The sequence below is a fragment of the Dama dama genome, chromosome 2 (genome assembly GCF_033118175.1).
Source record: "Dama dama isolate Ldn47 chromosome 2, ASM3311817v1, whole genome shotgun sequence".
Taxonomy (NCBI): domain Eukaryota; kingdom Metazoa; phylum Chordata; class Mammalia; order Artiodactyla; family Cervidae; genus Dama; species Dama dama.
Genome location: NC_083682.1, coordinates 11866463 through 11938551, shown reverse-complemented (window position 1 = coordinate 11938551; position 72089 = coordinate 11866463). Strand labels below are relative to the sequence as shown.

At 42.0% G+C, this 72089-nt stretch overlaps 1 protein-coding gene across 1 annotated transcript; it reads right to left on the bottom strand.

Moving 5' to 3' along the window:
* Positions 1-43813: 43813 nt before the first annotated feature.
* On the bottom strand, positions 43814-52555 carry LOC133066268 (pregnancy-associated glycoprotein 1-like). The gene is made up of 9 exons (XM_061157165.1): positions 52503-52555; positions 51276-51426; positions 50181-50298; positions 49964-50082; positions 48557-48750; positions 47514-47627; positions 45847-45988; positions 45661-45759; positions 43814-43963 (listed from the first exon to the last, which is right to left on the bottom strand). The coding sequence occupies exons 1-9, from the start codon at positions 52553-52555 to the stop codon at positions 43814-43816; spliced, it is 1140 nt and encodes a 379-aa protein (XP_061013148.1).
* Positions 52556-72089: the final 19534 nt, after the last annotated feature.

The window sequence follows — 72089 nt, the reverse complement described above, 5'->3', positions numbered from 1 at the left end:
ATGGAGAACCTTGCCTGCTTTTAGAAATAACTGCTAAGAACATCATGAAAATGGTAACTAGGGGCCATAGTCGACATTCATAGTTTCATGTCATCTTCCTAGCCACTTCATGAGATATCCATTGCTGTCTTTGTTTGAGAGGAAATTGCTAGGAAGATATGTTGTCAAATGGCAAACTGAAGACTTCAGGGAAAGCCCAGAGACATACAACTGGCCTTAGGTAGTGGGTGTAATGGCAGAGATCAGGGGCACCTGTGATGTCAGTCTGCATCAAAGTTTAGGGTAGAGCAGTAGTTCAATTGCACGGGTTTCAGTGCTGGAAAAAACGTCATATTCAACCGCAAGATATGTTATATCATCCAACAAACATACAAGGAAGAACTGTGTGCTGGGTTCTGGGTTAAAGGCTTCAAAGTCAAAATGGAATGGATCAAGACAAAAGTAGTCTTCATCTTAAGAGAGCCTGCAGTCTAGGTAAAACAAACTCATAGACCCAGGAGGCAAGAGAAATGATAGTAGGACTAGGTGGCCATGCTGGACCCTGACCCATGGGAACAGACTTTCCTCCACTTCAGCCATGCTGGAAAGCAGGCCAGTTGGCCATATTTTCAAGAGAATCAGAAGTTGGGGTATTTATGTGTAATCTACTGATTCTAATCAGTTGAATTAGCAACTTTTTTTTTTTTTTTCCCAAAAAAACACTGGGAATGAAATCTCCACAATGATGTGCTGGAATCAGCCTTTAGTCTCTGCAGGTTTTTGTTTCTAGCCTAGACTTGGGAGTGCAGTGGGGACAGACAGGGTATTAATTCAAGGTGGTTGCTTTACAAAGAGATTGAATGCATACTGAACATATCTGTTTCCTTTATATTTATAAAGAAAGATCATCGGGGACATACAAACCAAAAAATTTATCTGCTGAAGATAAATGTATATATTTCTGACATAATTTCTCCCAGAGGGTGTATACCATGAAACATTTTGTCTGCCAAAGCAAACATTTAAAGAAATAATATTGAAAGGTCTTCCCAATCAAAGAAGACAAAACAGCTGTGGCAGCCAAAGTAAGGACAATCGTGTTTAATGACTCATCCAGGACTCCCAGGGCCTATTCCTGCATGAGATCTATCCAGGCCTGTCCCTTGAATACAACAGCCTCTCCTGTCACCAGGTGTATGTAGCTGGGTCACTGTGTCTTGATCCTCATTTTTGCATATTGTTTAAATTCAGTTTTGGTGGTTAAATTCCAACAGGGGGAATATAACATCACTGAAAAATGACACACATGAATGCCTTTTGAACTATGGCCTTGGAGAAGACTTTTTTATTTTCATTTATTTTGATTAGTTGGAGGCTAATTACTTTACAATATTGTAGTGGTTATTGCCATACATTGACATGAATCAGCCATGGATTTACATGTGCTCCCCATCCTGATTGCCCCTCCCACCTCCCTCTGCATCCCATCCCTCTGGGTCTTCCCAGTGCACCAGCCCTGAGCATTTGTCTCATGCATCCAACCTGGGCTGGTGATCTGTATCACCCTTGATAGTATACTTGTTTCAATGCTATTCTCATAGAACATCCCACCCTCAGCTTCTCCCATAGAGTCGATAAGTCTGTTCTATACATCTGTGTCTCTTTTTCTGTTTTGCATATAGGGTTATCATTACCATCTTTTAAAATTCCATATATATGCATTAGTATACTGTATTGGTGTTTATCTTTCTGGCTTTCATCGCTGTGTATAATGGGCTACAGTTTCATCCATCTCATTAGAACTGATTCAAATGAATTCTTTTTAATGGCTGAGAATATTCCATAGTGTATATATGCCATAGCTTCCTAATCCATTCATCAGCTGATGGGCATCTAGGTTGCTTCCATGTCCTGGCAATTATCAACAGTGCTGTGGTGAACACTGGGGTGTATCTGTCTCTTTCAGATCTGGTTTCCTCAGTGTGTATGCCCAAGAGTGGAATTGCTATGTCATATGGCAGTTCTATTTCCAGTTTTTTAAGGAATCTCCACACTATTCTCCAGAGTGTCTGTACTAGTTTGCATTCCCACCAACAGTGTAAGAGGGTTCCCTTTTGTCCACACCCTCTCCAGCATTTATTGCTTGTAGACTTTTGGATAGCAGCCATCCTGACTGGGGTGTAATGGTACCTCATTGTGGATTTGATTTGTATTTGTCTGATAATGAGTGATGTTGAGCATCTTTTCATGTGTTTCTTAGTCATATGTATGTCTTCCTTGGAGAAATGTCTGTTTAGTCCTTTGGCCCATTCTTTGATTGGGTTATTTATTTCTCTGGAATTGAGCTACAGGAGTTGCTTGTATATTTTTGAGATTAATCCTTTGTCTGTTGCTTCGTTTGCTATTATTTTCTCCCATCTGGAGGCTGTCTTTTCACCTTACATATAGTTTCATTTTTTGTGCAAAAGCTTTTAAGTTTCATTAGGTCCCATTTGTTTATTTTTCTTTTATTTCCAATATTCTTGGAGGTGGGTCATAGAGGATCCTGCTGTGATTTATGTCAGATAGTGTTTTGCCTATGTTCTCCTCTAGGAGTTTTATAGTTTCTCGTCATATATTTTGATCTTTAAAATATTTGAAATTTATTTTTCTGTATGGTGTTAGAAGGTGTTCTAGTTTCATTGTTTTACAAGTGGTTGACCATTTTCCTCAGCACCACTTGTTAAAGAGGTTGTCTTTTTCCTATTGTATATCCTTGCCTCCTTTGTCGAAAATAAGGTGTCCATATGTACGTGGATTTATCTCTGGGCTTTCTATTCTGTTCCATTGATCCATATTTCTGTCTTTGTGCCAGTACCATACTGTCTTGATTACTGTGGCTTTGTAGCAGAGCCTGAAGTCAGGCAGGTTGATTCCTCCAGTTCCATTTTTCTTTCTCAAGATTGCTTTTCCTATTCAAGTGTTTTTGTATTTCCATACAAATTGAGAAATTACTTGTTTTAGTTCTGTGAAAAATACCGTTGGTAGCTTGATTGGGATTGCATTGTATCTATAGATTGCTTTGGGCAATATACTCATATTCACAATATTGATTCTTCTAATCCATGAACTCAGTACATTTCTCCATGTATGTGTATCCTCTTTGATTTCTTTCATCAGTGTTTTATAGTTTTCTATGTATAGGTCATTTGTTTCCTTAGGTAGATATACTGCTAAGTATTTTATTCTTTTTGTTGCAATGGTGAATGGTATTATTTCCTTAATTTCTCTCTCTGTTTTCTCATTGATAGTGCATAGGAATGCAAGGGATTTCTGTGTGTTAATTTTATATCCTGCAACATTACTGTATTCACTGATTAGCTCTAGTAATTTTCTGGTAGAGTCTTTATGGTTTTCTATATAGAGGATGCTACCGTCTGCAAACAGTGAAAGTTTTACTTCTTCTTTTCCTATCTGGATTCCTTTTCTTTATTTTTCTGCTCTGATTGCTGTGGCCAAATCTTCCAAAATTATGTGGAATAGTAGTTGTGAGAGTGGGCGCCCTTGTCTTGTTCCTGACTTTAAGGGAAATTCTTTCAATTTTTCACCATTCAGAATAATGTTTGCTGTAGGTGTCATATATAGCTTTTATTCTGTTGAGGTATGTTCCTTCTATTCCTGCTTTCTGGAGAAGTGTTTATAAAAAATGGATGTTGAATTTTCTCAAAGACTTCTTCATCTATTGAGATAATCACATGGTTTTTATCTTTCAGTTTGTTAATGTGGTGTATTACATTGATTTGCAGATATTAAAGAATCCTTGCATCCCTGGGATAAAGCCCACTTGGTCATGATGCATGAACTTTTTAATATGTTATTGGATTATATTTGCTAGAATTCTGTTAAAGAATATTGCATCTGTGATGTGATCATCAGTAATATTGGCCTGTAGTTTTCTTTTTATGTGGCATCTTTATCTGGTTTTGGCATTAGGGTAATGATGGCCTCATAGAATGAGTCTGGAAGTTTGCCTTCTTTTGCAATTTACTGGAAGAGTTTGAATAATATAGGTGTTAGCTCATCTCTAAATTTTTGGTAGAATTCAGCTGTGAAGCCATCTGGTTCTGGGCTTTAGTTTGCTGGAAGATTTCTGATTACAGTTTCGATTTTTGTGCTTGTGATGGGTCTGTTAAGATCTTCTATTTCTTCCTGGTTCCGTTTTGGAAAGTTATACTTTTCTAAGAATTTGTCCATTTCTTCCAAGTTGTTCATCTTATTGGCATAGAGCTGCTGGTAGTATTCTCTTATGATCCTTTGTATTTCAGTTTTGTCTTTTGTGATCTCCCAATTTTCATTACTAATTTTGTTGATTTGGTTCTTCTCCCTTTGTTTCTTGATGAGTCTTGCTAATGGTTTGTAAATTTTATTTACCTTTACAAAAAAAAAAAAAAAAACAGCTTTCACTTTGTTGATTTTTGCTATGGCCTCTTCTATTATTTTGCATTTATTTCTTCCCTGATTTTTAAGATTTCTTTCCTTCTACTACCCCTGGGGTTCTTCATTTCTTCCTTCTCTAATTTCTTTAGGTGTAGAGTTAGGATATTTACTTGACTTTTATCTTGTTTCTTGAGGTAAGCCTGTATTGCTATGAATCTTCCCCTTGGCACTGATTTTACAGTGTCCCATATGTTTTGGGTTGTTTTGTTTTCATTTTCATTCGTTTCTATCCCTATTTTGATTTCTTTTTTTATTTCTTCTATGATTTGTTGGTTATCCATGAGCATGTTATTTAACCTCCATATGTTGGAAGTTTTAACAGGTTTTTTTTTTTTTTTTTTTTTCCTGTAATTGAGATATTATCTTACTGCCTTGTGGTCAGAAATGATGACTGGAATTATTTCATTTTTTTAATATGCCAAGGCTACATTTATGGCCCAGGATATGATCTATCCTGGAGAAGGTTCCGTGTGCACTTGAGAAAAAGGTGAAATTGATTGTTTTGGGGTGAAATGTCCTATACATATCAATGAGTTCTAGCTGGACCATTGTGTCATTTAAAGTTTGTGTTTCCTTGTGAATTTTCTGTTTAGTTGATCAATCCATAGGTGCGAGTGGGGTATTAAAGTCTCCCACTATTACTGTATTATTGTTAATTTCCCCTTTCATTCTTGTTAGCATTTGCCTTACTTATTGTGGTGTTCCTATGTTGGAGGCATATATATTTATAATTGTTGTATCTTCTTCTGGGATTGATCATTTGATCATTATGTAGTGTCCTTCTTTGTCTCTTTTCACAGCCTTTATTTTAAAGTCTATTTTATCTGATATGAATATTGCAACTCCTGATTTCTTTTGGCTTCCATTTGCGTGAAATATTTTTTCCAGCCCTTCACTTTCAGTCTGTATGTGTCCTTTGTTTTGAGGTGGGTCTGTTGTAGATAGCATATATAGGGGTCTTGTTTTTGGATCCATTCAGCCAGTCTTTGTCTTTTGGTTGGGCATTCAACCCACTTACATTTAAGGTAATTATTAATAAGAATGGTCCTGTTGCCATTTGCTTTGTTGTTTTGGGTTTGCGTTCATACAACATTTTTGTGTTTCCTGTCTAGAGAAGATCCCTTAGCATTTGCTGAAGAGCTGGCTTGGTGAGGCTGAATTCTCTCAGCTTTTGCTTGTCTGTAAAGCTTTTGAATTCTCCTTCATATCTGAATGAGGTCCTTGCTGAGTACAGTAATTTGGGTTGTAGGTTATTCTCTTTCATTACTTTAAGTATGTCCTGCCATTCCCTTCTGGCCTGAAAAGTTTCTACTGAAAGATCAGCTGTTATTCTTATGGGAATCCCCTTGTGTGTTATTTGTTGTTTCTCCCTTGCTGCTTTTAACATTTGTTCTTTGTGTTTGATCTTTATTAATTTGATTAATATTTGTCTTGGGATGTGTCACCTTGGGTTTATCCTGTTTGGGACTCTCTGGGTTTCTTGGACTTGGGTGGCTATAACCTTCCCCATTTTAGGGAAGTTTTCAGCTCTTATCTCCTCGAGTATTTTCGCATGGCCTTTCTTTTTGTCTTCTTCTTCTGGGAATCCTATGACTCGAATGTTGGGGCATTTCGCATTGTCCCAGAGGTCCCTGAGGTTGTCCTCATTTCTTTTTTAATTCTTTTTACTTTTTTCCTCTCTGCTTCATTTATTTCCACAATTTTATCTTCCACCACACTTATCTGATCTTCTGCCTCTGTTATTCTACTGTTGATACCCTCCAGAGTTTTTTGGATCTCATTTATTGCATTATTCAGGAGAAGGCAATGGCACCCCACCCCAGTACTCTTGCCTGGAAAATCCCATGGATGGAGGAGCCTAGTAGGGTGAAGTCCATGGAGTTGCTATGAGTAGGACATGACTGAGTGACTTCACTTTCACCTTTCACTTTCACATATTGGAGAAGGAAATGGCAACCCACTCCAGTGTTCTTGCCTTGAGAATCCAAGGAATGGGGAAGCATGGTGGGCTGTTGTCTATGGGGTCGCACAGGGTTGGACATGACTGATGTGACATAGGAGCAGCAGCAGCATTGCATTATTCATTTTTAACTGACTCTTTTTTATTTCTTCTAGGTCCTTCTTAAGCATTTCTTGTGCCTTTTCAATCCTTGTCTCCAGGCTATTTATCTGTAACTTTATTTTGTTTTCAAGATTTTGGATCATTTTTATTACCATTATTCTAAATTCTTTTTCAGGTAGATTCCCTATCTCCTCTTCTGTTTGGCTTGGTGGGCATTTTTCATGTTCCGTTACTTGCTGGATATTTCTCTGCCTTTTCATCTTATTTAGATTGCTGTGTTTGGGCTGGCCTTTCTGAATTCTGGTAGTCTGTAGTTCCTTTTTATTGTGGAGGTTTCTCCCAGTGGATGTGCCTGGACGTTTGGCTTGTCGATGTTTGCTGATTAGGAAAGCTTGCATTGGTGTTCTGGTGGGTGGACGTGGATTTCTTCTCTCTGGAGTGCAATGGAGTGTCCAGTAGTGAGTTTTGAGATGGGTCTATGGGTTTGGTGTGACTTTGGGCAGCCTGTATATTGAGGCTCAGGGCTATGTTCCTGCATTGTTGGAGAATTTGCATGGTATGTCTTTCTCTTGATCTTATTGGCTCTTGGGTAGTGGTTGGTTTCAGTGTAGGTATGGAGACTTCTGGATGATCTCTTATTAATTAATGTTCCCTGTAGTCAGGAGTTCTCTGGTGTTCTAGGTTTTCGGCTTAAGACTCTTGCCTCTGGATTTCAGTCTTATTTTTCCAGTAGCCTCAAGACTTCTCCATCCATACGGCACTGATAATAAACCTTCTAGGTTAATGGTGAAAGGGTTCTCCACAGTGAGGGACACCCATAGACATTCACAGAGTTACATAAAGAAGAGTAGAGGGAGGAAGGAGATAGAGGTCAGCAGGAGGAGAAAAGGGGATTCAAGAGAAGAGAGACAGATCTAGGCAGTACTCTGTTCCCTAAGTGTTCTCCACAGTCCAGAACCCCCACAGAGATTCACAGAATTGGATTGAGAAGAGAAAGGGGAGGGAGGAAATAGAGGTGATCTGGGGGAGAAAAGGGAGTGTTAAAAGGGGGAGAGAGTGATCAAACCAGTAATCACACTCCTCAGTAAAAATGGATATTGAAGGTTGGCTTCTTAAATGTCCAAAATTGATTTCGAATACTGAAAAAGAAAGATTAAAAATCTAGAGTAGAGGTTAGACTCTTCAAAATGCAATATTAGAAAAACCAAAAGACTATATATATATATATATATATATATATATATATATATATATATATATATATATATATATTCGAAGTTTGCTTTAAAAATAGGGTCCGTTTTTTTTTTGGCAAGGTTATAGTGGGTTATAAAAATGAAAATTAAGGAGTAATAGATGACTTAAAAAAAGGAATAAAAAAAATTTTAATTATAAAATAATAATAGTTAAAATGTATCTAGGAATTTCTCTGGAGTTGTTGCAGGCAGTGTGGGTTCAGTTCAGTTTCAGATAGTTCCTTGTTCCAGCTTAGACTTCTCAATAACTATAGGCCCCTTTCAGTGTAGTCGGTGTTAACTGCAGGGATTATAATCCTTTGCACCTGTCACTTCTGAGGCAGTTCCCTTTGTTTATTTGGCTTCTGTTCGCAGGTCTCTTCAGTGTCTAATCTCTGCCCTGACACAAGTGGGCGGAGGTGGTCTCTTGATTAGGTTCGCTAGTTCAGTCGTGCTGTGGGGAGAGAGGGGCACTGCAGACAAATATCACTGGCATGTGTGGGAGTACTCTCAGTGTTCTGGCCACACTGGGTTTGCCCCTGCTCACAGCATGTGTGGTTTCACCATCTACACTGCTCAGGCTCCAGTCTGCTCTACAGGGAGCGGGACCTTAGCTGCATGCACTTGCCAGGCCTAAGCCGCTCACGTTAAGGTTCTCAGGTACTCCACAAAGGCCCAGAGTTGCTTGGGCCTGCGTTTTTTGCCTTCCCTGTCGGAGCAGCTCAGACAACCCGGAGCTTGACCAGCGCACTCTACCCAGGTTCAATGTGCATTATTCCCTCCGCCGGTCCCAGCCTCACTTTCTGGGCACGCTGGTAAAGTGCGCCTTGTGTCTCATCTGGGGAGTTGATTTCTGGCTGTGACCCTCCCGGTGGATGTCAACCATCCAGAATCTCAGGAAGTCTTTGGTTAGAGACTGGAAGCCTGTTTGCAGTTTGGTAGTGGATGCTGTCTCTGGGGCCGAGTTTGCCCCTTTCGCCTCCCTCCTGCTTCCTGCTTCTGGAGGGGGATGGGGCGGTCTGTAGCCGGCTAGCTCTTCTCTGGTATTCGCTCAGTCTTTTGTTCTGGTCATGGGTGGGTAGTGCCTAAGTTTAGGGCTTTTCCCAGGTTAATTCTCTCTCTCTTGCTATCCCACAGTTTGAGTTGCTATCTTTCATTAGCTCCCTCAGATTGCCCTCAGGGCTTTCAGGCCCTGTCCTTACCCTAAGCAATGACGCTGCCTGCTCCTCTCCATTCACCCCCATTTGCTTGTGGCGGATGTGAGGATTTGAGGTACTTTTCTGCTGGGAGTTGTTTTTAGGCATGTAATCTGTGGGTTTTATTTATTTTTCCTCCCAGTTAGGTTGCCCTCCAAGATTCAAAAGGTTCCCCCAGACCCGCCGGTGAGAGGGTTTCCTGTTGTTTGGAAACTTCCTCTATTAAGACGCCCTTCGGGATCGGATCTCCATTCCATACTCTATTGTCTCTCTTTTTATCTTTTATATTTTGTTCTACATCCTTTCAAAGACAATGGGCTGCTTTTCTGGATGTCTGATGTCCTCTTCTAGAAATCAGAAGTTGTTTTATGCAGTTAGCTCAGCATTCAAATGAACTTTTGATGAATTTGTGGGGGAGAAAGTGGTCTCCCCATCCTATTCCTGTGCCATCTTAGCCCCTCCCCCTGGATAAGACTCGTGAGAGTCCCTAGGACTGCAAGGAGATCAAACCAGTCCATCCTAAAGGAAATCAGTCCAGAATATTCACTGGAAGGACTGATGCTGAAGTTGAAGCTCCAATTATTTGCCCACCTGTTGGGAAGAACTGATTCATTTGAAAAGACCCTGATGTAAGGAAAGATTGAAGACAGGAGGAGAAGGGGAAGACAGAGGATGAGATGGTTGGTTGGCATCACCAACTTGATGGACATGAGCTTGAGCATGCTCCAGGAGTTGGTGATGGATAGGGGAGTCTGGCTTACTACAGTCCATGGTGTTGCAAACAGATGGACACGACTGAAGGACTGAACTGAACTGAACAAATTGAGAACAAAGACTAATAATTCTAATTGCATCAAGTTGGTGACTAGCTGCATATAACAACACATTATTTAAGTGGTTTTAAAATTCAGGCTTATGAGTACATTCAGAGTGGAATATCTTCTAAGGAAAAACAAAAATACTGCCCATCTAAAACAAAACAAAAGAAAACAAAAAGAAAAAAAAGGAAAGAAATTTGAAACTATATTCAACAACTTCAGTTCAGTTCAGTCGGTCAGTCGTGTCCAACTCTTTGTGAGCCCATGAACTGCAGCTCGCCAGGACTCTCTGTCCATCACCAACTCGTGGAATCCGCACAAACTCATGCACATTGAGTCGGTGATGCCATCCGACCATCTCATCCTCTATCATCCCCTTCTCCTCCTGCCCTCAATCTTTCCCAGCATCAGGGTCTTTTCAAATGAGTCAGCTCTTCACATCAGGTGGCCAAAGTATTGGAGTTTCAGCCTCAGCATCAGTCCTTCAAGTGAACATTCAGGACTGATTCTCTTTATGATGGACTGGTTGGATCTCCTTGCAGTCCAAGGGACGCTCAAGAGTCTTCTCCAACACCATGTTTCAAAACAATCAATACTTTGGGCTTCAGCTTTCTTTATAGTCCAACTCTCACATCCATACATGACCACTGAAAACACCATAGCCTTGACTAGACGGACCTTTGTTGACATAGTAGTTTCTCTGCTTTTCAATATGCTGTCTAAGTTGGTCACAACTTTCCTTCCAGGGTGTGAGCATCTTTTAATTTCATGGCTGCAATCACCATCTGCAGTCATATTGGAGCCCATAAAAATAAAGTCAACCACTGTCTCCACTGTTTCCCCATCTATTTGCCATGAAGTGATGGGACCAGAGGCCATGATCTTGGTTTTGTAAACATTGAGCTTTAAGCCAACGGTTTCACTCTCCTCTTTCACCTTCATCAAGAGGTTCTTTAGTCCTTCCTCACTTTCGGTCATAAGGGTTGTGTCATCTGCCTATCTGAGGTTATTGATATTTCTGTTGTATATCTTGATTCCAGCCTGTGCTTCCTCTAGCCCAGCATTTTCATGATGTAGTCTGCATATAAGTTAAATAAGCAGGGTGACAATGTACAGCCTTGACATATTCCCTTCTTCTTTGGAACCAGGCTGTTGTACCATGTCCAGTTCTAACTGTTGCTTCCTGACCTGCATACAGGTTTCTCAAGAGGCAGGTCAGGTGGTCTGGTATTCCCGTATCTTGGAGAAGTTTCCACAGCTTATTGGGATACGCACATTCAAAGGCTTTGGCATAGTCAGTAAAGCAAAAGTATGTGTTTTTCTGGAATTCTGTTGCTTTTTCGATGATCCATTGGATGTTGGCAATATGAACTCTGGCTCCTCGGCCTTTTCTAAAACCAGCTTGAACATCTGGAAGTTCACGGTTCACGTATTACTGAAGCCTGGCTTGGAGAATTTTAAGCAAGACTTTACTAGTGTGTGAGATGAGTGCAATTGTGTGGTAGTTCGAGCATTCTTTGGGATTGCCTTTCTTTGGAATTGGAATGAAAACGGACGTTTTCCAGTCCTGTGGCCACTGCTGCATTTTCCAAATTTGCTGGCATATTGAGTGCAGCCCTATGATAGCAACATCTTTCAGGATTTGAAATAGCTCAACTGGAATTCCATCACCTCCAATATCTTCGTTCATAGTGATGCCTCCTAAGTCCTATTTGTCTTCACATTCCAGGATGCCTGGCTCTAGGTGAGTGATCACACCATCGTGATTACCTGGGTCATGAAGATCTTTTTTTGTACAGATCTTCTGTGTATATTTGCCACCTCTCCTTAATATCTTCTATTCTTTAGGTCCATATCATTTCTGTCCTTTATTGAGCTCATCTTTGCATGAAATATTCCCTTGGTATCTCTAATTTTCTTGAAGATATCTCTAGTCTTTCCCATTCTATTGCTTTCCTCTATTTATTTTCATTGATCACTAAGGAAGGCTTTCTTATCTCTCCTTGTTATTCTTTGGAACTCTGCATTCAAATGGGTATATCTTTCCTTTTCTCCTTTGTTTATTGTTTCCCTACTTTTCACAGCTATCTGAAGGCCTCCTCAGACAGCCATTTTGCTTTTTCAGTTCTTTTGTTGGGGGTGATATTGATTCCCGGCTCCTGTACAATGCCATGAACCTCTATCCATAGTTCACCAGGCACTCTGTCTATTAGATCTAGTCCCTTAAATCTATTTCTCACTTCCACTGTATAGTCGTAAGGGATTTGATTTAGGTCATACCTGAATGGTCTAGTGGTTTTTTCCACTTTCTTCAATTTCAGTCTGAACTTGGCAATAACGAGTTCATGATCTGAGCCACAGTCAGCTCCCAGTCTTGTTTTTGCAGACTGTATAGAGCTTCTCCATCTTTGGCTGCAAAGGATGTAATCAATCTGATTTTGGTGTTGACCATTTGGTGATGCCCATGTGTAGAGACTTCTCTTGTGTTGCTGGAAGAGGGTGTTTGCTATGATCAGTGTGTTCTCTTGGCAAAATTCTATTAGTCTTTGCCCTGCTTCATTCTGTACTCCAAAGCCAATTTGTGTGTTATTCCAGGTGTTTCTTGATGTCCTACTTTTGCATTCCAGCCCCTACAATGAAAAGGAATTCTTCCTTGGGTGTTAGTAATAGAATGTCTTGTAGGTCTTCATAGAACTGTTCAACTTCAGCTTCTTCACCGTTACTGGTCGGAGCATAGACCTGGATTTCTGTAATATTGAATGGTTTGCCTTGGAAACAAACTGAGATCATTTTCTCATTGCTGATATTTCATCCAAGTACTGCATTTCAGACTCTTTTGTTGACTATGATGGCTACTCCATTTCTTCTAGGGATTCCTGCCCGCAGTAACAGATATAGTGGTCATCTAGGTTAAATTCACTCATTCCAGTCCATCTTAGTTCGCTGATTCCTAGAATGTCGATGTTCACTCTTGTCATCTCCTGTTTGACCACTTCCAATTTGCCTTTATTCATGGACCTAACAATCCAGGTTCCTATGCAATATTGCTCTCTACAGGATTGAATCTTCCTTCTATCACCAGTCCCATCCATAACTGGGTGTTGTCTTTGCTTTGGCTCCATCCTTTCATTCTTTCTGGAGTTATGTCTCCACTGATCTCCAGTAGCATTTTGGGCACCTACCAACCTGGGGAGTTCATCTTTCACTGTCCTTTCTTTTTCTCTTATCATACTCTTCATGGGGTTCTCAAGGCCAGAATACTGAAGTGGTTTGCCATTCCCTTCTCCAGTGGACCACAATCTATCAGACCTCTCCACCATGACCTGTCTATCTTGGGTGGCTCCAAATGGCATGGATAGTTTCATTGAATTAGACAAGGCTGTGATCCGTGTGACAGATTTGCCAGTTGTCTGTGATTGTGGTTTCAGTCTGTCTGCCCCCTGATGCCCTCTCTCGGTGCCTACCATCTTACTTGGGTTTGTCTTACTTTGGAGGTGAGGTCACTCTACATGGCTGCTCCAGCAAAGCGCAGCTGCTGCTTCTTACATTGGAAGTAGGGTAGCTCCTCTCGGCTGCCAGCCCTGAACTTGGATGTGGGGAAGTTCCTCTCCAACGTGCTTCTGCGCTGTCCTTGCAGTTGCCACACTTCTGCACCGCCATCACAGCTGTAGCTAGCAATAATTCAACAACTCATTCTTCCTGATATTGTTTCTGTTATTGTGACAGAATCATATGTATATTAATAGCTAAAAGCAAGACAATAATTGAAACTAATGTTCTGAGGTAAGCGTTTCAGTGTCTATAAAAAGTGGTTCACACATAACATAAAGAAGTTTAATTAAAACCCTGCTGTCTTAAATCTTGAACTGAAAGCATAATTATGTACCAACTAATTACATCCTCTTTTATTTTATTTTGTAAGGAAAATGTATACTTCCTTCTGTGACTACAGTAAAGCCTAGAAGCAAGACAGCTTGATAACAGTGAGTGTTCTGAGATCTAACATGTAGCTTCTAAAGACATTTTCCATCAGATGATCTTCAAGAGATGGCTGATTTCAGGACTGGGTCAAGAAATGCACAAAATAATCTTGGGAAGCTTGTATGACAGGAAGCTGAGGGACTTCAAAGACCAGTGGGAACTGGACAGAAAATTTAGGAATCCAAATGAAAGGCCAAACATCTACCTGTTTTTTGGGCGGAATGATGTTTCTGCTTCTCAATCAACTATTTATGTTTGTCATAGCTTTCCTGCCAGAAGCAAACTTCTTCTGATTTCATGGCTGCAGTCACCATCCACAGTGGTTTTAGAGGATAAGATGAAGAAATTTGCCATTGCTTCCAACTGTTTTCCTTCTATTTGCCTTGAAGAATGCGGCTGGATCCCAAGATCAGAGTGTTCTGCTATTTAATTTTAAGCTGGTCGAATGTGTCCGAATGTTAATAGGCAACATCTAATTTGTGACTGTGATAGACTGCTAGGGCACCAACTCACCACTCTGAGCACTGAGGAAGGAAATAATCATCAATATGTATGCTATTTTTTGTTTCTGTTAAGCATATGCTATGTAACCACAAACAGTTCCAGGAAAACAAGCTAGACTGTCCCTTCTGGGGGTGATAAGAGAGTGATGGGGATCAGCTAAAATACAGATGAAACCTCACTCACTGGCCTGCAGCTCTCCTCCAGCTGTGGAGGTCTGGTTCCTAATAGACCAAGGACTGGTACTGAACCTGGCCCACTGTGCTGGTATTGTGGACTCCTACTCTAAACCCAGTAGTGGGACATTCTGTAAGACAAAACACCCTGCTTGCTCCCACTTTCTGAACAAATAAATTGCATTAAAATTGGGAGAGGAGCAGTTATTTTGTCTTAAAAGAGAACAACCAAGTGCAACAAATGAGTGCATTCTTTCAATAAACTTTGAAAAGACAATTTCTTTTTGAGAATCAGGGAAATTTGCAAATGGACTGGATATAAGATGTTCATTTTATTGGGAACAAAAGAGCAATTTTTCACATCCTATGATTTTACCCCATATACTCATTATGTACATTTTGTGAAATGTTCATCTCGTCCCTAAAATACTTCAGAAAAAAATGAATATGGAATAAAAGAGAAAATCAAATGAGGGTCTGTCTTTATTTAAAAGCAGATCTGCATAGCTTCTATGGACTGAATTGTATCCACCCTTGACTCCCAATGTGATGGAATTAGGAAGTAGGGTCTTTGGGATGTACCAGGTTGACATGGGGTTTTGATAGTGATCCCTCATGATGGGATTAGCCTCTCCCTCTTTTTTCCTAATTCTCCCTCTTCCTCCCTCCCTTCCACCACCACATGTGTGAAATAGCAAGAAGAGAAAGACCTGATGCATGTCAAGAATGTCTTTACTGGGAACACAACTGTCCACCACCTTGATGTTGCATAGTCTCCAGTCTATGACAACCTGTGGGACTAAGAGATTAGTTTTGTAGTTATAGATGTCAAATGATGAAATATAGGGTTCATGGCATTCCTCCTTCTTATATGTGTTATGGGTGAAATCGTTTAGTAGTAAGAAGTTTATAGAAGGTCCATGTTGAAGTTTCTGTCTTAGTGATATACTGAGGAACCCAAGATAGCAGATTCAGTCAGGTTCCCAATGAATGAGTGATTGGAGGACGGCATGCTCCTTACTCCAACTCATCTCTTGTCATCTGAAAACTGTCTTCCACACCTGACAAACTTCCTGCCCTCCCTCCCGCCCCTCCCCACCATCTGAATCTCCATTTCCCTGGTAAGCTGAGTGATCTATCTGGAGATGTTGATTCAGGACAGGGTCTGGAAGCAGAAGTAATGCAGACATTTTTAGAAACCGTGGACTGGTCAGACCCCTCCTTGGTTTTCCCTTCTTTAGTGCCATCTTCAGGTGAGGGATTGGGCCTGGGTAGGGAGTGAGCCACAAGTGGGGCTGTGTAGATACCTCCAAGTGAAGGGAGGAGGAATTCAGAGCCCAGTCACCAGGAGGTGGGCAGCTTGCACAGGACCCAGGAGGGAAGCAAGAAGCACTAGGAAAAGAATAGTACATACCAGAGGGCCAGACCTACCTGAGTCTTCTGGTTAATCTTGGAGGTCACGTCCTTCCTGCTGGGATTCTTACTTCAGATGTGGAGGCATAGAGCTGTACTCACTGCCAATGAGTTATGGGGTGATGGACAGCCTCCCCCAGGGCCCTTTGATTCCACTCTAAATGTGGGTATCCTCCCAAGACAGAAAGCAAATGGCAGGTCATCCAAAAGATGACCTACTTGAAATAGCATTTAAAATACTACAAAATTTGTCTGAGAGTCTTGGCATATCATGTTCCCAGAGTTTTTTTTAGGAGAGAGGATTCATCAGCTTAATTTGGGTTTCCACTGAAGAATCTACAAGCTTCCCCATTGGTAGCATCTGACTTATAACGACCTGATCTCACCCCACACAACCCAGATGAAGGTAAGTTTCAGTTGGCAAGGCCTCTAAGGTCATCAGTGTCACATCAACTGTGTGCCAAATGGTCCGTCACCCCCATTTCTGAGCCCAGGACCCAGGAACATCACGAGACATTACAGCCCCCAGCCCATCAGAGGCCGCCTCAGCATTCTCAGCAACACACACCTCTGAGCCATTTGTCCACCGATTGGCACTGAGCTTCAGTCTGGAACAAGTGTTCTGGAACAAGTCCAATCTCCCTCATCCAAGAGATGGGAAACTGAACCCAGGAGTGTATGACTCAGCTTAAGGCTGCAGGTAAGTTAGTGAAGACTTGGGATGCAGGAACTCTGGTTCCCAGGCTAGGAGACTTCCAGGAAAGGCAAGATGAGTGAAAGCTCAATTTCATCCACTGCTGGGGAGCTCTCAGATGTCTGCAAACACCAGAGTTGAAGTTCCTTTCCTGTTGCCCCTCAAGTCTGTCTCCGATTTTAACACCAGACCAGCCTCCATGTAGCAGCAGGAAAGCAATATTCAAGGCTGTTTCTTCTGTGTTAAAGGCACAGTGGGGAAACCTCAGCTGTTTTGACCCCAGGAGGCAGTCATACAGGTGGGGACTGACTCACTCCCAACTTAGAATCCAAAGAGTACCTTCTCCTCATCCACACAACACAGACCCTTGGAAGCCTGGGTACATGAATCTGCATTCACAGTGAGAAGCATTCTCTTCTCAGCCTTCTGGCAACTTAGATAAGTGTCCTATCTTTCCTCAGGGAACTCCTGGCTGAGCAAAGTTGGGGTTTGAGATTAGTCTGGATGAAGGGGATGTGTTCCCTCTTTGATGCTCCAAGAGACCTTGGAGCTTCAAAGGCCTTGAGTAGGTTACAGTCACATTGTTGTTTTTCTTGGATTTTGCTTTATGAATCTGGTTGGAGAAAAAGGACAGAAACACAGGACAAGGCTGGACATCTCTGGGTCCCAGCTGATTGTGAGTTGAGTTTCAGCCACCAGATTTCAGAGTCAGGGGCTGATGTTATTCACAAGCCATCTTTGAATAAGGGATAGAGGAAAGAGATTTTGAGCAGAGAGCAGTGTGGTCAAAGGACCATGGGAATCACACAGGGCAAGATGAAACAAGATTGATTACTTGTTTCTTTGCTCTATCAGTTCCTTGGAGTTTCTAGTCCTGAGAACAACTACATGGAGATAGTCAAGGCATTGGTGGTGCCCCTGTCACCTGATGCTCCTGGTGAGGACCAGTTTGTGTACACGTCCCTGAGTCCAGAGCCGATTCAGCTATGTGATAGCCCCAGGTTCTTCCTTCTTTGGAAGGTTGATATGGCTCCTTCCTGCTAACTCACAACTGATGTAGGGGATGAGGCCATGGTGGTCGACCTGTAGGCCACATTCCAAGCATGAAAGGATGATTGGCAGTGGAAAGATAGCTATTTATTAAACTTAGTTACCTTGGTTCTTAGCAGTGGCTACTTCCCACATCTAGAATGCTTTTTTGCATGGCTTTTTGCATGGCCGGGTCCTTCTCAACATTTAGCATCATTTCAAATGAGTGTTTCTCAGGTTTGCTTTCCCTGACCACTGCACTCTCACGAGCACAGACTCTGATCCAAAAAGTGCCTAGACACTTCCCTTGGTCAAAACAATAATTATAGTTACCACAGTGGCAAGGTGGGAGAGGGATAAATTGAGAGTTTGAGATTAATATATGTATACTATTCTATTTAATAGATAATCAACAAAGACCTACTGTACAGCACAGGAATTCTGCTCAGTAGTCTGTATTATCCTGTATGGAAAACGAATCTAAGAAAGAATGGATACATGTCCATGTATAAGGGAAGTAATTTCCCATACAACTAATATTAATACAATACTGCAAATACACTATACTCCTTTATAAATAAAAGCTCAATTTAGGGGAAAAAAAAAGGTTACCTGTAGAGAACCATTGGGTTCTGGGGTTTTTTTTTTTTTTTTTTTTTTTTTTTCCATTTATTTTTTCAGTTGGAAGCTAATTACTTTACAATATTGTAGTGGTATACTCCCATATATAAATAAAAGCTCAATTTAGGAAAAAAAAAAGTTATCTGTAGAGACTCATGGGGTTCTTTAGACATGCAGGATTCCAGATATGATGCTGAAGATGGCAGAGTAGGTCCAAAAATCTAGACATGATCTGAGGTTGCATTTTCCTGAGCTTTCATGTCTTTTGCTTCTGGTGTCACCTTTTATTTGTCTTTGGAGGATCTAATACCAGCTGGGTGTAGTTGCAGGATGAGAGAGGTGCTAGTAGGAGAGTAAAATCCCAGCTCCCTAGCCTTGGGTTGGGGCACGTTTGAGACACAACTTGTGTCCCAAGTGTCATGTGAAAACAGACTGTAACTTCCCTCTACACGACTTACATGGATACAGACCCAGACTGCTTTTATCCTTTGTCATGTCCTGCCTCCCTTGAGACCACACTGGTTTCTCTGGGAGAATTTTTTTTTTTTTTAATTTTCACTGCCCTAGGTCTTCACTTCTGCTCCAGACTTCTCTATTTGCATCAAGAAATAGTTACTCTTTAATTGCAGTACACTGATTTTCAATCCTGTGCTTCTCTTGAGCAGATCACAGGCTCTAGGGCACTCAGGCTCAGTAGTTTTGCCCACCAGCTTAGTTGCCCTGGGGCATTTGCAAATTTCCCCAACCAGGTCTCAAATGCATATCTTAAGCACTGGATCAAAAAGGAAAGCACTCTTGAAAGAATATGAAATGCATCACTTTTACATTAATCTTGGCACCATCGCCTATTGATGAGGAGACTGATAGAGGATTGTCCCCTGCTTCAAGCAACCTCCTGAGACCACGACTGATTTTGGTTCCCCTCCCAAGTGTTCCTACAGCATCTTGACAGTCCTGCCATGTGGCTTTGTTCTTGCTCGAGTTTTTGAAGCCCACACTAGATTAGAGCTTCCAGAGGGCAGGACTGTCACTTGACTCACTAGTAAGAATATGTCAGTAGATCTTGCCTCATTCAGACTCTAATATCAAAACAAGGCTAAAACAAAGATCAGTTATTCTACTATGAGTGTTATGTTACAGGTTCAACTACTGTAATCAAGCCCTAAATAACATTGTCTTAAATGCAATGCAATTTCAATTCTCTTTTATATAATGTTTGTGCAGGTCTCTCCACAGAGATAGAGACCACCTCTTTCTTGTCACTTCTTCCACCCGGGCTCCTTCCCTCGGGTCTAAAATGGCTACTCCAATTCCTGTCATTACATCTGCATCCCAGCTCGTGGGACAGAAATTAATATTTCCATTCAGAAGTCACTTATCAACTCTACTCAAATTCGACTGGCCAAAGTATCTTCCATGGTCACAGCAAACCTGGGGGTGGTGGGTCCACGAAGGGCAGAGAAATGTGATCCTGCTACAGAATATTCATGTTGAGTTACAAGGGCCACCATGCTTCATTCATGTCCCTGTAATTCTTTCTTCTCTGGTTCTTGCCACACAGCTGTCAGTCTGTCTTGGCCCACAGATATGGATATGGATGAGGCTATAAGAGAGGGAATGGCCCAAGCTGTAAAAATGTGGAGAAAACAAGAGAGAAAAGAAGATAAGAAAGTATAAAAATTCAAAATCTTTATGAATGCATGCTTATAATCATAATTTTATATTTATGCAATTTAGGTATACCTGGGGTTTAGGAATCAATTTATAAAATAGAAAATAAGAAAACTGTAAAATATAAATATATTCACTTAACACAACAAAATAATTAATAGGGCTATATCATATTAAACACATAGTAGTATCAAAATTAAGTTCAGATGCACATTGCAAAAAACTAAAACAACCATAAATTTAGCAAGATAAACTTGATTTTTCTCTCCCACTGAAACAAAGATGGAGGTGGGCCAGCCAGAGCTTGGGTGGTATCCATCTCCAAGGTTACATGATTGTCCAATACAACTACAGGAGTTCTAGCCATCACAACTAAAGTCCAGACAACAGTTAGGAAATAGGTGGGGAAGGGAAGAGTCTCATCTCTCATCTAAATCAGCTCCTTGAAAGCAGTCTTCCAAGATATCCCTCTTACAGTTCTGTTTGCATCTCAACGTCACCAGTCATGACTAAGAGCACGGGTGTGCAGGAAATGCAGTCCTGTCGCTTCTGGGCTCATGACTATGTAACAAATTATTTTCAGTTTTGAAAGAGAAGCAGAGAATAGATCATTTTATAGGTAACCACAAGTGCCTGCCTTGAAGAACAAACCTTTTCTGAATGGATGAGGCTGAACTGCTGGGCACAGTGTGGAAACCAGGAGGGAGGAGTAGCAATGAGAAACATCTAGATGGATCTGAACTGTGCTCCAGAAAAAAGAGACAGATTTGTTATTAGTGATCTTCTAAGGACTGAAGTGAAGATTATACATGTCACGTGACACAATTTGTTTTGAAAACTGCTTTTCCAAATCAGGACCCAAATCTCTCTCAATTCTTCAGCTTCTAAATACCTTGTCTTTGTTACCTCACATTCTGACCTACCTGTCTCACCTTCCTTATTTCTGTACACATCACTTCTCCATCTTGTCCACCAGCATTGCAAGATCCAGTACTGAGGAGTTAGCAATACTTTCTAGAAGTGGGTAGAAACACAATGACTATTTCTACTTTGATATTTGTTTGTCCTGATCAAGGTCTTTTGAAGGACTGAGATGGTTAGAATTATGGAGATCTCATGTTTCCTCTAAAATCCCAAGCAAGAATGTGACTTCCTTGGACCTGGAGGGGATGTGTTCACTTTTGCACCCACAGGTCTTAGCAGAACAGTAAGCCCCCTGTATATGAAGAAGTTACATTTCAAAAGGTTGTTCAAAAATCCCAATTTCTTCATAAGTCCAGCAAAGTTACTTAGGTAGCCAACTAAAACAATTGCCTATATATCACTGCAGTTTAATAGCTTTATGACATTTTTCACACAAATAATACATAAAAAGCAAACACAAACAGTAAAACAAACAGTACCTGGATAAAGCATGGAAACCCACTTCAGTATTCTTGTCTGGAGAATCCCCATGGCAACAGGAGCCTGGCGGACTACAGTCCATAGGTTGCAAAAATCAGACACTGCTGAATAACGAAGCACACCTTTAAATGTAGAGTAGTAGTGCCATCTACATCACCACTACATTCACGCTTCCGTTCAGACAGCATAGGCTTGAAATAAAAACACTGCACTATTGTCCTCCATACACTTCTGTACAATAAAGTACACAAAGCACACCCACTTGTCTGGGATGTGCCCACGACAATGTGTGTCAGATCTGTGAACTAACTGATGTGATTGCACATGCAAATGTACTTTTACATGTTTGAATGTTTTCATCTTGAAGGTCTGTATGTAAGAGACTTACTACACAGGTTTTCAGTGAATGTATGTAGTGAAGGAACAATAGAGGAGAGTAAGGAGCTGCCTGTTCTTTCCCTTTCTCCATGTATTTTGGTCACTCTGAGCGGGAATTCCATTGGGTATAATTGAGGTCCTGTGTATGGGAACATCACTGCAACTGAGAGAGGACATGGATATCAGGAGGTGGGACAAGAGACATGGTTGGTTGAAAAGATCCAGAGGTGCAAAATAGGAGGAAACATGTTTTCACTAGTGTATGTGAAAGACTTGGCAAATATCATCCGGATTTGTTTGTCGTGATTCAGCTGTGGTTTAGGGGAGCAGTCCCTGTTGCCAGGATGAGCAAGAGAGGAGAAGAGAGAGGAGACTGAACTGTGAAAATCCAACCTGTATCGCAGGTCAAGCATGTCTAGTATTGAAGAGACATAAGTTCTGTCAATTTATCTGCTCCATCCTGAGAAGAACTGGAGTAACAAAAGAGGGAAGGTCCACACTATGCTATCACCTAATTCTTCTGTCCAGTGAACTTTGATTCCTAATGCAATTTCTTTATAAACAGAGCATTTACTTTGTATGATGGAAGACTTCTAATTTACTGTCCCACATAAACCTTTGGGGTTGTTCTGTGCCCAGACACATGGGGTCCTGGAGACTGGCAGGCTCTGTTTTGGTTGCAGAGTGCAGTGTATGTGGATCTGCTGCCATCTGGGCCCTGGGTTATATCTTCAGTCTGGGTTCACATCTGAGGGGTTAACTCTAGTTGGGTTTAATTCTCTCTTCTTGCTCTTTATCTTCAATTTGTCCTATGTTCTTTCTTTCCATTTCTCTTTTTACTTCTTTGTGACTGAGTAGTTTTTATGATTCCCTTTTATATCCTTTGTCACTTATTAACAACAACTTTTTTTTAAATTTTTTTTTCTTTTTATTATTATTATTTTTTTTCAGTGGGTTTTGTCATACATTGATATGAATCAGCCATGGATTTACATGTATTCCCAATCCCGATCCCCCCTCCCTCCTCCCTCTCCACCCGATTCCTCTGGGTCTTCCTAGTGCACCAGGCCGGAGCACTTGTCTCGTGCATCCCACCTGGGCTGGTGATCTGTTTCACCATAGATAGTATACACGCTGTTCTTTTGAAATATCCCACCCTCACATTCTCCCACAAAGTTCAAAAGTCTGTTCTGTATTTCTGTGTCTCTTTTTCTGTTCTGCCTATAGGGTTATCGTTATCACCTTTCTAAATTCCATATACATGTGTCAGTATGCTGTAATGTTCTTTATCTTTCTGGCTTACTTCACTCTGTATAATGGGCTCCAGCTTCATCCATCTCATTAGGACTGGTTCAAATGAATTCTTTTTAATGGCTGAGTAATATTCCATGGTGTATATGTACCACGGCTTCCTTATCCATTCATCTGCTGATGGGCATCTAGGTTGCTTCCATGTCCTGGCTATTATAAACAGTGCTGCGATGAACATTGGGGTGCACTTGTCTCTTTCAGATCTGGTTTCCTCAGTGTGTATGCCCAGAAGTGGGATTGCTGGGTCATATGGCAGTTCTATTTCCAGTTTTTTAAGGAATCTCCACACTGTTTTCCATAGCGGCTGTACTAGTTTGCATTCCCACCAACAGTGTAAGAGGGTTCCCTTTTCTCCGCACCCTCTCCAGCATTTATTGCTTGTAGACTTTTGGATAGCAGCCATCCTGACTGGCGTGTAATGGTACCTCATTGTGGTTTTGATTTGCATTTCTTTAATAATGAGTGATGTTCAGCATCTTTTCATGTGTTTGTTAGCCTTCTGTATGTCTTCTTTGGAGAAATGTCTGTTTAGTTCTTTGGCCCATTTTTTGATTGGGTCATTTATTTTTCTGGAATTGAGCTGCAGGAGGTGCTTGTATATTTTTGAGATTAATCCTTTGTCTGTTTCTTCATTTGCTATTATTTTCTCCCAATCTGAGGGCTGTCTTTTCACCTTACTTATAGTTTCCTTTGTAGTGCAAAAGCTTTTAAGTTTCATTAGGTCCCATTTGTTTAGTTTTGCTTTTATTTCCAATATTCTGGGAGGTGGGTCATAGAGGATCTTGCTTTGATTTATGTCGGAGAGTGTTTTGCCTATGTTCTCCTCTAGGAGTTTTATAGTTTCTGGTCTTACATTTAGATCTTTAATCCATTTTGAGTTTATTTTTGTGTATGGTGTTAGAAAGTGTTCTAGTTTCATTCTTTTACAAGTGGTTGACCAGTTTTCACAGCACCACTTGTTAAAGAGGTTAACAACAACTTTTTAAATTAGTTTTAAGATCCATGGTATGCATCTTTAACTTGCCCATCTATCATTATTAATTATGATAATTATCAATCATTATTAAATTATATATTTATTTGTTATTTATTTGGGTGTGTTTGGTCTTAGTATGGCACGCAGGTCTTCCTTGTGTTAGGGACTCTCTATTTGAGGAGGGCAAGCTCAGTACTTGAAGCATGTAAACTCTATTTGAGACATGCAGGCTTAGTTACTCAGTGGCATGTGGGATCCTAGTTCTCTGGCAAAGGGACAAACCAGCATCCCCTGCATTGCTAAGCAGTTCCTTAACCTTTGGACCACCAAGGAAGTCCCAATATTTACCTTTTCATATGTATTACATGTTTATGATTTTGGGTACTGTTCATTCCCCTGGAGATCCAGATTTCCACTCCCTTTCAAATTCCTTCTGACTTGAGACCTTTTATAAAACATTTACTAGATTGGTGTGTTGGTGGTGATGTAGTTTTGTAGTCGTTGTATGTCTGAGAACGTATTTTATCTTGTTTTTGATATATATTTTTCTTGGGTATAGAGTTTTGAGTCAATTATATTTCTCTCAGCACTCTAATATGTGGTGCCAGCGACCTCTGGTTAACGTTGCTTCCTATGCCTAATCTGCTGCCATTCCCATTTTTTGTTCTACTGCGTCTGTTTTTTCTTCTGGTTACATTTCTTTGATTGACTGTTTTAAACAATGAATTATGATGTGTCTTTGAATAGTGGTCATATTTCTTGTCCTTGAATTAAATCAGCTTCTGTGTGAATGGGTTTTAAGCTTTCATCATATCTGCAAAATTTTCAGCCAGTAATTATGAAGTTCTTTTCTCTTTTCTCCTTTCACTTCCTGTGGGATTCCATTTCCAAATATTTTAGTATTCTTTAAATATATTTTACATATATTTTGTTTCAAATCTCTGTAATGGACAATTAATTTTTTCCCAAAGTCTTTCCATTGCTGTTTTCCATGCCTCTATTTAACATACTCTGTATTCTTCAGCTTCATGAATAGAAGGATTATTGTTCTAATAAGCATTTTAATGTGCTTCCCTGCTAATTATGTAATGTATATTTTAACTGTGCTTTTACCAATTGATTTTCCCCTCATTATAGATATTTTCTTGCTTCTTTGCACATCAGAATTTTTTTAATGTATTTATTTGTCTTAATTAGAGGATAATTACTTTACAATATTGTGACTGACCTAGGGCAAATACTTTCACAATTCATATGGAAATTTTAAATTGGATATTGGATATGGTCATTTTTACACTTTGGATACAGGATATTTTTTAATTTTCATAAATTACTCCTGGCACTCTTTGCAAACACTGTTAATTTCTTGGAAACAATTGTACTTTTTGAAGGTTTACTGTCCAAGTTCTTTAGCTGAGATGAGACCAGCCTTTAGACCAGACTTATTATTCCACACTAGCAAGGCAATATTGTCTTCAGGGCCATCCTGGTGTCATAGGAATTATGAGTACTTTGCATGTTGGTGGATGGGGACACAATTAGACCTGGCTCAATTTGAGACTCAAGGATTGCTCCCTATATTACTGACAAGTACTATCAACTCTCTGCTGAAGACTGGAGGGGTATCCCCTGCACACTGCCACAGATCTCTGTGTGTAGCTCTCTCCTGTGAACTCTAACTATCTAGAACCTCAAATCTCTCTTCTTGGGGAGACCATTTGTCTCTGCCTATATACCACTTCCAGGGATGTGTTGGAAATTATTTCTAGAGTTGGGGCAATTGTAGAACTCACCTTGCTTTCTCCTCCGATGAGGAATCCATTCTCTGCTGCCTGATGTTTGATGTAAAAGACTGCTCTTTCATTTATCTTGTCTACTTTGGAGTTGTTTGAGACAGGAAGATAAATGTGTCCTTTATTTCTTTATGTCAACTAAAATGGAGGTCCCCCTGCAATCAGAACTCACTGAATGCCTTGTGAATGCTAGGCACTGACTTCTGTCCCTGGGTGCAGACTTGATTGAGGATATGAGTTGCGGCCTTGGGGAGACCCAGTCTTGCTGGAGAAACATGCCAATTACAAAGAGCATTTGCTATGGGGTATGTTCAGTTCAGTTCAGTCGCTCAGTCGTGTCTGACTCTTTGCAACCCCAATGACTGCACCAAGCCAGGTCTCCCTATCGTTCACCAACTCCTGGAAACTGTTCAAACTCACGTGTATCGAGTCGGTGATGCCATCCATCATCTCAACCTCTGTCGTCCTCGTCTCCCACTGACTTCAATCTTTCCCAGTAATAGGGTCTTTTCTAATGAGTAAGTTCTTCACATCAGTTGGCCAAAGTGTTGGAGCTTCAACTTCAGCATCTGTCCTTCCAATAAATATTCATGATTGATTTCCTTTAGCATTGACTGGTGGGATCTCCTTGTAGTCCAATGGACTCTCAAGAGTCTTGTCCAACACCACAGTTCAAAAGCATCAATTCATCATCGCTCACCATTCTTTATGGTCCAATTGTCACGTCCATACATGACAACTGGAAAAATCATAGCTTTGATTATACTGAACTTTTTCAGCAAAAAAATGTCTCTTCTTTTAAAAAAAAAATTGTCTAGATTTGTCATAGCTTTCCATCAAATGAGCAAGCATCTTTTAATTTCATGGCTGCAGTCATCATCTGCAGTGATTTGGAGCCCCCCAAAATAAAGTCTTTCACTGTTTCCATTGTTTCGCCATCGATTTGCCATGAAGTGATGGGACCAAATGCCGTGATCTTCATTTTCTGAATGTGGAGTTTAAGCCTGATTTTTCACTCTGCTCTTTCACTTTCATCAAGTGACTTTTACTTCCTCTTCACTTTCTGCCATGAGAGTGGTGTCTTCTGCATATCTGAGGTTATTGATATTTCTCCCAACAATCGTGATTTGAGCTTGTGCTTCATCAAGTAGGGACTATCGCATGATGTACTCAGCATATAATTTAAATAAGCAAGGTGAGAATGAAACGTTGCTGCCCAACTACGCAAAGATGCCAGGATACTTGGCCTTTGGAGAAGAATTCAATCCGGGGCCAGAGATGAGGCGTGTTTGCTCAGAGCTTTTGCTTAATAAAGTTTTATTAAAGTATAAAGGAGATAGAGAAAGCTTTTGACATAGGCATCAGAAGAGGGCAGAAAGAGTACCCCTTGCTAGTTTTAGCCTTGGAGTTCCATACTCTCTCATTAGTTATGAAGGTGAATCAAAAGAATGTCTGAAGGTTGTAAAGACCTCACTAGACCTACCCAAATAAATTACAACTTAAGATAACAGGATTAGCCAGAAAGTTTTTTTTTTTTTTTTCCAGAGACTGTCCTCAAGCAGGATACATTATTGTTATATAATCCTAAGGAATGTAGAGGGACAAAAAAAAGTTTATCCTTTCTTCCTTCTTGAGAATTCCAGAATGCTCTCTCCTTGGGGACCCCTGGACTTCTTATCAATCTGCCTAGGAATTGACTGGCTCATTCCCCCATTTCTTTTAGGAGAATTAAGTTGCCAAGGGAAAGGGCCTTTGTTTTCATTTCATAACTACTTCCTGTTGTCTAGGGGCACAGTCCCTAAATTGTTAAGGCAACATATTCTCCTAACCCTCACATTGAGGGTCTCTGATTCAGGGACGCCAAGTAATAGTTGGAGGAGGCTGTGGCACTCATAGGAGATCGGACAACCATTTGTAACTTAAAAGCCTTCATTCGACTACAAACAAATCCAATTATGTAGTTACAGATGCAGGGAACAAACAGCAAAAATAGAACAATCAGAATTATTGTCATCAAGATAGTTTTCCACCATGGGGAACTAGTTACCCTCTCTCAAAGTGAGGCAATTGAGGTTTCAGGAGTATCCATAGCCCCAATCATCTTGGTCATGTGTTTAGTAAAATGAATAATATTAGTGCTCATATCAGGTACATAAGTACAGCATTGGGTATGAATAATGGGACAAGTTCCTCCTTGCACAGCTGCAGAATATCTAAAGCTAATCTGTTTTGCAAAACCACCTTTCTAATTTGTGCTTGTTCAGCATTAAGAGCTGAAATAGCTTTTTGAGAATCTTGTAATGCCTATTGAGTAAAATTAGTCAAAGCATTCACTCATAGCATAACATCTGTAGTTCCCAAAGAGGGAACAAACACTGCAGCCAAATAATCATACCAGTGAAATACAGACCTTTCCCACTGAGTTTTAGCAGACTTTTCTGGAAGCTCTGAAAATATGAAGCTGTGAGTAAAGTCTAGACCTAGGGTGCATCTCCCTATCCAACCAGGGGAAAGCCATGCCCATAGGTAAGAACTTCATATTCAATAAGACCCGATGGGAGCAAACCAGCGTGACTGAGATATCCAGTCCCAATTAGTGCCTGGCCAGACAAAGGGAGGACCTGAATTGCAGTTGGAACACACGGAAACGATTATATTGCATATTTCCTGAGGCAAAAATCCCAAGTGTTTCCAGTCACTATAATTAAGTTTCCGACTAACTTCTGGGGATGGCTCTCTTTGTTCCCAGCCTATAGGGGCAGTAGATATTAGACGTCCTTTTTCAGGAGGTAACCATGTAACGTCATCTCATATTTGATAAACATCAGGTTAAAAAAAAAAAAAAAAAAAACATTAGATCTAGACCTATTTGCCTTATATGTAGCAAAACTGTCATTGAACTGAGACAATGTATAATCAAAATTAAAAGTCACATTATATCCATAATTAAAGTACAACGTGTTGCACCAGTCCATTTTAGGGTTGTTATATGTCTTCAGATGAAGAAGAGGCATCGCCTATGATTGTTGTCGAAGGTATCTGCAGACTTGGAGAAAGTATTTCCTTGAAGTGGGGATGTCCACCATGGGAAGCCTTCCACTGAGGAGGAGGGGAGTGCTCCACAGACCCAGCAGTTAGACTGATTGTAAAATGCTGCATAGGAGTGAGCCCAGGACAGGAAGACATTGTCTTGAGGATGAAACCAAAGATTCCGGATTTTTGGAGTCAGCATAAGTAGGCTCACATAGATTGTCAGGGCCATCTGAAAAGTGCAAAGTCAGAGCATAGAAAGTAAAGACATAAAATGGCGTCACTTAGTTCTGGCAAGGTTGCCACCTCTTAATTCAAGTGTGATGTACCCACGGATCAATTCTTGGCACTTTGACAGCTGTGGGAGAAGAAATAATAACCTGGTAACGGCCTTCCCAGTGGGGCTCGAGGGATGAGCCCTTAGGCCCCGATGATTTTATGAGGACCTCGGTTCCTGGCTCAAATAGAGGCTTGCTTGTCTCAGAGGCTGGGTCAGGAGTTGTCTCTGGGAGTTCTGTTATTGCCTGTTGAAAAACCGAGAGCTCTGTTACATAACTAGTTAATTCCAAGGCTTCAGGGTCTATAGCAATGTCTGTGCGTAAGAAAGGCCTTCCATAAATACATTCAAAGTGGGACAATTGCTCCTTTTTGGGGGCAGTTCGAGCCCTCATTAAAGCTATGGGTAGGACTTTAATCCAATTGTCCTGGGTCTCTTAAGTTAAATTGTGCAGATGTCTTTTGATAAGGTCATTAGCTTTTTCAAACTTTTCTGAGGATTGGGGTCTCCTGGAACAGTGTAAGTGATATTCTATTCCCAGAGCTTTAGACACCCCTGAGATACAGCAGTTTAAAGGCGGAGGCATTGTCACTCTGAAGGCTCTGTGGTAGCCCAAACATGGGGATATTTTCATGGATTAAAATCTTTATATCCTTTTTAGCTCATTCACTATGACATGCAAAAGCCTCAATACATCCAGTAAAAGTATCCACCGCAACTTGTAAGCAAGAATATCTGTTAGATTTTGGCATATGAGTAAAATCAATTTCCCAGTCTTCTCCAGGATACTTTCCACTTAATTGCAATCCAGATTTTGCTAGCTTTTCAGTCTTTGGGTTATTTTTCTGACATACCTCACACCTTTTGATAATGTTCTTTAAAGTTTTAATTACAATTTTACCTTCAAACTAACGAGAAGCCATCTGGTAAGTACTCTGTGCACCCAAATGAAAACTCTGGTGTAAACCCTTAAGAATTTTCCATTGAGCACTTTCAGGAATTATTGATCGTCTGTCCTCAGACTGTAACCATCCTTTATCAGTAACCTTTGCTCCTCTTTTCTCATATCTTTCTAATTCTTCCTCAGTATATTGTGGTTTTTACTGTTCCACAGGACCTGTCCAGATAAAGGTGTCTGTATGGAGGGGGTTTCATAAAGTGCCGCTTTTCTGGCTTGACCGTCAGTCATCTGATTACCTTCAGCAACTTTACTCCCATCCCTGTTGTGTCTTTTGCAATACATAACAGCTACTTCTTTAGAACAATATATAGCATTTAAAAGTATCTTAATCTCTCTAAAATGTTTAATAAGTTCTGTTGCTGTTTTAAACTGTCTTTCCATATTGCAGCATGAGCATGTAAAGTCAAATAAGCATACTTAGAATCAGAGTAGATATTTACCCGCTGCCCTTTGCTTAACTCTAGAGCTCTGTTCAGAACCACAAGCCCCACTAACTGAGCACTGGTTCCATGGGGGAGAGATTTTGCTTCTAAAACCTCTTCAGCAGTCACCATGGCATAACCTGCTTTACACTCTCCATCCTGAACAAGAGAACTGCCATCAGTAAATATTTCCATGTCAGGATTGTCTAATGGGGTATCCATGAGATCCTCCTTAGCTGCATAGTTTAAAGTTAGCAATGGGGAACAATCGTAATCAGGTGTTTCATTTCCCTTCTCAGGAAGGAAAGTGGCAGGATTTAAATTTCCACAAACTTTAAGCTTACTTATTGGTCCTTCAGACAACAATGACTGATATTTAAGCCTAGTGTCTGTCATTCCAAATATTAACTTTAGAATTTAAGATTTGACTCACATCATGAGAAGTCAATACAGTAAGGTTTCATCCATTAATTATTGTTAAAACTTAAAGTGCTAATAAAGCCACTGTCCCAATTATTCTTAGGCAGTGGGTCCACCCACATGAGGTTATATCTAATTCTCTGCTTAGATAAGCAATAGGTTGATGGTGAGGCCCTCGGGGTTGTGTCAAAACTTGCAAGGCCACACTTTTTCTTTCAGTGACAAATTAAATTCGGACCTTGTGAACAAACTCAGAGTAGGAGCCTGCAGGAGGGCAATCTGAAGACCTTAAAACCTTTTTGAGTATCTGGAGACCAAACCAGTTTGTCATTTTGCGCCTGCTGAATTAGAGCTATAAGGTTATATAAAGGCCGGGCAGGTTTCCCATAAGCCGGAATCCAAATGTGACAGTAGCCAGATGATCCCCCCAAATCCTCTCAACTGTCTTAAAGTCATCGGTAGGGGATGATTTAGTATGAGTTTAATTCTCTCAGGTCCTATGGTTCTAGTCCCTTGTGATATGATTAGGCCCAGATATCTAACAGATTGTTGACAAAGCTGAGCCTTTTTTCTTGATGCCTTGTAACTGCAGCCTGCCAGAAAGTTTAAGAAGTCTTCTGAGGCTCGTGAACAAGCTTTCTCTGTCTCAGCACAGAGCAAAATGTCATCTACAGATTGTAACACCACCGCTTTGGAGCTATTAAAGTTTTGTAGATCCCATGAGAAACTTTGTCCAAATAAGTGAGGACAGTCACAAAATCCCTGGGGCAAAACTGTTAACTGAAAAGCTGCCTGTGTGGGGTCCTCAAAGGCAAATAGAAATTAACTTTCCTCTGCCAAAGACGCTGAATAGAAAGCACCTTTCAAATCAATTACTGAGAAATATTTGGCTTGTTCTGGAATTTCAGACAATAGCCTGTAATGTTAGGCACCACGGGATGTAAAGGAACTACAGCCTCATTTATTCTTTGTAAATATTGAACTAGTCTCCATTTACCATTTGATTTCTTTATACCCAAAATAGGACTGTTGCAGGGAATTAATAGTCCCTGCTCATTTAAACGCTCAATGATGGGTGTTAACCCTTACTTAACCGCAGATTTCGGTGGATACTGCTTCTTATGTGGAACTAGGTGTGGGTCTTTGAGCTTGACAACTACAGGAATAGCATTTTGTGCATGACCCACAGATTTTCCATGAGCCAGTACTTTAGGATTCACATTTTGTTCAATTCAAGGGAGAGAAAGGGAAGGCTCCATATTCATGAAAACAGAGGCATGGGCCTTGCTCAGTATATCCCTCCCTAAAAGGGGTGAGGGAGACTCTGGCACAATCAGATACTCGAGTGAAAATAGCACAGAGTAACTCACAACTTACAAGAAAACTGAAGTAATACATTTTGGCTCGTCCAGACAGTCCCATTATGGAAGCAGATCGGAAGAAAGTGGGCCAGGGCTTCAGTAATCAAAGAGTAAGTTACGCCAGTATCTAAAAGGAAGTCGATGGATTGGTCCCCCACAGTTATTAATGCCCATGGTTCCTCAGGTGTAATTAGGGAAGGAGCTTGTGTGGGGACCTGAGGGCACGTTCAGTCCTGATTGTCTTGAGAGTCTGACCCCTGAAACCTATGCTTTTGCAGGCCGTCTCTTCCAGTGTGGTCCCTTGCAGACTGGACTTTGAGCCGAAGGGAGCTTGGATACCTGAGGGCAATCCCACTTAAGGTGTCCCTCCTTTCCACAGTAATAGCAAGTCCATCCCTTTTCCCCTGGGTCCCTCTGTGCATTTTTCTCAGGCTGTTTAAGAATGGTTTTCATAGACATTGTGAGGGCTGTCACCTGTTCCCTTGTCCTTTTCTGACTTTCTTTCGTTTCCTCATTTTCCCTACAATAATAGACTGTCTGAACTAGTTGTGGCAGAGCATGTAAAGACTGATTTGGTCCATATGCACATTTTAATAGTTTACAGTGGATATCTGGAGCTGACTGAGTGAGAAATCTATCCTTTAAGATTATTTGTCCCTCTTCAATTTGGGGATCAATCTCAGTGAAGCTGTGAAGGGCTTCTCTTAATCTATCTATGAATTTACCGGGAGCTTCCTTCTCCTCCTGTTCTATGCCTTCTAATTAGCCATAGTTTAAAGGCCAAGCCAGGCTTCAGCAATTCGTGAACCACGAACTTCCAGATGTTCAAGCTGGTTTTAGAAAAGGCAGAGGAACCAGAGATCAAATTGCCAACATCTACTGGATCATCAAAAAGCAAGAAAGATCCAGAAAAAACATTTATTTCTGCTTTATTTACAACACCAAAGCCTTCGATTGTGTGGACCACAATAAACTGTGGAAAATTCTCGAGGAGATGGGAATACAAGACCACCTCACCTGCCTCTTGAGAAACCTGTATGCAGGTCAGGAAGCAACAGTTAGAACTGGACATGGAACAACAGACTGGTTCCCAATAGGAAAAGGAATATGACAAGGCTGTATATTGTCACCCTGCATATTTAACTTATATGCGGAGAACATCATCAGAAACGCTGGGCTGGAAGAAGCACAAGCTGGAATCAAGATTTCTGGGAGAAAAATCAATAACCTCAGATATGCAGATGACACCACCCTTATGGCAGAAAGTGAAGAGGAAGTAAAAAGCCTCCTGATGAAAGTGAAAGAGGAGAGGGAAAAAGATGGCTTACACCTTAACATTCAGAAAACTAAGATCAAGGCATCTGATCCCATCACCTCATGGAAAATAGATGGGGAGACAGTGTAAACAGTGTCAGGCTTTATTTTGAGGGGCTCCAAAATAACTGCAGATGGTGATTATAGCCATAAAATTAAAAGACGCTTACTCCTTGGAAGGAAAGCTATGACCAACCTAGATAGCATATTAAAAAGCAGAGTCATTACTTTGCCAACAAAGGTCCGTCTCTTCAAGGCTATGATTTTTCTAGTGGTCATGTATGGATGTGACAGTTGGACTGTGACAAAAGCTGAGCACCCAAAAATTGATGCTTTTGAACAATGGTGTTGGAGAAGACTCTTTAGAGTCCCTAGGACTGCAAGGAGATCCAACCAGTCCATCCTAAATGAGTTAAGCCCTGGTTCTTCAGTGGAAGGACTGATGCTGAGGCTGAAACTCCAGTATTTTGTCCACCTCATGTGTAGAGTTGACTCATTGGAAGGGATCCTGATGCTGGGTGGGATTGAGGGCAGGAGGAGAAGGGGACGACAGAGGATGAGATGTCTGGATGGCATCACTGACTCGATGGATATGAGTCTGAGTAAACTCCGGGTGTTGGTGATGGACAGGGGGCCATGGCATGCTGCGATTCTTGGGGTCTCAAAGAGTCGGACACGACTGAGCAACTGAACTGAACTGAACTAAACTGAAATGCTTAGCACGTGCCTGCCTGAGTCCTACAAGAAAACATCTGACAAAATGACTCTGATCCCTTCTTCCTTTAGCTGAGTTGTAGTCCCAGTTTGGTTCTGTAGTTGGGACCACCTGATTTCCAGTGGGGAGAGTGGTTGTCTCATCCTACCTCTACGCTACTGATTCATTACCAAACCATTCATCTCCATAAGCAACAGCTTTCCCCAAAACTCGAGTCTTTGAGTCGGGACTCAGTGTTTGTCCCAACACATACATCACATCCTTCCAAGTAAGGTCAAAAAGCAGAGTAACACCTTCAAAAGCTCAAATATATTTTTCTGCGTCTTCTAAATAGTCTCGCATATCCTCCTTGATTTTTTTTTTAATTTCTTGATGAGAAAAAAGCTTACTAACTCTCATAGACTGATTATTTCTCCTGGTGGGTGCTTCATGAGGAGGCAACAGCTTATGTCGCTGTTCCTCAGTCTTTCTGGCTGCTCTGTATATATGATCCCAGGGATAGATTGGAGAAACCTGCTTTTCTTTATCTCTTTGTCTCCTGTCCTCCATCTCATCTAGCAAAATATGAGAACAGGAGGGAGCTAAAGGTTTCACACCCAAATCTATACCCTTAGGACCTAAGTCTGGCATATTTCACAGAGAGAAAATGGGCAACACATATGCTATTTCTACCCATTTTCCTTGTTTTCTACAGAACTGGTCTAATTGTAAAACAGTATTATACTTAAGAGTTCCTCCAACCAGCCACCCTTTGCTGTCCTCCAATGGATACTGTGGCCATGCAGTATCACATAGGAAGACCAGGTGTGTCTTCTTTAAGCCTTGGGGATCAAATCTATCCCAGTTTTTCAGGATACAGCTCAAAGTAGTGAGGCTGGAATTTTTAGCTCCCGTCTGTAAGAGAGGGGAAAAAAATGCCACCAGTGCCCTCTTTCTACCAGAGGGATCCCTGCCTGCTTTAGATGGGGGTATAGACAGAATTTACACCAAAGCCTTTCTTTCCTGGTCAGACTTTGTCTGTCCCTTACTGACGCAAGCAACCTACTCGTCCCTCCCCATTATACCACCGAGATGGGGTGGAGATGCACCAGGGGTAGACCTGATGGCATCCCTGACTGACATCCAGCTTCTCACCATTAAAACCTTGCTTGCCTCTGATGCCTACTGGGGTGCAATCAGAGCAACATTCCAGAATGCCTCCCAGGCTAAACTGCTGGGGGAAACATTCTTTTCACCTGAGTTCCTGGGCACGAACTTGAGTATATTCCTGATCACAATACAACTGATACTAACATAAAACTGATATGTTCCTTCCAAGCCTCACCACATAAATATAAGACCCTCTAACCGTCACCACACCATTATAAGAGTTTCCTCTCTTCCACTAATAGCCAGCGTTACCAAGGGGGTGGGGGAATCCCTTGTAGTTCCAATCCAAGTAACCTTTAACCTCAGAGATGCTCTTGAAGCTAGAGCTTCATCCAGCTTCCACACTTTTCATGCTTAGCAAGGCTAGGCACTTCCTGACTTCCAAACCAAGTTTGAGACCAAAATTATCAAATACAGTAATGGCATAGATCACAAGTCCCTTGACAGTCTATGACCCAACAGATTAGGTTAGTACTTCTAATTCCAAGGAGTTCTGAAATGGACAAAGAGACCGGAAAGTTTGATCGAAAAGCAGAGTTCAGTGCATACACTTTACGCATTTCTGGTGGGCCCCCCAAAGGAGCCATGGGTGCCTCTTGGGATTAGCATGTCAGTATAAACCCCCAACAGGTATCTGCCATAGGCCATATGAGGTCGCCACAGGCTCCACACGTGCTTTGTGCAGGGAGTGTCATTCATTCACACAAGCACACCATAGAGTTCGTAAAGTACAGCAGAAAACGTGTTTGCTAGCAGAACAAGGAACTAGAGCTCCAAGCATCCTTACCTTGTCCAGAAGATCCCCCAAGATGAAAGGTTGTTGCTGAACCACGCAATGATGCCATGATTCTTGACCTCCAGAGGAGAAGAATTCAATTTGGGACCTGACACGAGGTTGACTGCTCAGAGCTTTTGTGTAATAAAGTTTCATTAAAGTATAAAGGAGATAGAGAAAGCTACTGACATAGGCATCAGAAGGGGGCAGAAAGAGTACCCCCTTACTAGTGTTAGCCATGGAGTTATATACTCTCTAATTAGTTATTACAGTGAATCAAAATAATTTCTGGAGGTTGTAAAGACCTCAAAAGACTTACTCTCATAATTTACACCTTAAGATAATAGGATTAGCCAGAAGGTTTTTTTTTTACCAGTACTGTCCTCAAGAAGGATACATTATTGTTATATAATCCTAAGGAATGTAGTGGGACAAAAAAGTTTGTCCTTTCTTCCTGCTTGAGAATTCCAGACCCCTCTCTCCTTGGGGACCCCTGGACTTCTTATCAATCTGCCTAGGAATTGACTCTCTCAACAATATACAGCCTTTACGTACTCCTTTACCTATCTGGGACCAGTCTGTTGTTCCATGTTCAGTTCTAAATGTTGCTTCTTTACCTACATACAGATTTCTAAGAAAGCAGGTAAGATGATCTGGTATTCCAATCTCTGTAAGTTTTCTACAGTTTGTTTTATCCACAGTCAAAAGCTTTTGCATGGTCAACAAAGCAGAAGTAGGTGTATTTCTGGAATTCTCTTGCTTGTTTAATGATCCAGTGGTTGCTGGCAATTTGATCCCTGGTTCCTCTGCCTTTTCTAAATCCAGCTTGAACATATAGAATTTCACCGTTCATGTACTGTTGAAGACTTGCTTGGAGAAATTACTCGGGTAGTATGTGAGATGAGTACAACTGTGTGGTAGTTGAATATTCTTTGAAATCGCGTTTCTTTGGGATTGCAATCAAAACGACCTTTCCAGTCCGGTGTCCACTGCTGAGTTTTCCAAATTTGCTGACATATTGAGTGCAGCACTTTCACAGCATCATCTCTTAGGGTTTTAAATAGCTCAACTGCAATTCCATCACCTCCACTAGCTTTGCTCGTAGTGATGCTTCTGAAGGCCCCCTTGACTTCACATTTCAGGATGTCTAGCCCTAGGTGAGTGATCACAACATCATGGCTATCTGGGTCATTAATATCTTTTTTGTATAGTTCTTGTGTATATTCTTTCAACATCTTCTTAATAGATTCTGCTTCTATTAGATCCATGCCATTTCTGGCATTCATTGTGCCCATCTTGCATGAAATGTTCCTTCCCTACCTTTAATTTTCTTGAGCAGATCTCTAATCTTTCCCATTCTATTGTTTCCATCTGTTTCTTTGCACTGATCACTTAGGAAGGCTTTTTCTTAATCTCTTCTTCCTATTCTTTGGAACTCTACATTCACATGGGTGTGTCTTTCTTTTCTCTTTTGACTTGTGCTTCTCTTCTTTCTTAAGTTATTTGTAAGGTCTTCTCAGACAACCATTTTGCCTTTTTGAATTTCATATTTTTGGAGATGGCTTTGATGTGGTACATAGAGATGAAAAAACAAGCATAACTGCATCCAGTTCCATAATTTCATAGCACATACATGGAGAAACAATGAAAACAGTGACAGATTTAATTCCTGGGATCCAAAATCACTGCAGATAGTGGCTGCAGCTTGAAAAAAAAGAACACTTGCTCCTTGGGGGGGGGGGGAACTATGAAAAACGTTGACAGCACACTAAAAAGCAGAGACATTCATTTACCAGTAAACCTCTGTATAGTCAAAGCTATGGCTTTTTCCAGAAGCCGTGGGTAGATGTGAGAATTGGACCATAAAGAAAGCTGAGTATCAAAGAACTGATGCTTTTGAACTGTGGTTTTGGACAAGACTCCTGAAAGTCCCTTGATCTGCAAGGAGATCCAACCATTCCATCCTAAAAAAAAAATCATTCCTGAATATACTTTGGAAGGACCAATGCTGAAGCTGAACCTTTAATACATAGGCCACTTGATGGGAAGAACTGACTCTTTAGAAAAGACCCTGATGCTGGGAAAGATTAAAGGCAGGAGGCAAAGGGGAAGAAAGAAGACAAAATTGTTGGGTGGCATCAGCAACTTGATGAACATGAGTTTGAGCAAGCTGTGGGAGTTGGTGATGGACAGGGAACTCTGACGTGCTGCACCCCATGACATAGAAAAGAGTTGGGCATGACTGAGAGACTGAACTGAACTGATGTACAGAGGGCAATCAGGGAGCAGGGAGAAGTCTTTGGGGAAGGTAGAAGGAACAATTCCTGGATAGCTGACAATGATGGGTCAACAGGCCGTTTCAAGCTGGAGAAGCTGTATGGAAGCAATTCTATGCCAGGTGGAGAGAATTGTAAGAGAAAGGCAAGGCAGCATCCCTGAGATTTCCCAGAGGACAAGATCCCTATTCTATTAAACTTTATCAATGCTCAATTTTGTTAGATGATTGGAAACATGAGTTTTGTTTTGGAAGTGGCAGAGCAATCTTCAGTGGAAGCACTGATGCTGAAGATGAACCTCCAACATTCACACCATCTGATGTGAAGATCCAGCTCATTGGAAGAGACCCTGATGCTGGGAAAGACTGTAGGCAGAAGGAGAGGGACCAAAAGAATGAGAAGGTGATGTTCTTTATCTTTCTGGCTTATTTCACTCTGTATAAGGGGCTTCAGCTTCATCCATCTCATTAGGACTGGTTCAAATGAATTCTTTTTAATGGCTGAGTAATATTCCATGGTGTATATGTGCCACAGCTTCTTTATCCATTCATCTGCTGATGGGCATCTAGGTTGCTTCCATGACCACCAGAAAGATAAAGAACATTACAGCATACTAACACATGTATATGGAATTTAGAAAGATGGTAACGATAACCCTATATGTAAAACAGAAAAAGAGACACAGAAATACAGAACAGACTTTTGAACCCTGTGGGAGAATGTGAGGGTGGGATATTTCAAAAGAACAGCATGTATATTATCTGTGGTGAAACAGATCACCAGCCCAGGTGGGATGCATGAGACAAGTGCTCGGGCCTGGTGCACTGGGAAGACTCAGAGGAATCGGGTGGAGAGGGAGGTGGGAGCGGGGATCGGGATGGGGAATATGTGTAAATCCATGGCTGATTCATATCAATGTATGACAAAACCCAAAAAAAAAAAAAAAAAAGAATGAGAAGGTGAGAGGGCATCACCGACTCAATGGACATGAGTTTGAGGAAACTACGCAAAATAGTGAAAGACAGGGAAGCCTGTTCTGCTGCCAAAGTGTCAGACATGACTTAGCAACTGAATAATACCAATGAGAACAGAGGGTCCAGTGAAGCCTCTGGCCCTGGTGGGAGTGGAGAAAGATTTAGGAGGAAGGGGAGGCTTCCCATTCTCGGGTCAAGTTCTTGCATCCAAGGCAAGGAGCACAAGATACTGAATGGTTACCAAACACTATTTCTACAAAAACTGTTTTCTGTATGAGTGAGAGCTTTGACTAAGGTTGTGCTCTAGATATTACTGAGGGATGTGGAAGGAAACTGGAGTGGGCTGTGTCTGCAAAAACCAGGTGACCAGCTGCTGGAGGGCGAGGCATGTGGTAAACATTCTGCACTAGGTGGAAAAAAAATCCAGAAAAAGTGTCCCTTCTGGAGTGTACATGCCAATGTATCACTTTGTTGCAGCAGATCCCTTCAGTGGTGTTTTGGGGCAAGCAAGAAATACATGATGGGTGGTTTCTTTTATCAATTCCTGTGGGTAGTTAGATGACTCAATGTCTGGTTACTTCATTGCATGGTTGGAGTCATGCTTGGGAAAGAAACCTAGATGAGGTCCACACATATTTTGTCATTAAACAGCAAGCATTGGAAGGTTTCTAAGGCAACTGTTGGTAATTTAAACATGAGGGGCCAAATGGGAACAGTTTAATTTAACAGGTTGAGAATGGACGTACAGGTTGCCATAGTTATTGCTATGACAAGTAGCCATAACAGATACTTGTTGCTATGCTGGACATGTGGGAAACTGACAAGAGACCAAAAGGCTTACAACTCTCCTTGCAGTGTGATTTCAGGCTAGAAGTAGTTGGCAAGGAAAGGCTGACAGGTAAGGCTGGGAAGGGAGTAATCTGAGCCAGTAATCATTAGTTCTTGCTGGAGCCCACAAAACAGAAGCATCGCTTCAGTCAGAGTTCTGTGTCATGGTTCAGAAATAGAGGTCATTTGGCTTGAATCAATATTGAGCCTTGGGGATGGCAGCCATAACCTCTAAGTAGTAGATTCCCTTCTCCCCGGGTGGGAAGATAATTCATATTTGTTCCAGACTCGGGAACCCAGAAAGCCCTCTCTGTGCCACTTGTTCTCAGCAGGCGCACATGCAATTAGAAGGTGGAATTATCATCATGGTGCCCCTTTTCCAGATGAGACAACTGAGGTTAAGGGACTTGATCAAGTTCACACACATATACACATGAATCACCAAGCAAAAGCCCAGGGCAACAGTCCTCAATTTGTGTGTTTTTGCTCCATACCCACTGGTAGTGGGGGGTGGTGATCTGACACAAATGCTTAGGCAGAAGCAAGCAATATTAAGGCTTAAATTGAAGAGAGTAAGGAAAACCACTAGAACATTCAGCTATGACCTGAATCAAATCCCTTATGTTTATATAGTGGAGATGAAAAATAGACTCATGGGATTAGGTCTGGTAGCCTGAAGAACTATGGGAGGTGGTCACCAAAAGCATCCCCAAGAAAACCAAATATGGGAAGGAAACATGGTTGTCTGCGGAGGTCTTAAAAAGAACTGAGAAAATAAGAGAACTGAAAGGCAAAGGAGATAGGGAAAGACATACCCAAAAGAATGCAGACCTCCAGAGAAAAGCAAGGAGAGTTAAGAAAGTCTTCATAAGTGAACAGTGCAAGAATTAGAGGGAAATGATAGAATTGTAAAGAGTATAGAACACTTCGGGAAAGTTGGAGATAACATAGGAACACTTTATGCAAAGATGGGCACAATAAAGGACAGCAAAATCAAAGACCTACCAGAAGAAGATGAGATTAAGAAGAGGTGGCAAGAATGCAAAGAAGAACTGTACAAAAACTATCATAAAGACCAGGATAAGGATGATGCTGGGGTCACTCATGTAAAGCCAGATATACTGGAGCAAGTAGTCAAGTGGGCCTTAGGAAACATCACTGCAAACAAAGCTAGTGGAGGTGATGGAATTCCAGCTTAGCTGTTTAAAACATCCTAAAGAATGAGGCTGTAAAACTGCTCCATTCAACATGTCAGCAACTTGGAAAGCTTAGCAGTGGCCACAGTGCAGGAAAAGGTCAGTTTTCAACCAATCCAAAAGAAAGGCAATTTCAAAGAATGTTCAACCTATCATGCAATTGCGCTCATCTCATTTGCTAGCAAGATAATACTCAAAATCCTTCAAGCGAAGCTTCAACAGTACATGAACTGAGAACTTCCAGATGTATAAACTGATTTGAGTAACCAGAGATCAAATTGCCAACATCCATTGAATCATAGAGAAAGCAAGGGAATCCCAGAAAAACATTTCTGTCTGCTTCACTGACTATGCTAAAGCCTTTCATTGTGTGGACCACAACAAACTGTGGAAAATTCTTAAGGAAACTGAAGTACAGGATCACCTTACCTGTCTCCTGAAAGTCTGTGTGTAGGTCAAAAAGTGACAGTTAGAATCAGACATGGAGCAACTGAAAGATTTAAAATCTGGAAATAGCATGAAAAGGTATACATTGTCACTTTGGTTATTGAATTTATATGTAGGATACACCATTCAATATGCTGAACTGGATGAATCCCAAGCTGGAATCAAGATTGTTGGGAGAATTATCAATAGCCACAGATATGAAGATGATAACTCCTTAGTAACAGAAAGCAAAGAAGAACTAAAGAGCTTCTTGATGAGGAGAGGAGATGCAAAATGTGGCTTAAAGCTCAACATTCAAAAACCTATTCATAAAATAATACTCAACATTCATGGCATCCAGTCCCACAATTCATGGCATATAGATGAGGGAAAAGTGGAAACAGTGGCAGATTTTATTTTCTTGGGCTCCAAAATCACTATGGACCTTGACTGCAGCCACAAAATTAAGAGACATTTGCTCCTTGGACGGAAGTATGGCTATGAAAAACATGTACAGTGTAATAAATGCATAGACTCACTTTGCTACAGAAGTCTGTAGTGTCAAAGATATGATTTTTTTTTCCTGTAATCATGTACAGAGGTATGATCTGGACCAAAAGAAAGGGTGAATACCAAAAAATTAAGCTTTTGAACTGTGGTGCTTGAGAAGATTCTTGAGAGTCCCTTATACAACAAGGAGATCAAGCCAATCAATCTGAAAGGAACTCAACCTCTGACCACTACTGTCTCAGCTGAGGCATCTACTGAGGGCCTCAAGGTGGAAAGAACAGATGCTTCCCCTGCAACATTGCCTAACCATGGCAGCTCCAAGCAAAGACCTTGCAGTTCCGCCTCTGGAGGAAGCTCAGAAAACCTGAAGGCTCTGTGTACCCTGGGTACCGATAGATGCATTGCATTCGCCTCACCAGCATTGGAGGCCAAGGAAGGGGCATTCTGGGCCCTGGAGGAGGGGGATGGCTCAGGGATCCACTGGGGCCATCACTTACCAAGTAGGACTAGAAAGGACAGAGCAGGCATATGTGGCAGAGAGCTGGTGATTGGGGTGTGGGAACGAGAGGAAACCAGCTCTGCATGAACTACCTCACCCAAACTCTCCTGGAGGAGAAGCCCAGTGATAAGATCATCTGAGTTTTGATGAAGAGAGTCTATTTCATTACCCCTTAGAATTCCTCTGAATGAGGAGGTGGTGGAGTTGGTGGGTCATCACGAACCCTTCCATGGCCTAGACCATTCCCCAGCCGCTCTCCTTGGGGCTGCTTCTCCCCAGATTCAGTCATGTAGTTCTGGAGGAAACTGAGAATCATGTGTGCTGCTGGGTCAGGGCCAGCGACCATGTAAAGCCAAACATAGGACCACCTGGCCCTGCAAGGATGGCTGATCTGGGGCTGTACAGGTGATCTGAGGTGGGTCATTCAGAGAACACCATTGAACTCTGATATCTACGAGCTTCTTTCCTTACTAGGTGATGCCTTCAGGATATGAAACCCTAGGGCAGGTAGCTTGGACTACCTCACTAGGTAAAGAAGCCTTAGGGAAGAAAGTTGTCAGGCTAAGACCCCCAAAGAAGAGGGAAGGGAAAGACCAAGGGTGAGAAAGAGAGAACTGAAGACTTCTGATTTCTTGTGTCCAGTCACTGAGATCTTTGTATTTCTTCTGATTCTTGTGTCCTGGATTCCCAGAATTATTTCAATGAGTCTCCCTTTTCCTTGAAGCCAGTTGGAGTTGGGCTCCTCTCAACTTCGATTCAGACTTGGTTCTAGATCCTTCACTCCCAGACACAAACATAGGCACCCATTTCTTTCAGCACCATTACGAGTGAAACCCTTTATTCTTTACTGAGAATAGGGTGTAGACCACCAAATACAGTTAATCAGCATCGTGGGCAGGAGTGCCCTAAGTGTGAATGAGTGTGTGTCAGGAGTGGCCTTTCTGATTCCTGAATCACTCCAAGAGTTTACACTGCCTGTGCCAGGCCAATTCTGTCATTTCCTCGATCATAAACCGAGAAATACTGCCTCAGGAAGACGTCACCCAGGATCCAGGTCTCTGTAGATGTACTTGCTGTGTCCTCTTTAAAGCTGGTATAGCAGTTGCCACTAGAATCCTGCGGGAGTCAGAGACACACACCAGTCAGCCTGAGCCCTTAATGGCGACTCCCCTCAACATCCAGACTGAGCACCGTTCTTAGTATTATTTCACTATTTTGATAATTATCAAGTGGTTTTATGAGCAACAGGGGATGTAAGAGTTCATCCAAAACCAAAAAGGGCCCCATATATGCGACTGCCATGAGGAAGGGTATCGTGAGTGGAGGACTGGAAGTTGGGGAAACACAGGAATGATAAAAAGGAAAGTCGTACTGTAGAGCATAAGGAAATATATTCAATATCCAGTGATAAACCACATGAAAAAGAATAAGAAAAAGAATATGTATTTTTATGTGTATAACTGAGTCACATTGCTGTGCCGCAGAACTTAAGGCAACACTGAAGACCAGCCACACTTCAACACAATTTTTAGAAAAGAACAAGAGTGTCCCCTGGTTCTCCTCACTCCCTGTTTCTTTCCTCCTGACTCCTGCTCCTTGATTTATTCTACAGAGAAGGCAGATTCCCCTCCTGTGTCCCCACAATCCATACTTTATTAAAAATTATATTTTGTATTGGAGTATAGCAGAGTAACAGTATTCTGCATTTCAGGTGGACAGTAAATGGAATCAATTGTTTGTAACTATGTATACTGGTCCAAAAAATACCCCTCCCATCTAGGATGTCGTATAACTGAGTGGACTTCCCTGTGCTGCACAGTAATTCATTATTGATTATCCATCTTAAATATAGCAGTGCCCACAACACGTTCTTGAAGACTTAACTCAGGAACTCTGGGAAGCCTCCTTCGGCCAACACTCACCCTCTTTGGCCACTCCAGGCTTCGTTGGGTAACTTATTTGGTTCCCCATTCCCACTGGTCAGTCAGTAGCCCTCATCACCCTTAGTAAGTCCCTAGTGTCCCAATGCAGAGCACCTTGGGATGCCATTTGCATGGTATCCAGTGCAGTGTTGCCTAGAACCAAGCAACCCTCCATACGTCTCCATGAGTTTGTGATTTTAGAACTCCTGAAATTCCCTCTGCTCCTCAAAGCCTTCTCTGAGCCCATCAGCCTGCTATGTACTCCCACAGGGGGCTGACATGAAGCCTCCATCCTTTGCTAGGTCTGAGCAGTCACTGTGCACCCTTTATTCACCTTAGTATCCAACATCCCCACAGAGGGGTCAGGTACCCCAATTCACAAAGGGGACACCTGGCCAGAGCAAGGGAAAGAAGCAGCCGAGATCTAGGGTGCCCATGTAATTTATCATCCAAAGCAGGAAAACTTTGAGAAGGGAAGGAAGACTGTTAATTTATGATGGAGCATCACACTGCAATTGTTCCCAGCCATTATCCTTATAATATGGCCTATTTCAGGGACTGCTAGCACTGACTTTTATGCTCATGCACCTAAGGTTTCAGATTGAACTGAAGCTCTCTGAGGACTGAAGGCCTCAGTGTTCCCCTCGCCTTGTGACTCCCACCATGCCAGCATGGTGTGGCGTCTCCACATTTATTTCAGGATGATCAGTGTCCCAGACGGCCCTTTACTCTCAAGTAGTTGGTTTTGTAGGAGGCACTGGCCCAGCCACAAGGCTCAGAGCATCTACAATGGTGTGACATGGCCTGAAGATGGCGCCCTCCTCCCAGGAGCAGCCCAGGGGATCCTGCAGGCTCCAGTTTGAGAACCAACCCTCAGTATTGTCCCCTCACCTTGATGGTGTAGGCTTGAGCTGGCAGTGGGTAGTTGAAGCCGTTGATAGTGAAAATAATAGAGGGCAGGGTATTGACCGCAAAACATGAAACATAGTGCTGTTAGAGAGAGAGGGAGAGAGATTGGCCCTGGAGATCCTTGTTGTGTGTGGAGACAGGGAGTGACCCGGGGGCATGCCCTTTCACCTTGGAACCCCGTGGTATGGTGCCGATGAGCCTCAGGATATTATTGACTAGTCTTCTTGGGCCTTGGATCAGTGATGTCCCAGTGTCCACAAGGGCCTCACAGCCACCAGAACAAGAAATAACCCGTCTGTTCATGGAGATGCTGAGAGACAGTGGAAAAAAAATGGGCATCAAGGTCACTCTGAGTCTCCCCAGAGCTGCCCCCTTCCCGACTGTCTCCTTAACCATCCTTTGTCTCTCGCCCTGACTCTTCATCTGCTCTCGACACGGCACCTCCCTTGACATCCTTGAATGCAATACTTGAATACACCAGGTTCTTTTGTACCTTGACAAAAGCTGGTCTTCCTTCCTAGAAGACTCCCCTCCTCTTTGACTAGCAAATTTCTTCTCACCTTCCAGATTCCATCTTAATTGTATTGTTTTCAAGGAAGACTTTCCCCCAGTGTTTACCAGTCTCCTGTCTTGGTCACTCTCTGTAGACCTTCCTCATGTCTAGCATGTACCAAAATCACAATTCACTAAGTGTGTGTGTGTCATTTCTGTGTATCGGCTTTCTTAGATGTGAGGGCGAATTTTATTCCCATTGCCTCCCTGAAGTGCCTGGCACACAGTGCATGCCCAGTGTTTGTCTGTCCAATGAGTGAATGAAGACTGAAAATAATGAGAAACATCCAGAGAGCTGTATCTGGTAGGGAACAAAAAATGGGTTGAACACAGAGTGAAGATGGAGATTTTCAGGGGCAGCTGATTCTCATAGTAGGGGGAAATAGGGGCTCCTCTGTGAGATGGTGTCTCCCAGTACAGCTCCTACAACCAGCTCAAACCCTGAGACCCTGGCCAGGCAATACATGACTAGCCCACAGAAACTCCAAAGGACAGGTCGGCTTTTGCCTGAGCGTATCACACAGAATCCTATCAGTTGTTGCCTCTGGTCCTCAGGTCACTCCTGGATCCTAACTTTCTGATTGTCTCAGTTATAGCCCTGCCCCACTCTGTGCCCAGGGATGTGGGGTGCCTTTTTTATTAGTTGCTTTCACATTAAGACTGCAGCCAACATCTCTCCACTGCTGGGTAGCTGCTCCCAAAGGAGACCAGTTTTCCCCATTTTCTTAGGAATTTCCCTGTTTTTAAACTGAGATTTATCTGTATTGAGAACTTCCTTGGTCCCAGGTAGCCCTGGACAGTTGGTCATCTTATAGCGCTGTCCAGGCTGGTCAAATCCTCCCTGATCCTGTTCACCACACTGCAGAGTCCTCTGACCGTGCTCCCTGCCTCACTGGGCAGTGAGTGCAGTGCTCTTCAAGCTTCACAGACCTCTCTGGACCCTGTGAGGACCCTGGTCAGAGCCCTGGTCAGGAGGCCTGGGGATTATGAACTCATGGGCTGTTTGCGTATCTATGTGCTTGTGTGTCTGTTTGTATGTGTGTTTGTATGTGTCTCTGTGTGTGCTTCTGTGTCTCTGACTAGCTATGCATGTTTATATGTGTCTCTGTTTATGTTTATATGTGTCTGCTTGTTTTTTCCATGTGTCTGTGTGTCTGTCTGTGTCATTGTAGGTGGTGTACATGTTTGTGTGACTATGTGTCTGAGAATCAATCTATTTGTGAGTGTGTCCATGTACAGATGTGGAGAATCCCTTGGGCTGACCCTCAGAAGGAGACTCTTACCGGTCCATGTGTACACGCCAGTTGCCTGCTTGGATCAATGGTACCCAGTGGAGCGCTCCTTGGTAGTAGGATTTATCCACCCCACCAAACATCACCACACTGCCCTCTGGCTTGCTTCTGTAGAGAGAAGACAGCGGGGGGATCCTTGGAGGGCAGTAACAACAGCACTGTCTCAGAGCTGTGCATGTCTACTCATCAAGGCCCTTAAAATGTCTTCATCTACAGATGCAGAAATCGAGGCTAGGAGCAATTGAAAATGAGACTGGGGTCATTTACTGGCTAATGGGTGGCACAGAGGTGGTTACAAGCTGAGTCACCTAGCTGGGCTCCACCCATGATATCTTCTGAAGATGCCCTGGACCTCCTGTGACCTGAGTGCTCAGACACCCTCAGAGCACAGTGTGCTGAAGCATTTTGGATTTCTCCTTGTCCACTTTGTCATTTTTAAGGAAAATCAAGGCCTGGGAGTGCTAAGGGTGTGGAATCAGGTCACCCAGGGTTGGTTCCACTGGCTTGTGACCTCTACTGTCCAAAGGGCCCCACACTCACAAGGGACCCCACCTCTGCTCTCCCTGTCTTGAAATGCCTAATATTTCTTGAACAAGGGGTCCCACACTTTTGTTTTGTGTCCCACATTTTCCTTTTTCACTGGAGCTTGCAAATTGGGTAGCTGGTCCTGGGCTCACAGTGAAATGCTAATGAGGAAGGAAAGCTACCCACCATCATTCTCCTTCCTTATCCAATCCATAAGCAAATCCTAATGCCTTTCCCTCCAACTTGTTTCCTGTTGCCTTCCATTAGTCTTCCTACTCATTCATCCACCTAAACCAAGTTACTGATCTTGAGCCCAGGAGCAGGGTTATGTTCCAATACAATGTTATTTATAAAAGCCAGTGGTGAAGCCAGGTAGGGCTCTTTGGCCATAGTTATCTGGATTAGATTATCTCTCAGGATACTTACTTATCAAATGTTCTACAAATTTCTTACAACTGAAAGGAAATTACAGCTAATTTGGAGAAACGGATTGTCCATCTCAGACTTACTTGCTCAGGTAGAAGGCAAAAACAGGCTCAGAAATGGCACCTTGATTCTTCAGGTTGTCAAAGATGGGGATGCCTCCAGTGAAAGAGAATTTGGGGTAGTTCAAGCCCAAGACGCCATCAAAAGGCATTCCCTCAAACCCGGATTGTGCCATGCTTAGACCGAATTCCTGATCAGTAATTACAAGGTCCCCAATCTGTGGGAGAGAAGCATGATCCCTCTTACAGATATGTGAAATGGGGCTAGGACTGGGCTGGGGTGCCTTGCCATTAGATCCTCAGTGAAAAATTGAGGCTGGGCTGTGTCTTCGTTGGATCTCAGGTGGTTAGACCAAGCTGAAAGGGGAATTTGGGTTACATTTGAGAAAGGCTGTGAATTTTAAAACATCTGACCCTCTGAAATACACCACTTTGGTGAGTCAAATTGGCCCCGTTGCTTCCGTACAGGTGGGGCAACCAAGAGTCAGGCCAGGACCCATCAGTGCCCCCTTGCGGACAAAATGAGCTGCAAGCAAGTTAGCCTTCTCTTTGGCATCACTGTGACCTAATGACAGGAATGGACTGCATTCTCTGTAAGGTACTGTGGATTCTGCATCTGTCCAGGAAGACAGAAGCCGAAAACACATTCTTGCTTGCAGGGATCTATGAAATTACTGCCTGGGGAATTCAACTTTGGGGGTATGTGTGTCTTTGTGTGAGTGTGTATGACAGAGAAAGAGAAAGTGGGGAACTACTTAAGTACTTTGGGGTTGGCCGGCCATAAGTTTGTTGGACTCTCAAAAGCCCCCTAGAGTGAGAACTCATTTGTCAGGCCCCCTAACTTCTCAGGCCTCCAGTTTCCCAGTCTGGGTACCTGAAGCCCTTGACTGCCCCCAGGTTCCCCAGATCAGTTTTATCCTGTCCCCAAACATCCCACAGCAACTTCAGTCCTGAAAATCCACTCAAGCTGCACTCTTTACCACATGTGTGTTCTCAGCAAGGTCCTTGCTGTCTGCACCTCAGTTTCCTCAGGTGTCTCACGAACTAATCAGAGTAACTGGTGTGCAGGGTTGTTGTAGGACTAAACCATGTATCACCTGAAAGTGCCTGAAACAGTCTGAGAATTAAAAAGTGGGTGATTTTCTCCCCTCTTCTCGCTCCCAGCAAAATGAACCTGGAACTACTCATGGGCAGAGAAGCTTCAAGTCCCCATCTCAAGCCACTCTCTAGGTTAGCTAATCTGTGTGCTCCTGTGTCACCACAGACACTGACTCCCCAGGGACAAGATCCTGTGGGTAAGATGGCCAATATCTATGGGATTTAGGCTAGGAAGGGTCCTGCCAGAGGGTCTTGCCAGAAGGATCTGCATCGGTTTTTCAAGCAGTGGTCACCCCACACCCATTCCTGACTCAGCATTTGTTACACTGTTACCCGAACGGTGTCACGAGCAACAACTCCCTTCATGCTCCCAGAACTGTATTCGACAATGAAGGTCTTATTGTTAGGCCGGAAGGTGGAAGACTCAAGATGTCTGAACAAAACGTGTGAAACTGCAGACACAAGAGATAAGTATCATCAGGTGCCAAGGGTGCAAAACAGGGTCACAGGGCAAGGGAAGATGGTCCGGGTACAGGGTGTCTGTACGCACAACAGGTTCGGCTGGTGCAAAAGACGGAGGGCACCCACAAGTCAGATGAGCCTGTGTCAAAGACAACCTGGAATTCCTGAGGGGGTGTTCCAATGGTGATGTTACCCACGTAGAGCATCTATGGGGAAAAGGAAGGACTGGGTTATTAAAGAAATGGCTACACTCTATTCCCACACACATGCCTCCCTCTGGATATCACATATTTCTTGAGATCACTTTCTAATGACAGTGCAGCTCTCTGACTTTGGTTACAGAGGTTTCTGCATTTGATATATTTTCCTGTGCTGCACAGTATGCAGGATACTGACTCTATGACCAGGTGTTGAAGTGGTACCTCCTGCCTTGGAAGCACAGAGGCATAACCTCTGGACCACTAGGACCACTAGACACCCAGGGAAGTCCTGGTGCCTTCATTTGAGAAGCTCTGTAGTCTCTTCAAACCCAGCCTTAGTGCCCCCTTCTCCAGGAGGTCCTTCTTGATCAACCTCAGCCACTCCCTCAAAATTCAGACCACATGAAATCAACACCACACAGGTGACCCTTTCATTTGACATACATTTACTAATATGCCTATCTCTCAGGCCGGCATGAGCATTCTTGAAGACAGAATAAGCCCTTTTTCTAATCTAAAAACAGTAACCACAGTGTTAGAAACTTATGGCCTTACACAGAATACAGGTTCAGTAACTATTTATGACTGTGGTTCTTGCTTCTGTGGAAACTGAATCCTCTGCCTGGAAATTCACAATTGCTTTGCTGTTGTTCCAAACATTTGATCAGTGACGGTTCACTTTTCATCTGTAACTGACTGACTCACTTATTTCAGAAGGAACAATCTCCCTCAAACTAATGCCACATCTTTGACACAGAAATGGCTATCTACCTGTCACCTGGTATTTGCTGGGCCCAGTCACAAAGACCAACAGTTGAGGATGAGAGTGTGTTCTGCTCTGAGTGGGGTCCCTGTTTTCCAGTGTTTCTGTCTCCTGCAAGAACCCCAACCCCAACATCCCACCTGGCACTTCCAGATGAGCCCCGGTGCTAGGCTAGAGCAAATGGGGGCTCTCTGGAGCACCATCCTCCCAAAATACTCACATCCTTGATATTTCTCAGGGGGTGGGTAGTTATATTTGAGCCAGGAGAAGATGTCAGGTTCAGTCTGTAAGCATGTTCCTTCAGGAAATTATTCAGCATGTGTTTTTCACTGCGGGTTTTTCTCATGATCTTCACTCTCGTTAGAGGTATTCTATACCGAGAATTTGACAAAGAAAACAATGAAGAAACTAAAATTATCTGTCAGTGTTCAGGTAAAACTGTCATTGTAATGGCCCTGTGAATTTTGTAATCATTTTTATGAGGCACACTATTATCAGAATTTTATGCATATACCATGACAAAGACATAGGTTTGATTACAGGTTCTGATCTGCAATCTGGGATAAGCCATATGACCATGTGGTGTCTCAGTCTCTCCCTCAGTAAAATGGTGGAATGTAACAATCAAAACCCTGCAAATAGAATATCTTGGAGATAAGTGAAGTGATGGATATAAGGTACCTGATACATAGGAAGTCTCAAAAATCACAGCCTTTAGCATTGCTGTTGCCATCAGACTGTATCCTTCTCATAGAACCTCAAGGAAAGAGGTAGAATGGGGACTCTTATGCTCTTTTACAAGGGAGAAATTTGAAATGCAAGAAGTTACTGAGTTGGCTATGGTCAGGCTGCTTGTCACATATAAATCTGAATATCAAACAGTGTATCTTTCTCCAAGTTGAGAGAGAAGAGGGAGTTGAAAGAAGATCCAGGAGATAGGGAACAGGTAAGGGAAATTCAGAGGCTCGAGAAGGAAGGATGAGTCAAATGAAAAATTAAAAGAAAACAACACAGAGAGCAATACACTCACAGAGACTTCCAAAGAGATGGAGAGGAAAATGATAGTGATACAGAGATGCAGACATAGACATATACACACTGAAGTAGAGAGGGAACAAAGAGGACATGTTGAATAAAATGTAGAAATGTGTATTCCACAGGAAAACACCTACATCTGCATAGACTGTGCACTGAACTGTTGTAAGGAGTTGCATTTTCAATAGGTCATGACTGAACCCCAAGAGTTGTACAACCATGCAAACCTACACCAAGACCCTTTGGATACATAGTCCCCAAAGCAAGATACTTATCAATAAGTAAGGGTTGAACTTTAAGACTGTCAGGGAAATATTCCATTCCCATCTAAACCTGATGAGTGGAAGAATAATCAGATGAAAAGAAAAATCCGAGAAAGGAAGATGATGCAGCTTACAGTCCCCATACTTACTTGACTATGGACTCTGAGAAGGCCACCAGCCCGAGGAGCACAAGCCACTTCATGCTTCTTTCCTGGCTCCAAGTACTCAGGGAAGTTCAGGTTCTTAGCATGCAGTGGTGACCAGAAGCCCCTAATTATATATGCTCTGACCTACCCTAGCTTTCCCCTTTATGCCACTAATAGATCTGATAAAAACACACAGCTTTTGATAAAATCTTTACCTTCCTCAGTGTCCTTGGCGAGTGGACTTTGAAGCTTCTCAGAATACAGACAATTGAACTGTAATCTCTTCCTTGAAGCTTGGCTGGAAAATCTAACTGATCTGCATAGACATCTAAGGAGACGGAGAACCTTACCTACTTGGAGAAAAATCTGCTAAGAATATAATGAAAATGGTAACTAGGGGCCATACTCGACATTCATGGTTTCATGTCATCTACCTAGCCACTTCATGAGATATGCAATACTGTCTTTGTTGGAGACGAGATTGCTAGGAGGATAAGTTGTCAAATGGCAAAGTGATCAGGGACAGCCCAGGGACATACAACTGGCCTGAGGTATTGGGTCTAATGGCAGAGATCAGGGGCACCTGTGGTGTCAGTCTGCATCAAAGATTTAGGGTAGAGCAGTAGTTCAATTGCATGGGTTTCGGTATTGGAAAAAATATCTTATTCATCCACAAGATATTTTATATCATCCATCTAATGTACAAGGAAGAACTGTGTGCTGGGTTCTGGGTTAAAGGCTTCAAAGTCAAAGTGGATCAAGACAAAAGTAGTCTTTATCTTAAGAGAGCCAGCAGTCTAGTTCTCACAAACTCATGGCCCCAGGAGGCAAGAGAAGTGATAGTAGGACTAGGTGGCCATGCTGGACCCTGAGCAGCACAGGTCTGAGCACTGAGAGCAGCCTTTCCACTGCTACAACCATGCTGGACAGGAGGCCAGTTGGCCATGTTTTCAAGAGAATCAGAAGTTTGGATATTTATGTACAATCTACTGATTTTAATGTTAGCAACTAATTTTTTTTTTTTTCCCAGATGTGCTGGAATCAGCCTTCAGTCTCTGCAGGTTTTTTTTCTAGCCTAGGCTTGGGAGTTTTTGTCCTTTCTATTTATAAAGATAGATCATTGGGGACATACAAACTAACAAATTTAACTGCTTAAGATAAACGGATATATTTCTGATATAATTTCCCCCATAGGGTCTATACCATGAAACATTTTGTCTGCCAAAGCTAGCATACAAAGTAATAATTTTGAAAAGTCTTCCCAATCAAAGAAGATGAAACAGCTGTGGCAGCCAAAGTAAAGAGAATTGTGTTTAATGACTCATTCAGGATTCCCAGGACCTATTCCTGCATGAGATCTACACAGGCCTGTCCCTTGAATATAACAGGAGCATCTCTTGTCACCAGGTGTATGTAGGTGGGGCACTGTGTCTTAATCCTCATTTTTGCATATTGTTTAAATTCAGTTTTGGTGGTTAAATTCCAACAGGGGGAATATGATGTCACTGACAAATGACAAACATCTATGCCCTTTGAACTATGGCCTTGGAGAAGACTTTTTTTTTCATTTATTTTTATTAGTTGGAGGCTAATTACTACACTATTGTAGTGGGTTTTCACATACACTGACATGAAGCAGCCATGGATTTACATGTGCTCCCCATCCCGATCCCCCCTCCCTCTCCATCCCATCCCTCTGTGTCTTCCCAGTGCACCAGCCCTGAGCACTTGTCTCATGCATCCAACCTGGGTTGGTGATCTCTTTCACCCTTGATAGTATACTTGTTTCAATGCTATTCTCAGAACATCCCACCCTCGCCTTCTCCCACAGCATCCAAAAGTCTGTTCTGTACATCTGTTTCTCATTTTCTGTTTTGCATATAGGGTTATCATTACCATCATTTTAAATTCCATATATATGTGATAGTGTACTGTATTGGTCTTTATCTTTCTGGCTTACTTCACTCTGTATAATGGGCTCTGGTTTCATCCATTCCATTAGAACTGATTCAAATGAATTCATTTTAATGGCTGAGTAATATTCCATAGTGTATATGTACCATAGCTTCCTTATCCATTCGTCTGCTGATGGGCATCTAGGTTGCTTCCATGTCCTGGCTATTATCAACAGTGCTGTCATGAACATTGGCGTGCATGTGTCTCTTTTAGATCTGGTTTCCTCAGTGTGTATGCCCAGGAGTGGTATTGCTGGGTCATATGGCAGTTTTATTTCCAGTTTTTTAAGGAATCTCCACACTGTTCTCCAGAGTGGCTGTACTAGTTTGCATTTCCACCAACAGTGTAAGAGGGTTCCCTTTTGTCCACACCCTCTCCAGCATTTATTGCTTGTAGACTTGTGGATAGCAACCATTCTGACTGGCATGTAATGGTACCTCATTGTGGATTTGATTTGTATTTCTCTGATAATGAGTGATGTTCAGCATCTTTTTATGTGTTTGTTAGCCATCTGTATGTCTTCTTTGGAGAAATGTCTGTTTAGTTCTTTGACCCATTTTTTGATTGGGTCATTTATTTTTCTGGAATTGACCTGCAGGTGTTTCTTGTATATTTTTGAGATTAATCCTTTGTCTGTTGCTTCCTTTGCTATTATTTTCTCCCATTCTGAAGGCTGTCATTTCACCTTGCTTATAGTTTCCTTTGTTGTGCAAAAGCTTTTAAGTTTCATTAGGTCCCATTTGTTTATTTTTGCTTTTATTTCCAATATTCTGGGAGGTGGGTCATAGAGGATCCTGCTGTGGTTTATGTCGGATAGTGTTTTGCCAATGTTCTCCTCTAGGAGTTTTATAGTTTCTGGTCTTATATTTAGATCTTTAATCCATTTTGAGTTTATCTTTGTGTATGGTGTTAGAACGTGTTCTAGTTTCATTCTTTTACAAGTGGTTGACCAGTTTTCCCAGCACCACTTGTTAAAGAGGTTGTCTTTTTTCCATTGTATATGCTTGCCTCCTTTGTCCAAGATAAGGTGTTCATAGGTGTGTGGATTTATCTCTGGGCTTTCTATTTTGTTCCATTGACCTTTACTTCTATCTTTGTGCCAGTACCATACTGTCTCAATTGCTGTGGCTTTGTATTAGTACCTGAAGTCAGGCAGGTTGATTCCTCCAGTTCCATTCTTCTTTCTCAAGATTGCTTTGGTTGTTTGAGGTTTTATGTATTTCCATAAGAAATGCCAAATTATTTGTTCTAGTTCTGTGAAAAATACCATTGGTAGCTTGATAGGGATTGTATTGAATTTATTGATTGCTTTGGGTAGTATAGTCATTTTCACAATATTGATTCTAACAATCCATTAACACGGTACATTTCTCCATCTATTTGTGTCCTTTTTTATTTCTTTCATCAGTGTTTAATAGTTTTCTATATATAGGTCTTTTGTTTCTTTAGGTAGATATACTCCTAAATATTTTATTCTTTTTGTTGCAATGGGGAATGGCATTGTTTCCTGAATTTCTCTTTCCGTTTTCTCATTGCTAGTGTATAGGAATGCAAGGGATTTCTGTGTGTTAATTTTATATCCTGCAACATTACTGTATTCACTGATTAGCTCTAGTAATTTTCTGATAGAGTCTTTAGATTTTTCTATGTAGATGATCATGCCATCTGCAAACAGTGAGCATTTTACTTCTTCTTTTCTTATCTTGATTATTTTTATTTCTTTTTCTGCTCTGATTGCTGTGGCCAACACTTCCAAAACTATGTTCAGTAGTAGTCGTGAGAGTGGGCACCCTTGTCTTGTTCCTGATTTTAAGGGAAACACTTTCAATTTTTCCCCATTGAGGATAATGTTTGCTGTGGGTTTGTCATATATAGCTTTTATTATGTTGAGGTATGTTCCTTCTATTGCTGCTTTCTGGAGAATTTTTATCATAAATGGATGTTGAATTTTGTCAAAGGCATTTTCTGCATCTATTCAGGTAATCACATGATTTTTATCTTTCAATTTGTAATGTGGTGTATTACATTGGTTGATTTGCAGATATTAAAGAATCCTTGCCTTCCTGGGATAAAGCCCAATTTGTCATGATGTATGGTCTTTTTAATATGTTGTTGGATTCTGTTTGCTAGAATTTTGTAAAAATTTTTTACATCTGTGATCATCAGTGATATTGGCCTGTAGTTTCTTTTTCTGTGGAATCTTTGTCTGGTTTTTGTATTAGGGTGATGGTGGCCTCATAGAATGAGTTTGGAAATTTGCCTTCTTCTGAAAGTTTCTTTAAGAGGTTGAGTAAGATAGGTGTTAGCTCTTCTCTAAATTTTTGGTAGAATTCAACTGTGAAGCCATCTGGTTCTGGGCTTTTGTGTGCTGGAAGATTTCTGATTACAGTTTCAATATCCATGCTTGTGACGGGTCTGTTAAGATATTCTAATTCTTCCTGGTCCCGTTTTGGAAAGTTATACTTTTCTAAGGATTTGTCCATTTCTTCCACATTGTTCATTTTACTGGCCTAGAGCTGCTGGTAGTAGTCTCTTATGATCCTTTGTATTTCAGTGTTGTATGTTGTGATCTCTCCATTTTCATTTCTAATTTTGTTGATTTTGTTCTTCTCCCTTTGTTTCTTGATGAGTCTTGCTAATGGTTTGTCAATTTTATTTACCTTTCAAAAAACCAGCTTTTCGCTTTGTTGATTTTTGCTATGGTGTCTTTTGTTTCTTTTGCATTTATTTCTGCCCTAATTTTTAGGATTTCTCTCCTCATACTCTCTCTGGGGTTCTTCATTTCTTCCTTCTCTAGTTTCTTTAGGTGTAGAGTTAGGTTATTTATTTGACTTTTTTTTTTTCTTGTTTCTTGAGGTAAGCCTGTATTGCTATGAACCTTCCCATTAGCACTGATTTTACAGTGTCCCATAGGTTTTGGGTTGCTGTTTTTTCACTTTCATTTGTTTCTCTGAATATTTCAATTCCTTTTTTGAGTTCTTCTATGATTTGTTGGTTATTCAGAAGTGTGTTATTTAGCCTCCATATGTTGGAATTTTTAATAGTTTTTTTTTTTTTTTTTTTTTTCCCTGTAATTGAGACCTCATCTTATTGCATTGTGGTCAGAAAAGATGACTGGAATGATTTCAATGTTTTTTTTTTTTTTTTTTTTTCCGCATTTACCAAGCCTAGATTTATTGCCCAGGATGTGATCTATCCTGGAGAAGGTTCCGTGTGCACTTGAGAAAGAGGTGAAATTGATTGTTTTGGGGTGAAATGTCCTATAGCTATCAATGAGGTCTAGCTGAACCATTGTGTCATTTACAGTTTGTATTTCCTTGTTAATTTTCTGTTTAGTTGTTCTATCCATAGATGTGAGTTTGGTATTAAAGTCTCCCACTCTTTTTGTATTATTGTTAATTTCCCCTTTCATTCTTGTTAGCATTTACCTTACATGTTACAGTGTTCCTATGTTGGGTGTATATATATTTATAATTGTTATAACTTCTTCTTGGATTGATCCTTTGATCATTATGTATTGTCCTTCCTTGTCTCTTTCACAACCTTTATTTTAAAGTCAATTTTATCTGATATGAGTATTGCAGCACCTGCTTCCTTTTGGTCACCACTTGTGTGAAATATTTTTTTTCCAGCCCTTCACTTTCAGTCTGTATGTTTCCCTTGTTTTGAGGTGGGTCTGTTGTAGTCAGCATATATGGGGGTTTTGCTTTTGTATCCATTCAGCCAGTCTTTGTCTCTTGGTTGGGGCATTCAACCCACTTACATTTAAGGTAATTATTAATAAGAATGGTCCCATTGCCATTTGCTTTGTTGTTTTGGGTTTGCATTCACACAACCTTTCTGTGCTTCCTGTCTAGAGAAAATCCTTTAGCATTTGTTGAACAGCTGGTTTGGTGAGGTTGATTTCTCTCAACTTTTGCTTCTCTGTAAATTTTTTGAATTCTCCTTCATATCTGAATGAGATCCTTGCTGGTTACAGTAATTTGGGTTGTAGGTTATTCTCTTTCATTACTTTAAGTATGTCCTGCCATTCCCTTCTGGCCTGAAGAGTTTCTATTGAAAGATCAGCTGTTATCCTTTTGGGAATCCCCTTGTGTGCTATTTGTTGTTCTCCCTTGCTGCTTTTAATGTTTGCTCTTTGTTAATTTGACTACTATGTGTCTTGGGGTGTTTCACCTTGGCATTATCTTGTTTGGGACTCTCTGGGTTTCTTGGACTTGTGTCTCTATTTCCTTCCCCATTTTGGGGAAGTTTTCAGCTATTATCTTCTCTAGTATTTTTTCATGGTCTGTCTTTTGGTCTTCTTCTTCTGGGACTCCTATGATTCGAATGTTGGGGTGTATCACATTGTCCCAGAGGCCCCTGAGGTTGTCCACATTTCTTTTGATTCTTTTTTCCTCTCTGCTTCATTTATTTCCACCATTTTATCTTCTACCTCAATTATCCTATCTTCTTCCTCCATTATTCTACTATTGATTCCCTCCAGAGTGTTTTTGATCTCACTTATTGCATTATTTATTTTTAATTGACTCATTTATTTCTTCTAGGTCCTTGTTAAATATTTCTTGCATCTTCTCAATCCTTGTCTCCACCATGTTTGTCTGTAACATTATTTTATTTTCAAGATTTGAATAATTTTTATAATCATTATTCTAAATTATTTTTTAGGTAGATTCCCTATCTCCTCCTCTTTTGTTTGGCTTGGTGGGCATTTTTCATGTTCCTTTCCCTGCTGGGTATTTGTCTGCCTTTTCATCTTATTTAGATTGCTGTGTTTGGGGTGGCCTTTCTGTATTCTTGTAGTCTGTGGTTCCTTTTTATTGTGGAGGTTTCTCCCAGTGGGTGGGGCTGGATGTTTGGCTTATCAATGTTTGCTGGTTAGGGAAGCTCGCATTGGTATTCTGGTGGGTGGAGCTGAATTTCTTCTCTCTTGGGTGCTTTGGAGTGTCCCGTAGTGAGTTTTGAGATGGGTCTATGGGTTTGGTGTGACTTTGGGCAGCCTGTATGTTGACACTCTGGGCTATGTTCCTGGGTTCTTATGTTCCTATTCTCCTGCTGGAGAATTTGTGTGGTATGTCTTGCTCTGGAACTTATTGGCTCTTGGGTGGTGGTTGGTTTCAGTGTAGGAATGGAGGCTTTTGGATGATCTCTTATTAATTAATGTTCCCTGTAGTCAAGAGTTCTCTGGTATTCTAGGTTTTGGGCTTAAGCCTCCTGTCTCTGGATTTCAGTGTTATACTTCCAGTAGCCTCTAGACTTCTCTATCCATACAGCACTGATAATAAAACTTCTAGGTTAATGATGAAAGGGTTCTCCACAATGAGGGACACCCAGAGAGGTTCACAGAGTTACATAAAGAAGAGGAGAGGGAGGAAGGAGATAGAGGTGAGCAGGATGAGAAAAGGGGGGATTCAAGAGAAGAGAGACAGATCTAGGCAGTACTCTGTTCCCTAAGTGTTCTCCACAGCCCAAAATACCCACAGAGATTCACAGAATTGGATTGAGAAGAGAAGGGGGAGGGAGGAAATAGAGGTGCTCTGGGGGAGAAAAAGAAGAGTTAAAAGTGGGAGAGAGTAATCAAACCAGTAATCACACTCCTGAGTAAAAATGGGTGTTGAACATTGTATTCTTAAATGTCCAATATTGATACCAAATACTGAAAAACAAAGATGAAAAATCAGGAGTAGAAGTTAGACTCAAAAGTAAAATATTTTAAAAAAAATTAATAAATATATATGAAGTGCACTTTAAAAATAGGGTCCTTTTTTTGGCCAGGTTATAGTGGGTTATGAAAATGTAAATTAAGGAGTAATAGAGGACTTTAAAAAAAAGGAAATAATTTTTTTTTCTTAATTAAAAAATAATAATAGTAAAAATATATCTAGGAATTTCTCTGGAACTGTTGCAGGCAGTGTGGATTCAGTTCAGTTTCAGATAGCTCCTTGTTCCAGCTTACAGTTCTAAATAACTATAGGCCCCTACCAGTGTAGCTGGTGTTAACTACAGGGATTTTAATTTGTTGCACCTGTCACTTCTGAGGCGGTTCCCTTTGTTTATTTGGCTTCTGTTTTCAGGGCTCTTCAGTGTCTAATTTCCACCCTGACACAAGTGGGAAGAGGTGGACTCTTGTTTAGATTCGCTTGTTCAGTCGTGCTGTGGGGAGGGAGGGGCACTGCAGACAAATATCACTGATGCAGTGTTCCGGCCACACTGGGTTTGCCTACACTCCCGGCGTGTGTGTTTTCCCCATCCACACTTCTCAGGCTCCAATCTGCTCTACAGAGAGCGGACCCTGAGTTGTGTGCACTTCCCAAGCCTAAGCCACTCAGGTTCAGGTTCTCGGGTACTCCACAAAGGCCCAGACTCGGTTGGGTTGTGTTTTGTGCCTTCCCTGTCTGAGCAGCTCAGACAACCAGGAGCTTGACAAGCGCACTCTCCACAGGTGCAGTGCGCCTTATTCACTCCCCGGTCCCAGCCTCACTTTCAGGGTGCGCTGGTCAGGTATGCCTCGTGTCTCTTCTGGGGAGCTGATTTCTGGCAGCGACCCTCCCGGCGGATGTCAACCATCCAGAATCTCAGGAAGTCTTTGGTTAGAGACTGGAAGCCTGTTTGCAGTTTGGTAGGGGATGCCGTCTATGGGGCTGAGTTTTCTCTTTTCCCCTCCCCTCTGCCTCCTGCCTCCAGTGGGGGATAGGCCCATTGGCAGCCGGCTAGCTCTTCTCTGGTATTCACTCAGTCCTTTCTTCTGGGCACGGGTAGGTAGTGTCTAAGTTTAGGGCTTTTCCCAGGTTAATTCTCTCTCTCTTGCTATCCCACAGTTTAACTTGCTATCTCTCATTAGCTCCTTCAGATTACCCTCAGGGCTTTCAGGCCCTGTCCTTACCCTAAGCAATGCCGCCACCCGCTCCTCTCCATTCATCCCCTACTTGCTGGTGGCAGATGCAAGCATCTTGGGTACTTTTCTGCTGGGAGTTGTTTTTAGGCATGTAATCTATGCATTTTATTTATTTTTCCTCCCTGTTAGGTTACCCTCCGAGATTCAAAAACTTCCCCCAGAACCGCCAGTGTGAGGGTTTCCTGGTGTTTGGAAACATTCTCTATTAAGACTCCCATCCCCAGATGGATCTCCATCCCTACTCTATTGTCTCTCTTTTTATCTTTTTTGATTTTGTCCACCTCCTTTTGAAGACAATGGGCTGCTTTTCTGTGTGTCAGATGTCCTATCCTAGAGATCAGAAGTTGTTTTGTGGAGTTTGCTCAGCATTCAAATGATCTTTCGATGAATTTGTGGGGGAGAAAGTGGTCTCCCCATGCTATTCCTGTGCCATCTTAGCTCCTCCCATGGAGAAGACTCATGAGAGTCCCTTGGACTGCAAGGAGATCAAACCAGTCCATTCTAAAGGAAATCAGTCCAGAATATTCACTGGAAGGACTGATGTTAAAGTTGAAGCTACAATAATTTGCCTACCTGTTGGGAAAAACTGACTCATTGGAAAAAACCCTGATGTAAGGAAAGATTGAAGGCAGGGGGAGAAGGGGAAGACAGAGGATGAGATGGTTGGATGGCATCACCAACTCGATGGATATGAGCTTGAGCAAGCTCCGGGAGTTGGTGATGGATAGGGAAGCATGGCATGCTGCAGTCCATGGCTTTGCACACAGACTGACACGACTGAAGGACTGAACTGAACTGAACAAATTGAGAACAAACACTAGTAAATCTAATTGCATCAAGTTGGTGACTAGATGCCTATAACAACACATTACTTAAGTGGCTTTAAAATTCGGGCTTATGACTACATTCAGAGTGGATTATCTTCCAAGGAAAAATAAAAATACTGCCTATCTAAAACAAAACAAAAGAAAAAAAAAAAAAAAGAAAATAAAAAAGGAAAGAATTCTGAAACTATATTCAACATCTTCAGTTCAGTTCAGTCACTCAGTCGTGTCCAACTCTTTGTGAGCCCATGAACCACAGCTCACTAGGACTCCCTGTCCATCACCAACTCGTGGAGTCCACACAAACTCATGTCCATTGAGTCAATGATGCCATCCAACCATCTCATCCTCTATCATCCCCTTCTCCTCCTGCCCTCAATCTTTCCCAGCATCAGGGTCTTTTCAAATGAGTCAGTTCTTTGCATTAGGGGGCCAAAGTATTGGAGTTTCAGCCTCAGCATCAGCCCTTCAAGTTCAGGACTGATTCCATTATGATGGACTGGTTGGATCTCCTTGCAGTCCAAGGAATGCTCAAGAGTCTTCTCCAACACCACGGTTCAAAAGCATCAATACTTTGGGTCTCAGCTTTATTTACAGTCCAAATCTCACATCCATACATGACCACTGGAAAAACCATAGCCTTGACTAGACAGACCTTTGTTGCCATAGTAATTTCTCTGCTTTTCAATATGCTGTCTCTGTTGGTCACAACTTTCCTCCCAAGCTGTAAGCGTCTTTTAATTTCATGGTTGCATGATATTAAATGCAGCTGCATCTGCAGTCATATTGGAGCCCATAAAAATAAAGTCAACCACTGTCTCCACTGTTTCCCCGTCTATTTGTCATGAAGTGATGGGACTGGATGCCATGATCTTAGTTTTCTAAATATTGAGCTTTAAGCCAACTTTTCACTCTCCCCTTTCACCTTCACCAAGAGGTTCTTTAGTTCTTCCTCACTTTCTGCCATAAGGGTTGTGTCATCTGCATATCTGAGGTTATTGATATTTCTGTTGTATATCTTGATTCCAGCCTGTGCTTCCTCCAGCCCAGCAATTTCATGGTGTAGTCTGCATGTAAGTTAAATAAGCAGGGTGACAATGTACAGCCTTGACATACTCCTTTCATATTTGGAACCAGTCTGTTGTACCATGTCCTGTTCTAACTGTTGCTTCCTGACCTGCATACTGGTTTCTCAAGAGGCAGGTCACGTGGTCTGGTATTCCCCTCTCTTGAAGTAGTTTCCACACTTTATTGTGATCTACACAGTCAAAGGCTTTGGCATAGTCAGTAAAGCAGAAGTATGTGTTGTTCTGGAATTCTCTTGCTTTTTTGATGATCCATTGGGTGTTGGCAATATGATCTCTGGTTCCTCTGTCTTTTCTAAAACCAGCTTGAACATGTGGAGTTCACGGTTCATGTATTGCTGAAGTCTGGCTTTGAGAATTTTTTTTTTTCTTTTGGCTTGGAGATTTTTAAGCAATATTTTACTAGCGTATGAGATGAGTGGAATTGTGCGGTAGTTTGAGCATTCTTTGGAATTCCCTTTCTTTCAAATTGGACTGAAAACTGACCTTCCCAGTCCTGTGGCCACTGCTGAGTCACTGCTGTGTTTTCCAAATTTGCTGGCATATTGAGTGCAGCACTATAACACCATCATCTTTCAGGATTTGAAATAGCTCAACTGGAATTGCATCATCTCCATTAGCTTTGTTAATAGTGAAGCTTCCTAAGGCTCATTTGACTTCACATTCCAGGATGTCTGGCTCTAGGTGAGTGATCACATCATCATGATTATTTGGGTCATGAAGATCTTTCTTGTACAATTCTGTGTATTATTGCCACCTCTTCTTAATATCTTCTGCTTCTGTTAGATCCATATCATTTCTGTCCTTTATTGAACTCATTTTTGCATGAAATATTTCCTTTTATCTCTAATTATCTTGAAGAGATCTCTAGTCTTTCCCACTCTATTGCTCTCCTCTATTGCTTTGCATTGATTGCTAAGGAAGGCTATCTTATCTCTCCTTGCTATTCTTTGGAACTCTACATTCAAATGGGTATATCTTTCCTTTTCTCCTTTGCTTATTGCTTCCCTTATTTTCATAGCTATCTCTAAGCCCTCCTCAGACAACCATTTTGCTTTTTTGCATTTCTTTTTGAGAGGGTAACAGGCAGGAAGGCCAGGGGTCTCCAAATGGAGGAAAGAGGCTGTAAGTGCCAGACATTTTTCTCTCTCTTAAGCGGCAGGAAGAAACAAACCAGCGATCTGTTTTTCCTTCTCTATACAAATTTAAAAGGAGGTTTCTCTTAACATTCTGTGTTGCCATGACACCTGGTCTCACCTAAAGCTAACTACTCTCAGACTTTGAGTTAACCAATACATTCCTTTTTCGTATGGAAATGTTGTCTTAAGCTATGTTAATGAACCCCAGACTCTACCTTCAAGTTGGTTCCGCCAAACGGCCTAACTTACTTACTCAGGTATTGTTCCCCTAATCTATGTAAACGGAACTATTTGTTGGTATTCTGCCCTTCTACAAGATTCAAGTCAATCGTTTTATGGCCTGGGATGAATTATCTGGTGCCGTTCTAAATTTTATGACATTCCTTTCATTTCATTAACAGACTGTGACTATATAACATACAGCTAAAGACTAGGAGGGGGGTACTCTTTTGCCCCCTTCTGATGCCTATGTCAGAAGCTTTCTCTATACTTTAATAAAACTTTATTACACAAAAGCTCTGAGCGATCCAGCCTCGTCCCTGGCCCCGGATTGAATTCGTCTCCTCCGGAGGCCAAGAATCCCGCGTCTTATCGTTCAGCAGCAAACTTTCATCTTGGGGGCTCGTCCGGGATCCTTCAGGACAAGGTAAGGATGCTTGGAGCTCTAGTTCTTTGTTCTCCTAGCGAACACGTTTTCCTCTGTACTTTACTAACTCTATGGTGTGCTTGTGTAAATGAATGAAACGCCCTGCGCGAAGCAAGGGAGGAGCCCTGCTCTGCGGTCCCACGGTGATCTCATAAGGCTTATGGCAAAAACCTGTCGGGGGTTTATACCGACCTGCCAATGCCAAGAGGCAACCAATGTCTCCTTCGGGAACTGACCAGAAACGGGCAAAGCATGTGGACCGAACTCTCCTTTCTCGGTCAAACTTTTCAGTCTCTTTGACCATTTCATAACTCCTTGGGAACTAGAAGTACTAACCTAATCTATCGGATCATAGACTTTCCAGGGACTTGTAATCTATGTTGCTACTGTACTGTGGCCTAGGTCTCAAACTTGGATTGGTAGTCAGGAAGCGCCTAGCCTCGCTAGGCATGAAAAGTTCGGAAGCTAGATGGAGCTCTAACTCCCAGAGCATCTCTGAGGTTAAAGGTTACTCGGATTGGAACTGCAATGGTTTTTTTCCTTTGGTAACACTGGCTCTTAGTGGACCAGAGGAGGCTCTTACACCGGTGTGGTGACGCTTGGAAGGAACATCTCAGTTTCATGTTGGTATCGGTCTTATTGCGATCAGGAATGTACTCAGGGTTGTGCACATGCACTCAGGTGACGAATGTTTCCCCCAGAGGTCTAAGTTTGGGAAGCATCCCGAAAGGTTACTCTGATTGCACCCCGGGTGGCATCAGAAGCAAGCGAGGTGAAGAGCTGGACGTCAGTCAGGGATGCCATCAGGTCTACCCCTGGTGCAGCCCCACCCCGTCTCGGTGGTAGAACCGGGAGGGACGAGTGTGACGCCTGCGTCGGTAAGGGACAGACTAAGTCCGACCAGGAAGGAAAAGCTTTTGGTGTAACGTCTGTCTACACCCCCATCTAGAGCAGGGAGGGACGCCTCCGGTAGAAAAAATGGCGCTGGTCGCTTTTTTTCTCTCTTACAGATGGGAGCTAACAATTCCAGCCTCACTCCTTTGAACTGTATCCTGAAAAACTGGGATAGATTTGATCCCCAGGGCTTAAAGAAGACACACCTGGTCTTCCTATGTGATACTGCATGGCCGCGGTACCCACTGGGAGTCAGGTGGTCCCAGCTACAGAACCAGACTGGGACTATAACACTGCTAAAGGAAGATGGGATCAGAGTCATTTTGTCAGATGTATTCTTGAAGGACTCAGACAGGCGCGTTCTAAGCCTTTAAACTATGGCAAACTGGCAGACATAGAACAGGAGGAGAAAGAAGCTCCTGGTAAATTCCTAGACAGACTGAGAGAAGCCCTTCGCAGATTCACTGAGATTGATCCCGAAAGTGAAGAGGGGAAAGTGATCTTAAAGGATAGATTTCTCACTCAGTCGGCTCCAGATATTCGTCATAAGTTAGCAAAACGGGCGTATGGACCAAATCAGTCTTTAGATAATCTGTTACAACTGGCTCAGACAGTCTATTATGGTAGAGAATATGAGGAAAAGAAAGAAAGGCAGAGAAAGACGAAGGAAAAGGCGGAAGCCCTCGCAATGGCTATGAAAACCATTCTTAAGCAGCCTGAGAAAAATACCCAGAGGGACCCAGATGAAAAAGGATGGGCTTGCTATTGCTGTGGAAAGGAGGGGCATCTCAAGCGGGATTGCCCTCAAGCATCTAAGCCACCCACGGCTCCATGTCCAGTCTGCAAGGGACCACATTGGAGGAGAGACTGCCCCCAGAGACGTAGGTCTCAGGGGTCTGACTTTCAAGACAATCAGGACTGAAGGTGCCCGGGGGTCCCCACACAAGCTCCCGTCCTAATTACACCTGAGGAACCCAGGGTATTGATAACGGTGGGAGGCCAATCCGTCAATTTCCTTTTAGATACTGGGCAACTTACTCCGTGAAGGAGGGGCATCTCAAGCGGGATTGCCCTCAAGCATCTAAGCCACCCACGGCTCCATGTCCAGTCTGCAAGGGACCACATTGGAGGAGAGACTGCCCCCAGAGACGTAGGTCTCAGGGGTCTGACTTTCAAGACAATCAGGACTGAAGGTGCCCGGGGGTCCCCACACAAGCTCCCGTCCTAATTACACCTGAGGAACCCAGGGTATTGATAACGGTGGGAGGCCAATCCGTCAATTTCCTTTTAGATACTGGGCAACTTACTCCGTGCTTACTGAAGCCCCTGGCCCACTTTCTTCCCGATCCGCTTCCGTAATGGGACTGTCTGGACGAGCCAAAAGGTATTATTTCAGTTATTCTCTATCATGCAACTGGGATTCTGTGCTATTTTCACACGAGTTTCTTATCGTGCCAGAATCACCCTCACCCCTCTTGGGGAGGGATATACTGAGCAAGGTCCATGCCTCTGTTTTCATGAATATGGAGCCTTCCCTTTCTCTCCCTTTAGTTGAACAAAATGTGAATCCTAGAGTATAGGCTGATGGAAAATCTGTGGGTCGAGCACAAAATGCTATTCCTGTGGTTGTCAAGCTCAAAGACCCACACTTATTCCCACATAAGAAGCAGTATCCACTGAAACCTGAGGTTAAGGAAGGGTTAAAACCCATCATTGAGAATTTAAAGGAGCAGGGACTATTAGTTCCCTGTAACAGTCCATGCAACACTCCTATTTTGGGTGTAAAAAAATCAAATGATAAATGGAGATTAGTTCAAGATTTATGAATAATAAATGAGGCTGTGGTTCCTTTACACCCCGTGGTGCCTAATCCTTATACTCTATTGTCTGAAATTCCTGAACAAGCCAAATATTTTTCAGTAATTGATTTAAAAGATGCCTTCTATTCAGTGCCTTTGGCGGAGGAAAGTCAATTTCTATTTGCCTTTGAAGACCCCACACAGCCAGCTTCCCAGTTAACCTGGACAGTTTTGCCCCAGGGATTTCGTGACAGTCCTCACTTATTTGGACAAAGTTTGTCACGGGATCTACAAAACTTTAATAGCTCTGAAGTGGTAGTATTACAATATGTAGATGATATTTTGCTCTGTGCTGAGACAGAGGAAGCTTGTTCAGGAGCCTCAGAAGATTTCTTAAACTTTCTGGCAGGCTGTGGTTACAAGGCATCAAGAGAAAAGGCTCAGTTTTGTCAACAATCTGTTAGATATCTGGGCCTAATCATATCAGAAGGGACTAGGGCCATAGGCCCTGAGAGAATTAAACCTATACTAAACCATCCCTTACCTATGACTTTAAGACAATTGAGAGGATTTTTGGGAATCACAGGCTACTGTAGTATTTGGATTCCGTCCGAGCTATGGGGAACTTGCCCGGCCTTTATATAAACTTATAGCTGAAACTCAGCAGGCCCAAACCAACAAACTGGTTTGGTCTCCAGATACTCAAAAGGCTTTTAAGGTTCTTCAGACTGCTCTCCTGCAAGCTCCGGCTTTGAGTTTGCCCACAGGGTCAGAATTTAACCTGTTTGTCACTGAAAGAAAAGGTATGGCCTTGGGAGTTTTGACACAACCCCGGGGGCCTCACCAGCAACCTATTGCTTATCTAAGCAAAGAATTAGATGTAATTGCACGTGGGTGGCCCCACTGCCTAAGAGTAATTGGGGCAGCGGCTTTATTAGCACCTGAAGCTTTAAAAATAATTAATGGACGAAACCTTACTGTACTGACTTCTCATGATGTGAGTGGAATCTTAAATTCTAAGGTTAATATTTGGATGACAGACAGTAGGCTTCTTAAATATCAGTCACTGTTTTTAGAAGGACCAGTAACTAAGCTTAAAGTTTGTGGAAATTTAAATCCTGCCACCTTCCTTCCTGAGAAGGAAGATGAAACACCTGATCACGATTGTTCCCAATTCCTAACTTTAAACTATGCAGCTCGGGAGGATCTAATGGATACCCCATTAGACAATCCTGACATGGAAATATTTACAGATGGCAGTTCTTTTGTTCGGGATGGAAAGCGCAAAGCAGGTTACGCTGTGGTGACTGCTGAACAGGTTTTAGAAGCAAAATCTCTCCCCCAGGGAACCAGTGCCCAGTTAGCAGAGCTTGTGGCTCTAACCCGAGCTCTAGAGTTAAGCAAAGGGCAGCGAGTGAATATCTACACTGATTCTAAGTATGCTTATTTGACTTTACATGCTCATGCTGCAATATGGAAAGAAAGACAGTTTAAAACAGCAACAGGAGAACCTATTAAGCATTTCAGAGAGATTGAGAGACTTTTAACTGCTATCTATTGTCCTAAAGAAGTAGCGGTTATGCATTGCAAAGGGCACAGCAGGGATGGGAGTAAAGTAGCTGCCGGTAACTTGTTAGCTGACTCTCAAGCCAAAAAAGCGGCACTTTACGAAACCCCCTCCTTACAGACGCCTTTGATCTGGACAGGTCCTATGGAACAGGAAAAGCCACAATATACTGAGGAAGAATTAGAAAGATATGAGAAAAGAGGAGCAAAGATTACTGATAAAGGATGGTTGCAGTCTGAAGATGGACGATTAATAATTCCTGAAAATGCTCAGTGGAAAATTCTTAAGGTTTTACATCAGAGTTTTCATTTGGGTGTAGAAAGTACTTACCAGATGGCTTCTCGTTTGTTTGAAGGTAAAAATATAATGAAAACTCTAAAAAACATTATCAAACGGTGTGAAGTATGTCAGAAAAATAACCCAAAGACTGAAAAGCTAGCAAAATCTGGATTACAACGAAAGGGAAAGTATCCTGGAGAAGACTGGGAAATTGATTTTACTCATATGCCAAAAGCTAATGGATATTCTTGCTTACAAGTTTGGGTGGATACTTTTACCGGATGGATTGAGGCGTTCCCCTGTCGTAGTGAACAAGCTAAGGAGGTTATAAAGATTTTAATCCATGAAATTATCCCCAGGTTTGGGCTGCCACGGAGCCTTCAGAGTGACAATGGCTCTGCCTTTAAAGCTGCTGTAACTCAGGGGGTGTCTAAAGCTCTAGGAATAGAGTATCACTTACACTGTTCCTGGAGACCCCAATCCTCAGGAAAGGTTGAAAAAGCTAATGACATTATCAAAAGACATCTGCACAAATTAACTCAAGAAACGCAGGACAACTGGATTAAAGTCCTACCCATAGCTTTAATGAGGGCTCGAACTGCCCCAAAAAGAAGGGACTGTCCCCCTTTGAATGTATTTATGGAAGGCCTTTCTTATGCACAGACATTGTTATAGATCCTGAGGCCTTAGAGTTAACTCATTATGTAACTCAACTCTCAGCTTTTCAACAGGCATTAACAGAACTCCGGGAGACGACTCCTGACCCAGCCTCTGAATCCAGCAAGCCTCTATTTGAGCCAGGAACCGAGGTCCTCATAAAAACATTGGGATCTGGGGGCCCATCCCTCGAGCCCCTCTGGGAAGGCCCTTACCAGGTTATTCTTTCTTCTCCCACAGCTGTCAAAGTCCCAGGAATTGTTTCATGGGTACATCACACTTGAGTCAAGAGGTGGCACCCTGACCAGAACTAAGTGATGTCATTTTATGTCTTTACTTTCTATGCTCTGACTTTGTATGTTTCAGATGGGCCTGATAATCTATGTGAGCCTACTTCTGCTGACTCCAGAAATCCTGAATCTTTAGTTTCATCCTCAAGACAATGCCTTCCTGTCCTGGGCTCACTCCTATGCTGCATTCCACAATCAGTCTAACTGCTGGGTCTGCGGAGCACTCCCCTCTTCATCAGTGGAAGGCTTCCCGTGGTGGACATCTCCACTTCAAGGAAAAGACTTTCTCCAAGTCTGCGAATACCTTCGACAACTATCACATGTGATGCCTCTTCTTCATCTGATGACATCTAACAACCCTAGAATGGACTGGTGCAATACTTTGTACCTTAACTATGGACATAACGTGACTTTTAATTTTGATTATACACTGTCTCAGTTTAATCACTATTTTGCTGCACATAAGACAAATAGGTCTAGATCTGATGGTTTTTTACCTGACGTTTATCAAATATGGGATGAGGTTATATGGCTAACTCCTGAAAAGGGACGTCTAATATCTACTGCCCCTATATGCTTGGAACAAACAGAGCCATCCCCCAAAGTTAGCCAACAACTTAATTACACTGATTGGAAACAATTGGGATTTTTGCCTCAAGAAATATGTAACGTAATCATTCCTGTGTTTTCCAACCCCAGTTCAGGACCTCCCTTTGTCTGGCCAGGCACTAATTGGGACTGGGCATCTCAGTCACGCTGGCTTGCCCCAAACGGGACTTATTGGATATGTGGCTCTTACCTATGGGCTTGGCTTCCCCCTGGCTGGATGGGGAGATGCACCCTGGGTCTAGCCTTTACTCATGGTTTTATATTTTCAGAGCTTCCAGAAAAGCCTGCTAATTTACCCCACCTTAAAACACGGTGGGCAAGGTCTGTATTTCACTGGTATGATTATTTGGCTGCAGTGTTTGTCCCCTCTTTGGGAACTACAGATGTTATGTTACGAGTAGATGCTTTGACTAATTTTACTCAACAGGCATTACAAGATTCTCAAAAAGCTATTTCAGCTCTTAATGCTGAACAAGCACAAATTAGAAAGGTGGTTTTACAAAACAGATTGGCTTTAGATATTCTGACAGCTGCACAAGAAGGAACTTGTGCCATCATTCATACTCAATGCTGCACATAGATACCTGATATGAGCACTAATGTTACTCATTTTACTAAACATGAACAAGATGATTGGGGCCATGGATACTCCTGAAGCCTCAATCGCCTCACTTTGGGAGATGTTAACTAGTTCCCCATGGTGGAAACCCATCTTAATTACAATAATTCTAATTGTTTTGTTTTTGCTCTTTGCTCCCTGCATTTGTAACTGTGTGACTGGATTTTTTTTCTAGTCGCATAAAAGCCTTTAAGTTACAAATGGTTGCTCAAACTCCTGCTATCACTGCAGCTTCTTCTGACTACTATTTGGGGCCCCTGGATCAGACATCCTCACTATGAGGATTAGGAGAATATGTTGCCTCATCAATTTAGGGACAACGCCCCTTGTC

Bases quoted from the DNA above. Each gene is read 5' to 3' on its own strand.
- LOC133066268 (XM_061157165.1), bottom strand. From the start codon at position 52,555: ATGAAGTGGCTTGTGCTCCTCGGGCTGGTGGCCTTCTCAGAGTCCATA. The intron at 51,427-52,502 runs GTAAGTATGGGG...TTCTCGGTATAG, and splicing joins TTCTCAGAGTCCATAGTCAA to AATACCTCTAACGAGAGTGA. The intron at 48,751-49,963 runs GTAACAGTGTAA...TCTCTCCCACAG, and splicing joins TTGCTCGTGACACCGTTCGG to ATTGGGGACCTTGTAATTAC.